Source organism: Medicago truncatula, chromosome 8 (assembly GCF_003473485.1).
Source record: "Medicago truncatula cultivar Jemalong A17 chromosome 8, MtrunA17r5.0-ANR, whole genome shotgun sequence".
Classification (NCBI taxonomy): Eukaryota; Viridiplantae; Streptophyta; class Magnoliopsida; order Fabales; family Fabaceae; genus Medicago; species Medicago truncatula.
This window is the reverse complement of record NC_053049.1, coordinates 46,247,250-46,318,773: the sequence shown is the minus strand read 5'-3', so window position 1 is coordinate 46,318,773 and position 71,524 is coordinate 46,247,250. Positions and strand designations below refer to the sequence as shown.

At 32.0% G+C, this 71,524-nt stretch overlaps 8 protein-coding genes and 3 non-coding genes across 11 annotated transcripts in view; 6 read left to right on the top strand and 5 right to left on the bottom strand.

The window, feature by feature from the left end:
* Positions 1-1,106, bottom strand: part of LOC25502219 (3-oxoacyl-[acyl-carrier-protein] synthase I, chloroplastic) — a 3,571-nt gene extending 2,465 nt beyond the window's left edge. The window contains exons 1-2 of the mRNA XM_013591779.3: positions 810-1,106; positions 1-156 (exon numbers count right to left, since the gene is read on the bottom strand). The exon at positions 1-156 is cut by the window's left edge and continues 203 nt beyond it. Coding sequence (XP_013447233.2) covers positions 1-156; positions 810-942 — 289 coding nt within the window. The 5' untranslated portion in view covers positions 943-1,106. The remainder of the gene's footprint in view (positions 157-809) is intronic.
* Positions 1,107-11,691: 10,585 nt separating this feature from the next.
* LOC25502217 (B2 protein) lies at positions 11,692-14,722 on the top strand. Its single transcript, XM_013591776.3, has 5 exons — positions 11,692-12,434; positions 13,589-13,689; positions 13,860-13,943; positions 14,132-14,242; positions 14,353-14,722. Exons 1-5 carry the CDS (start codon positions 11,834-11,836, stop codon positions 14,422-14,424), a joined length of 969 nt encoding a protein of 322 aa, XP_013447230.1. The 5' UTR covers positions 11,692-11,833; the 3' UTR covers positions 14,425-14,722.
* Positions 14,723-22,025: 7,303 nt separating this feature from the next.
* On the top strand, positions 22,026-22,097 carry TRNAC-GCA (transfer RNA cysteine (anticodon GCA)). Its single transcript has one exon. It is a non-coding gene; the product is annotated as a tRNA-Cys (tRNA).
* Positions 22,098-22,796: 699 nt separating this feature from the next.
* LOC25502214 (uncharacterized protein At5g39865) lies at positions 22,797-24,310 on the bottom strand. Its single transcript, XM_013591774.3, has one exon. It carries the CDS (start codon positions 24,137-24,139, stop codon positions 23,033-23,035), a length of 1,107 nt encoding a protein of 368 aa, XP_013447228.1. The 5' UTR covers positions 24,140-24,310; the 3' UTR covers positions 22,797-23,032.
* A 5,378-nt stretch (positions 24,311-29,688) lies between these two features.
* LOC25502213 (uncharacterized) lies at positions 29,689-30,748 on the top strand. The gene has a single exon (XM_013591773.3). It carries the CDS (start codon positions 29,812-29,814, stop codon positions 30,496-30,498), a length of 687 nt encoding a protein of 228 aa, XP_013447227.1. The 5' UTR covers positions 29,689-29,811; the 3' UTR covers positions 30,499-30,748.
* Positions 30,749-31,289: 541 nt separating this feature from the next.
* On the bottom strand, positions 31,290-35,040 carry LOC25502212 (RNA polymerase II transcriptional coactivator KELP). The gene is made up of 3 exons (XM_013591771.3): positions 34,624-35,040; positions 34,414-34,519; positions 31,290-31,811 (listed from the first exon to the last, which is right to left on the bottom strand). The coding sequence occupies exons 1-3, from the start codon at positions 34,933-34,935 to the stop codon at positions 31,720-31,722; spliced, it is 510 nt and encodes a 169-aa protein (XP_013447225.1). The 5' UTR covers positions 34,936-35,040; the 3' UTR covers positions 31,290-31,719.
* An 8,352-nt stretch (positions 35,041-43,392) lies between these two features.
* LOC25502211 (origin of replication complex subunit 1B) lies at positions 43,393-51,782 on the top strand. The gene is made up of 16 exons (XM_024773316.2): positions 43,393-44,457; positions 44,566-44,701; positions 45,965-46,117; positions 46,280-46,420; positions 46,510-46,661; positions 46,751-46,850; positions 46,968-47,090; positions 47,178-47,339; positions 47,436-47,493; positions 47,658-47,836; positions 47,952-48,066; positions 49,381-49,451; positions 49,940-50,035; positions 50,399-50,475; positions 50,662-50,745; positions 51,645-51,782. Exons 1-16 carry the CDS (start codon positions 43,508-43,510, stop codon positions 51,709-51,711), a joined length of 2,664 nt encoding a protein of 887 aa, XP_024629084.1. The 5' UTR covers positions 43,393-43,507; the 3' UTR covers positions 51,712-51,782.
* Positions 46,025-46,102, top strand: LOC112417607 (small nucleolar RNA snoR28). Its single transcript, XR_003008208.1, has one exon. It is a non-coding gene; the product is annotated as a small nucleolar RNA snoR28 (small nucleolar RNA).
* Positions 51,783-63,891: 12,109 nt separating the features above from the next.
* On the top strand, positions 63,892-65,573 carry LOC25502210 (uncharacterized). Its single transcript, XR_005643516.1, has 3 exons — positions 63,892-64,008; positions 64,588-64,680; positions 65,159-65,573. It is a non-coding gene; the product is annotated as an uncharacterized protein (transcript).
* Positions 65,574-65,644: 71 nt separating this feature from the next.
* LOC25502209 (uncharacterized) lies at positions 65,645-67,483 on the bottom strand. Its single transcript, XM_013591768.3, has 3 exons — positions 67,218-67,483; positions 66,912-67,148; positions 65,645-65,988 (listed from the first exon to the last, which is right to left on the bottom strand). Exons 1-3 carry the CDS (start codon positions 67,409-67,411, stop codon positions 65,952-65,954), a joined length of 468 nt encoding a protein of 155 aa, XP_013447222.1. The 5' UTR covers positions 67,412-67,483; the 3' UTR covers positions 65,645-65,951.
* Positions 67,484-68,034: 551 nt separating this feature from the next.
* On the bottom strand, positions 68,035-71,178 carry LOC25502208 (F-box protein SKIP8). The gene is made up of 3 exons (XM_013591767.3): positions 70,561-71,178; positions 69,441-69,637; positions 68,035-68,407 (listed from the first exon to the last, which is right to left on the bottom strand). The coding sequence occupies exons 1-3, from the start codon at positions 70,963-70,965 to the stop codon at positions 68,155-68,157; spliced, it is 855 nt and encodes a 284-aa protein (XP_013447221.2). The 5' UTR covers positions 70,966-71,178; the 3' UTR covers positions 68,035-68,154.
* Positions 71,179-71,524: the final 346 nt, after the last annotated feature.

Sequence of the window (71,524 nt, the reverse complement as noted above, 5' to 3'; positions counted from 1 at the left end):
CCTCTAGAAGCTTGGTGTAAAATGTATCTATGTCACTCCCAAAGACTGACACAAGACCCATTCCTGTTATTACTACTCTCTTTTTTGGATCTTTCTCTCTTTTAGGAGCTGTAACAGTTGGAGAAGCCATGGCCTTGATTGTTTTGCATTTCTTGGCTGTGATGCACGTAGAAAGGTTCAACTCCAATTAACAATAAAGGTAAGATAAACACGTTTTAGGTAACATTTCTCTAGTTTACTTCATATTATATTGACAATATATGTTTAAGGTCCTAAGCTAACCTGGGATATCAATATTAATATAGCTTATTTGATGTTCAAATCCTATTAGTATAGTGCTTAAATTCAAAACAGAGAAGGAAAATCTAAATAAAAATCTAAACCTCATTAACATATTGTGGGTAATAACGAACTAATACTAAATAAAATGGGACATGCACTGTTCGTGTAAACTGATGTCCAATGAAAATCCATCCTTGGATGTCGGTGTAAAGCTATTTTACACTGACAGTGCATCCATGGAAATCTTAATACTATTAATTTATCAACCTATCCATCAAAAAGAGAAAATATTTGTATTTTTTTAAGCTAAAGTGAATCTATTTTCTTAGTTATGATCTAAATTTGAGAGTGTAACTCATTGGTAACCAAACAGAACTTATTAAGTTAACAAGCAGTATTAAAATCAGATCAACATCAAGAATGTAAAACTTGGATATTTAAAGCATTGAAGAAACTAAACATTACTGTTTCTAACTGAGCTACAATACAAGGATCAAGAGTAAAAAAAGAAAAAGAAGGACTATTACCTGAAGCTAAAATGTTTCTTTTTGGCATGCATGCAGCTGAAAACATTTGCATTTTTTGTGTCATTCTAAGCCCTTCATACTGGACCAAAGATACCTCAAATGGACATGTACTAAACATGCCAATGCATGCCATGTTGGTTTTCTCTCTAAATGGAAGGGAAGAACAAATTAAGGAATATATAAAAGGCAAGCTTTGTTTTGAGTTTGGTTTGTGAAGTGCATGTGTCACTCTGAAATGTAAGAAAACAAATGGCTTTGGAGAAATAAACAAATTAAAGTTGAACTAAGTTTTGGTTTGCATTTCTTTCCTTTTAATTTCTTAACTACCTAAACAACTGTATTCAACCTTCAATAAAGAATGGCACATATGTTGGTGAATTGTGATTATGGTCCAAATCTACTATACTGAGACATTCAAGGAATACGTACTATGGTTCAGTTCTTGTTTTTTTTGCCGGTAACTGTTTATTCAGTTGTATTTGTCCTTGGCTTTTTAATAATGAAATAAGAGTGCTCGGTATATCACTTGTTTTTTACTTCAATTTTAAAGGATTCTTCTTACCTTCATGAATCACTTATGAAATAAGATTATTTGCCGGTGACACATGTTATAGTAGATAAATGACTTCTTGAACGTAAAATGACATTTTTCTTTTAGTTTGTTTCTTCTTGGGAAGAACAAAGCGAAATAAAAATATTGGTTGGTTTCTATAAAAAAATATATATTATTACGATTAAAACAACAGAACATTTATTTTTCATTCTAAAGGAGTGTATGACCCTTTTATTTCTTCTTAACAAAGTGTTGCGATAAACAATGACTTTTTCCTTTCCTACGGAATTCTACAGGTGCCATATGCAGTTCGAATTTTAGAATCCGAACTCCATAAAAAATCCATAAAATTTTCAAAAACACGTTGAAATATATTTCGCATTTTAGAATCTAAATGGGACGTGTGAGGAAAAGTAATGGCCAAAACAATGGAATTTTGCTCTTCACCCAGCACAAAACACTCGCACCCTGCAGCCATGTCCAAAATGTCCATGCGCTAGTTAACTAGCGCAAGTGTAAACCTAGTGCGCAAGTTAACTAGCGTTGCGCACGTTAAGTGGCGCAAAGTGGCTACTTTTTTTTTTATTTATTCTAAAATATTTTATTTACTTTATTCTAAATTATTTGGTCACTTTATTCTAATTTATTTATTCATTAAATACAAAATTAGAAAATAAAATCGATTTTATTTATTCAATATTTATTAATTCAATACATAATCATAAACATAAAATAAATGCAAAAATAATTACAAATAAAAAATAAAATTAATAAATATAACTCTCATTTTATTAATATGATTCAAACATTACAATAATTAATACATATATTTTACCCTCTTCAGTATATACCAATAGCTCTTGGGGAAAATAGTGATCCGTCCTGTTGGGAAAAACGACATTAAGACCCCTTGAGTTAAATTTAAATTTGGTGCCTTTTATACCCCCATGATGATTCTTTTTACCCACAGTAAAAAGATTTTGGGAGTAAAAAGCAGCAAATCTAATTTTACCTCAACGGATGATGTCTTTTTCCCCAACCTAACGGACCACTACTTTCCTCAAAAGCCACCGGTATTTACCTAAAGGGGTATAAAGACCCTAGAGACTATAGAAATAAAGAAGAAGAAGAGAAAGAGGGGGGGAGAGTGGGAGGAGAAAATGTGAGGAAAAGAGGAAGCATGTGTGGGTTTTTATAGGTGGTATAAGGTAGATAGCACTTAATGAGGTCCAAAAACGTGTGAAAAACTTTAAAAAAAAAAGAGTGTAAAACCAATCAAAAGCATTGACCACTATCCCAAAAACGTTTGTGCTTCAGTTTTTACCACCGGCCAACTTGCGCAAGTTAACTCGCGTAGAGACTCAGTGGTGCGTGACTTAGGTCACGTAGAGCTTGTGAGATGCGTGAGTTAAGTCACGCAGTGTGACTTAACTCACGCAGGATTATATTTGGAAAACATGCAGGGCGCGAGCGAAATGTGTTGGGTGAAGAGCAAAATTCAAAACAATAGACGTATATAGAATGGTCCAAGACTTTGGGCTTATGCAACATCCTATAAATGAGATGTTGGACTGGGCAAAAGGTGTATGGTAAATAGAAAGCAGAATTTCATTTTCCCACCCTCCAAGTCTTTCACCCGCCCTCCATTATTCTAATTTATCTCGTTCAAATTATATAAACCGAAGCTAAAAAAACATGCTTCAGATCATATAATTCGGAACAGACCCTTATATAACATACATCATTGAACTCATGGGGTCCAGTCTGACACCATTTGGAGTGAATCATTGTAGAGGCTCGGGAAGGGACGATGTTTCGTCACCATCAGATGGGGTGCTAGGGGCTTGCTACCCATTGGGTAGTAAGCTCCTTCGTGAGCAGAATTCATTGAATAATCCTCCCGTCTTATTTTAATTGTAATTTTTGTATTTTTTTGTCTTAAAATAATTGTCGTTTTAGAATACAATGCAACATTTATAATTATTTTCACCAATGTACCCTTATTTATTGAATTCCACTATATTTAACTACTTCACCAGCTATAATTAATAAAATTGTCTTAATACATGATACTAATTTTATTATTAAAATCAACTAGTTATTTTGTATGAATCTACGTACAATTATTAACCGCATACAACTCAAATATGACGATTAAAACGAAACAGATAGGAAGTGATTTTGGTCCTATCCAGTATCTTGAGCTTTGCCTGTTTTGGCACAATCAATGCCTAGGTCAAAACTCAAAAGCTATCGTGTGAAATAAAAAGGGAAATGTACTTTACCCCGAAAAAGGTAGATGTATTTATTTTTTAAGGGCGGATATAGCGGCTTAAAGAAAAATGGAATCGATTTCGTTTACAGACATGATTAGCATGTAATGAGGGAGGATGATGTAAAGAAAAATTATGTATCAAAACATTAATCAATCAATATAATAATGTACTGATTTGGTTGAAGATTTTAAACTTTGATTATAAGGGAAAGAAAAAGGAAAGGGGTATGGGTAAAATGGTCATTTGAGATAGAAAGGGCCACCACCAAACACGGGGAAGGGAACTGCTAAAGTAAATTAAGGTTCATTGAAGATGCCACAAAAGGACGTGTCCGCTAGTTACGGACCACATGATCCAAAGTTTTTACTTGCACAGTGTGACACACGCAGACACTCAAAGTCTCTATCCAGTATGCTTACGCGTCCAAACTTCCATGTCTTAGCAACTAAGTTTAATTTTTGTCCCTTTCAAAAAAAAAAAATTAGTCAAAATTAAATGAGAAAGTTTTTCTTACTTTGTGTAAAACAATATTTTCAATTTTATTTTTAAGCAAAGGAAAATATATATAATAAAGAAAAGTACAAAAGATTGAGGGGGCATAAACCTAACTCAACAACCACAAATCAACCATAATAGAGTATTACATCTGATATCAACAAAAGTGATCTAGAGAAACACAAATGCCTAATAGATAGGTATACACATCGCACAATCCAGCGAACCCAACATAGAGCACTAAACCAAATTGCAAAAAAATAACATGTAAAAGGCCGCAAACATTATAACGAACTAAAGACGAGTTTGATAGTGAATAAACCAACCGCCAACACGGGTATAGATTCACGTACCATCATCATTTTCATTTGAAGCTTAATGAGATGGATTAAACTATAATTTTGTAAAAAAAAAAAAAAAAACTATAATTTATGATGATAGAACATTATAATGTAAGTTTTGTTTTGTTACAACGTTATGATATAATTTAATCAGTATAAATAATTTCACTTAATAGAATAAAATTTGGGACATGTTTGATGGACAGGATATGATAGAGACAAGATATGATATAAAGTTGTATAGAGATATGATATGATAAGGACATGATAACATTAATCCTATCATACGTTTGATGCGCACATGATAACAAACATGATATCATTATAATTAAATAAAAAAATTGCTCTCTTAATTAATTAAATATTAAAAATGGAATGTTATTAATTATAATAAAAAATACATGCTATCATTAAGCTGGATATGATTAATGTATCATATTCTGTCTCCCTATCCTGACCATCAAACGCACCCTTAGTTCTTTATTGTTTTAGGACAAACTTTTATTTTCTTTGAAGGAAGGACCGACTTAAAAACCTAGTTACGTGTAGCAAAAATATCAATAAATTTTGATATTTTTTCTATAATATTTTTTCACAAAGTAATATAATTAAATGTAGCAAATTGATGTATATATCAATTGTAAATTATTTGTCAAAAAATGAGAAAGGAGAAAGGAATCGTAAATTATCAATAAAATGAATCGTAAATTATCGTTACAAATCGATTTAATTAACTTAATTAAGTGTAGCAAATCAATGAGAAAGGAGACAATATGTAATTTTGCTACATTTAATTACATTGATTTGTAGAAATAATGTACTGTTCGTATTGAGATTTTTTTTTTATCCGACCCTATTACCAAAAAATATGAAACTTTTGACCCCCTTTCAAAATTATATATCAAAATGACTCATTTTTAGAATTTTTTTATTTTTTTGTCTTTTAGTGGGTCATTACAGCCATTTCAAATGAAAATGGCTGTAATGGCAGAACTTGACATGTGGCGTCTGCAAGTTACATTTTTATGCACTGATTTAACCTTTTTTTTTTTTAATACCGCGAGATAGAATGGCGTTAATGACCAATTTCTTTTAATTTTATTTTTTTTTCATTTTTTTTGGTGGGCGTGAGTTGTGTCTTTAATTGTTAATTTTTTTGCAAAAAATGGCCTTAGCATGGAATCGAACCCATGACTTTTCCAAGTCTTCCCTGAAGCCATTTATGAAAAATTTTCAGTTTGGCAAGCACCACAACCGCCGCTTTGTTTGGCAGAACAAAAAATTAGAAGAAGAAAAAAAGTGATAAAAGGTCAAATCAGTGCAGAAAAATGTGGCTTGCAGTGCCGCATGTCAAATCAAATGGTTGTAATGACCCACTGAAAGACAAAAAAGTAAAAAATAAAAACTCTTAAAGTTGATCATTTTGGTATATAAATTTAAAAGGGGTCAAAAGTTTCATTTTTGTTGATAGTAGGGTTGGATAAAAAAAAAATCTCGTATTGATGTGTAGTTATTCTCATCCAATAACGCAATTAATCCATATTTTAATGACTAGTGATATCTATCCTTATAAAAAAAAATATTTTTACTTTTTAACAAGTACTCTATCCATGTTATAATAAATGTGGTTTAAGTTTTTACACACATATTAAAAAATACATTAATTAAAAGAAAGAGTGATGATATTTTACTAAATTATCATAATTAACTATTAGTTTGTTTTTCATTAAAGAAAAAATAATACTTTTAAAATAGTGTATATAGTATTAATTGAATGGTAAAAATTAAAAGTGACATTCATTTTGAAACAATTTTTTTTTTTACTAAAATGACACTTGTTTTAAAATGGAAGGAGCATTCTATTTCTTTTTTTAAGGATTTTAACATTTATTCTAATATTTTGTCAAAAAAAAAACATGTATTCTAATATATTATTTTCGAAAGAATATATTCTAAGATTATTAGCTAATATTTTTAGCATAAATATGATATATAATTTTGACATTATTTATATTATTCATCTAATGTTTTCGGTCAACTGATTTGATGTTTTTATTTTATACTATTTAAATAATTTAATTTGGTAGAATTATATTAACATCATTACATTGAATTTTCCTTCAAAAAAAAATCATTACATTGAATTTATTTTAAAAAAGTCCAACATAAAAAACTAATAATTTTAAAATATAATATAAGAAACTGAAAAATGGTTCAACTATGAATAAATATAAATTGAATATTCATTAATTTAAATACATATGTCCCTAAAAAAAATCAAATATAAGTTACTCATTAATAAAATAATTTTTATATGACATTTAAAATTTATTGAATATTTTACTAGTATTTTCCATTGTTTTCCTTACAAACAAAAGAGTAGTAAAACAAGTCTTTGTGTGAACTCTATTTTGTTTAGAAGTGACATGACAAGTCACGAAGTTCTTATGCTTTCTAGAAATCAAAAACCAACCGCCACCTTCCACTTTCTGCCACCTTATCACATGTACGCGGTTTTGCCATCATCACTCATCACTCACTAATCACCTCCCCCCACCTAATTATTGTAATTAAATTTGAAATTGATGGAATTAATATGACAATCCCAATTACCTGAAACCAAGTTTTATTTGGACATTTGGCAGTTACACGCAAACTCTTGTGTACCTTTCCGCGAAGTTTCATTTCAACATCTCATCTCATCTACAAACAAATCTCGTCTCATCTACAAACTCTTATGGAATATATTACTTTGAACACCGTAATTATTGAAGTACAAGACATGTCATAACAATCACGAAAAAAACAAAATCCTGTCAGAATTACATCAAAGTTAATCGATACCCATACACAGCCCGACCACCACATGTGTGTATCAACATCAAAAACTACATTACTACCATGGTATGTGATTTTACTTTATCTAACAATAGTGGTATAAAACTTTGACGGTTCCGAAATAACCTGTCATTCTGTTCAGTCCAAAAAACTAAACACACTGAAGCCAAATCAAATGAAATAAAGATCGACGGGATTTCAAGCCACCTGCATATTCGATAAATTGCACAAAATGATCTGAGATAACATGAGAATCTACCCCTTCGACACCAAGCCATCCTCACACCATAGGCCACAATGTACCGAAAATTGGACAAGAGAAAAACATATGATTCACATCTTCAACATGCCCACATCCCGTGACACAAAATCGATCCTCCACAAATGTAATGCCACGATCTGCCAAGTTGGATTTAGCAGGTAATCGGATAGAAACTTTTAAAGGAACCTGTTAATGCCATATTAACTCCAAATTTTGATGAACATAAAGTTGTTCATGTGATGTCAACATGTCATATACACCACGTACAGTATAACCTCTAATCTGATCCAGTAACAACATCCACATGTTTGTTTCTGATTCCTGCAAAGAGACTATTAGTAATAAATCCCTACACTCTTCTACCGGGTCCTCCACCCACACCCATAAACGATGCCGCCACTGCCACGCACCCCCCCCCCCCCCCCATCCTCCACCCTCAACAAGAACATGTTCCTCACCGTGATTACTTTATTGGCAGCTAGATCATATAGCCGCCTAAATCGCTCACACAGCGAAACACTACCACACCAACAATCTCGCCAAAAATCGATTTCGGCCCCATCCCCCACCCTCCTCCTAACACAACCCGCAAACCAATCCCCACCCTCGCCTATCCCATCTCTAATCCTGACTATCTCCCTCCACCACGAAGAACAACTTCGGCCCGCATCCTCCAAACCACCATCTGCCTGATACCTAGCCACCAACACCCTACGCCACAAACCATCCCTATCAACTAACAACCGTCAACATCATTTCTCCAACAAAGGAATGTTAAACTCTCTCAACCCCCTAACACTCATCCCTCCATACTCCCTCCTCATACACAAAGAACTCCAACCAACCCAAGAAATTTTTCTTTTTCCTCACTACCCCCCAAAAAAATTTATTTAACAAAGATTTAATGGAAGGGATTATACCTGAAAAAGCTTTGAAAAAGGAAAGTGCATAGACAGGAAGCGCTGTCAAGACGAATTTGAGTAGAATCAGACGACCACTAAAGGAAAGGAACCGACTATACCTACCAGACAATCTAAATATTAACTTGTGTGTATGTATGTTATACATATTTGTTTTTCAAAAATGATAAACAAACACAAAAAATCAAACACAAATACGACACCTATACCGTATTCCATTGTTCACTAATACCTTTTTTTTTTCTTTCTTTCACGCTCACTCTCTTCCTCTCTCTGTTATTCTCTCATCTTCCTTCCCGTTCCTTTAATTTTTTTTCCTTATTTTTTCTTTCCTTTAATTCTTACTCTCTCCTGTTTCCTTCGTCTCCCTCCATTCATTGTTGTTTCTCTCTCATCTCACACCACCACCATTTTCCATTCCGGCAACGGCGACCACCAGCTTTCAACTCCCTGGATCTTGAACCCAAAAGGTGCAACAGCCGACGAACCCAAAAATCGCAAATCTTGAACCACAAAAGCGCAACAACTCAGCGGCCGGCAAGAAAGAGAGGGACGACGGTCGGCGAGAAAGAGAAGAAGATGGTCGTGGTCGGTGTGCGGTCGACGTGAGGGAGGAGAGGACAATAGCAGCTGACGGAGGGAGAGTCTTGGACAGTGGAGATGGGGAATTATTGAGTTGAAAACAGTGGTGGTGGTGGTCTGAGATGAGAAAGAAATGGTGGTGGGAGGGAGAATGAGTTCTGCAAAGGGGAAGAAAGGAAGAAGGGAGGTGTGATGGATTTACAACAATGCCCCTTCTTTAAGGCTGAAAAGTCTAAAATGTCCATGGTGTCTATTTTGTGTTAAGAAAAGTGTGTTCACTTATCATTGCTGTTTGTTTTTTTATAGAGATCAATGATTGTTAAATTGCGGTGAGAAGTATCGATCACATGTTAATAAATAAATAGTTTTTATTTGAAAGAATAAATAAATAGTTTTTTTTTTATAACTAAATAAATAGTTATTAGCATTCTCTTTTATTAATTTATAAATTTAATTCAAGCAAGGTAACAAGAAAAAATTAAATTTTATATTATAGAAAAATACGTTTACAATATAAATATTTATAGTTTCACAAAAGTATATATGTTAAAATAATAAAGTCAAGTTATATTTGATTTCAATTTAATTAGATGAATTTACTAAACAATATATTTTTTCTGACTTAAATATAAACAAAATTAGGTAAAGATGAATTTAGTCTAAATATAGACCAAAATACACCTTAAGAAGTAAAAATTACATATTCATTATTTTGAGTCAAAAATTATTTCATTATTTTTTTAGGGGAAAAATAAATAATAAAATAATTTTTGAGTGAAAATAATTACGAGGAGTATAAAAATAAGGGTTAATTAAGTTTTTGATCCCTATAAATATCTGCGGTTTTGTTTTTAGTCCTTACAAAATTTTTCTTTAGTGTTTTTAGTCCCTATTAAATTAAAATTTATTTAATTATGCTTAAAATTTTAAATTTTTTAATGATTTTTTATATACTTGTTTAAAACATTATAAAAGGTTCCGCCACAATAAATTAGCTCAAAATTTTATTTTTAGGTTCAAATTTTCATTAGTTTTATCTTGAATTTTTGGCGTTTTAAAAAAATTATATTTAATTCATTACATGTTAAAAAATTCTATTTTTTTTTTTATAAAAAGAGATTATTATAATGTTCTTAACATGTCTGTTAAAAATCATTTAAAAATATAAAAAATTTAAGTATAATTAAAAAAATTTCAATTTATCAAGGACCAACACATACTTTTAGTCCTTGTAAAATTAAAATTTGCTTAATTGTGCTTAAACTTTTAAATTTGTAACATATTTTTCACATACTTACTTAGAATATTATACAAAGTTCCTCTGTAAAAAAGTAACTTAAAATTTTATTATTAGATCCAAATTTTCATTAATATAATCTTGAAAATTTGGCTTTTAGAAAAATTCATATTTAATTCATTACATGTTAAAACTAAAAAAATTTACAAAAGAGTGTCTTACGATGTTATGAACATGTATGTAAAAAATCTTTCAAACATTTAGAAGTTTAAGCATATTTAAACAAATTTGGGTTACTTAAGTTTTTTATCCCTATAAATATCTGCAGTTTTGTTTTAGTCCCTATAAAAATAAATCACACTTTTTAGTCCCTACAAAATTTTCTGTTAATGTTTTTAGTCCCTGTTAAATTAAAATTTGTTTAATTATGCTTAAACTTCCATATTTTTGAAAGATTTTTTACATACATGTTCATAACATTGTAAGACACTCTTTTATAAAAAAATTTAGTTTTTTAACGTGTAATGAATTAAATATGAATTTTTCTAAAAGCCAAATTATCAAGATCATATTAATGAAAATTTGGACCTAATAATAAAATTTTAAGTTAATTTTTTGCGGAGGAACTTTGTATAATATTCTAAGTAAGTATGTGAAAAATATGTTACAAATTTAAAAGTTTAAGCACAATTAAACAAATTTTAATTTTACAAGGACTAAAAGTAGGTGTTGGTCCCTGTTAAATTGAAATTTGTTCAATTATACTTAAACATTTATATTTTTAAATGATTTTGAACAGACATCTTAAGAACATTATAATAATCTCTTTTATAAAAAATAAGAATTTTTTAACATGTAATGAATTAAATATAATTTTTTTAAACGCCAAAAATTCAAGATAAACTAACGAAAATTTGGACCTAAAAATAAATTTTTGAGCTAATTTATTGTGGCGGAACCTTTTATAATGTTTTAAACAAGTATGTAGAAAATCTTTAAAAAATTTAAAATTTTAAGCATAATTAAATAAATTTTAATTTAACAGGGACTAAAAACACTAACGAAAAATTTTGTAGGACTAAAAAGTGCGATTTATTTTTATAGGGACTAAAAACAAAACTGCAGATATTTATAGAGACCAAAAACTTAATTAACTCAACAAATTTTAATTTAAAAGGGACTAAAAACACTAACAGAAAATTTTGTAGAGACTAAAAAATGTGATTTATTTTTATATGGACTAAAAACAAAACTGCAGATATTTATAGGGACCAAAAACTTAATCAACCCTGTCAATAAAAATTAAATACAAAATACCCAATTCACCCTTTCTGATGATCTATCTATATCTATATATTAACACTTGTCACTCTTGTTGTCATTTTCTCTTAAACATTTTCTTCACTCTCTCCACACACAACAACTGCTTTTTGTTCCCTGTTGTGCAAAGCAACATTGATTACAAATACACATACACATAGGTAGTATATCTTTCAAGTTTATCATAACATTGTGAAAAAATGGAGAACAACCATAACAATCAACAATATTTTTGGCAATTCAGTGATCAACTTCGTGTCCACTCATCAAATCTAGCAAACCTATCTCTCAATGATTCAATCTGGGGAAACAATTACTCATCCTCCAAAAATCAAAGGAGAAATTTTGATACCAAACTTGGTGGTGAAATCATCATCAACAACAACAACTCTGTTTCTCTTGGAAAATCCCCTGTTTCTGATCATTTCAATAATCAAGGATCATCATTTTTCTCTTTTGATGTTGCTGTTTCTCCTATTAATGGAGGTTTTAATAAGGGAATTTATTCAAATCCTTCTTATGGTGGGAATTTTAATAGTAACATGAATGTTACTAAAGGTGAAGATGAGATATTTCATCCATCTAAACCTTCCAAGAAGAATTCAAACCCTAATAAGAAACAAGGGGAGAACAATAACAACAGTGATGGAAATAAGAACAAGGATTCCAAGGCTGCTGCTGACAAGAGATTCAAGACTTTACCACCAGCAGAGTCTCTTCCTAGGAATGAAACCATTGGTGGGTATATCTTTGTCTGTAACAATGATACCATGGCTGAGAATCTCAAAAGGCAACTCTTTGGTAATGATCCTTTCTTTCCTAAATTGTTTCCTTTAATTATGCAATTCTTATTATTATTTCCGATATTTTTTTTTTCCTTCAATTATTATGCAATTTTTATTTTTTTTATTAAAGAGGATGCAATTGTTGTCCTTATTATCATTGTTATTATTTTAAATTTTTTTTGACAAAATTATTATTATTATTATCACCATCATCATCTCCGATTAAACAATGTATATTATTTTGCTTTTGATGCTATATATTCTTTATTATTTTGAAAACTCGGTATTCGGCCTAATTCTGATGTCCAATCTCACCCTTGAGGGCCCATTTTAGACCTGAGTAAAACTACCAAAATTGACACGGGTATGAGGGGCTGACTAGAGGTGTCAATTGAGCCCCAAAACAAAAACCCGGCTAACCATAGCGTTAGCTTGGGGTGGCCTTGGCTACCTTTTATTTGTTTAATTTTTTTATAAGTTAGTGTAATTTTGGGTTTAGCTACTCACTCTCATACTATAGATTTAACTAGTCCAAATAAATTTACTTGTGAAAATTATTAGTAGAAATATGAAAGACAACAACACATTATCACTTGATTGATGCATTTATTTTTCTTATTTTGACACTTTCAGTCCCTATAGTAAATACATAGAGAACTCTGTCCAAGCTTAGCATAGACAATGCATAATATATGCAAGATCCGGAGTTCAAACCCCAACCACCACAAAAAAAAAAAAAAAAAAAAAAAATTACATAGAGAACTTTGTCAACAACGAAAATTGTCAAGATAATTCGTAAAAGTATTTTATTTTTTCTATATATTTGGCACCCTCGAAATTGTTTGGCTAGCTCTGCCGCTGTCAGGGGTATATGTTCTCTGATTGTCTATTTGTAGCTTTATTTTGCTTACCATGTATGGGGTGATATCACTATATGTAATTATGAAGCCTGAAATTTTGCAGTTATTGTTGGCTCAGCAAAGAAGCATAATATATTTAACTATAGATTGGTGTGTATGTGTGTTAGCCATATAAGGGAGAATAACCTGTTCTTCAATTCAATGTCAATATATTGCAATCTTTGAAGTGTTTAATTATTATCATCACAATCACAATAGCCTTCAGTATCAATTATGTTTTTTTTTCTTTTGTGAATGTTTGTGTTTTTAGGTTTGCCTCCCAGATACAGGGATTCAGTTAGGGCCATTACTCCTGGGTTGCCTCTTTTTCTTTACAACTATACCACTCACCAACTCCATGGAGTTTTTGAGGTATGTTTTACTTGGTTAATGTCATCTTCTATCTGAGCTAATCACATTTATGAGACTGTTAGTTAGGGAAGCCGAATTATCCATTAAAATTGTGCATTAGGTGTCACAATAAGTCATAACATGGCTGTGTCATAAGTCATAACATGTGGTGGGGTTGTTTGTTTGTTTAGGCTGCAAGTTTTGGTGGAACAAATATTGATCCAACGGCTTGGGAGGACAAGAAGTGTGCTGGCGAATCTCGTTTCCCTGCTCAGGTATCATTTTCACTCCAACCTGTACGGCTTTAGTATGGTGCATCAGCCGTAAAGAGTAGAGACGAGACGGTAGATTTAGATGGTCCCGTCCCTATGGCTGCTGCATCAATACAACAGTAGAGTTTCATATTTTGATCTTCTAGTTTGTGGAAAACTAAGAATGTTTTCTTGAACATTGATAAATACAGGTAAGAGTGCTTACTAGGAAAACATGTGAGCCACTAGAAGAGGATTCATTCAGGCCAGTTCTTCACCACTATGATGGACCTAAGTTCCGTCTTGAGCTGAATGTGCCTGAGGTATTTGATCGTTAACTTGCGCTCAATATATTGAATTATGGATCCCCCTTTTTTTTTTTTTTTAATTATTTCATTTCAAACTAAACTGTGCTTTCTTTATTGGTTTTTAGGCATTGTCTCTGCTGGATATTTTTGAAGAACAAGATACTTCCAACGACTCTTTCAAGGCTGTGTCAGCATAAAAGGATGCAATTTACAAATTACAAAGAATAAAGGAAAAGAAATCGCAAGTCAGAGAGACAATACTAGATAGAGATTTGGGTTTGTTTTTATAGCTACAGACTTAAAAATAGAGTCCGTAGATATATAAAAAACAATTTGAGAGGATGTTTGGATATTCAGCCTATATATTGTGTTATAGAGCTGCTATACATGATTGTCCAATTTTTCTTTTGTTTGGGATTTTACTATCATATCATATTTAAGAGAATACAATAATTATTAGTATTGAACTATTTTGCTTTTGGTTTTTATGCAAAACTGCCAATTTACGGTTGAATGGTTCATGATAGGGTTATAAACGAACAAAATAAATTTGTGCTTGAAACGTTGATAACTTTATATGCTTTCAACTTCTGGAAATCTCAACTCTAATTTATTTTTTAAATTAGGTCTTTGACCTCTATTACATGCTCTAAGGGATTTAGGTCTCTTTTTATTAATACTAAACTAATCCTTGAATTTTTCACCTTGAATGAATTGGGCTCTTTGGACGACTCTAGAAATCAAATTTAGATTTTTTTTTTTAAGGTAAGAGTTGTTAATTTTAATTGTTGTCAAATGATCATTCTAATTTAGATTTTGTATCCTCATTTATTCTTTTGACGGATTGCATTCTCAAGTATACATTTTGATTGCCGAAATTAGACCATCATCTCAGTCAAAAATAATGTTCTTCTACTAATGAGAAGAAGACTTTGCCATTTCATTATGTCATTACATTGGTACAAATTAGAACAAAAGTTTATTTGAAGAGAATGATTAGGTGATCTATTTCATGAATGAAGAAAATTATACTTATGTGATATGAATAGCTGTGGCGTGTTCAGAGTATGGATATTCCTCAATCGTGAATTATATATGCTGCTATGGTTTGGTAATCTACCAAAGGCCAAATACTAGTGTACAAAAAGCATTTTGTTGGTTGTCTGTTTTATGAATCGTGATTGATCATAGAAGTAGATAAACTTAAAAGGTACGTTGATCCATAAATTAACAAGAAATTTGCTTTTTGACATAGAGTATTTCCTATTGACACAAGTAAATGATGTTTTTACCGCGGCAGTTAACTGCCGTTAGGCTATGCACCGGCAGTTAACATCCGCTGGAAACCAGCGGCAGTTAACTGCCGTTGTGTTCGTGATATATTCAAGTCAGTAGCCATAATCCAGACACTCACTCACTTCATCATCTTCACCATCTTTCTCTCAAATTTTCACTCACTCTCTCTAAAAAAACTCTACCAAATCATCCAAAATTTCTTCCACTAAATCACAAGTAAGTTATCACTTATGCTATTGTCATACATTTAAGTTAGTATATGTGTTTATATGTTTATAATTTTATTTGTTGTTTAATTATTAAATTTGAATTTTTGTTTTTAATATAGTTATTTTGTAGATCTTAAATGCTATTAACATATATTATGAATACCTGTTATAATGAAGTTATATTGCTTAAATTTATGTTTTTTTTCGAATTTTATAAATTTTTTAGGGTTTGTTTAGGATTTGTAGGGTTTATGTCAAATTTTCACTACAAGTGTTTGAATGAGTTTTATGAGTTTTTCATTGATTATTTTTAATTTCTAATTGTGTAGATTTGAAACAATGGTCGGGTGGATCGACGTTCATGCACAACTCAACGGCGGAGAACCTCAAAGGTTGAAGGTTTGATGCCTTGATGTAACGTTAAGAGGTCTCAAGGATGAACCAACTGAATTCAACCAAGGAGTCAACCCCGGAGACACGAGGAGGGTGGAACGCGTTCGGTATAAACGTCCAACGCTCGACGAGGGGAAAGTATCATTCCCTTGGGTGGAATTAACGAACAACGAAAACGTGACGAGCATGTTTTGGGAGCACAACATGTTCCAGTGGATCGATATGCGGGTAACGTTGCAGAGATCAACTGAAGATATCATCAACAGCTTGATTCCGCCAGAAGATCGTCATTAGTTAGGATAAGTTGCATTCCAACTACAACAATTGTCTTACCTTTGAAATGGGGTAATTCAAACTTGCCAAACGGCCATGACTCAAGCATTTCGCCCAGCGTTCATGTTTTTCCTTTGAAAAGATTAAATTCTTGTTATGCTGGTTTAGATGAAGGTATTAAGTGGCAATGAATGAACCTCATTTCGTTGGCACTTGAATACCATCATCTAAAGCAAGCCTACCAAAAATTTATTATTTTCAAAGGAAAAACATGAATGCGGGGCGAAATGCTTGAGTCCTGTTGTTTGGCAAGTTTGACTGTACCCCATTCGAAGGTAGGACAATTGTTGTAGTTGGAATGCACATCCCAACTGCAACAATTGTCTTACTCTAGATGGGGCAATTCAAACTTGTTAATCGGCAGAACTCCAGCATTTGATAAGCGTCTTGAACGCTGATATTCAATTGTCAAGGAATGCACCTCATTCTTTTGACACTTGAATACCAGCGTTCAAAATGCTGATCGAATACTAGAGTCTTGCTGCTTAGCAAGTTTGAATTTGCCTCATTCGGTGGTAAAATAATTGTTGCAGTTGGAAGGTACATTCTGGAATGTAATGTAATGTGATAACATATATGGTTGAATATGCATAATACATTTTGTTTTGAATGGAACAATAATTATCTTATTTATTCACTTTTCAAATTTATTTATTCATTACAAAATTTTAATTAGTTGAATTCACATTAAATTTAATTAGTTTTTATTCGAATACACAATTATTCGAAACGCGACTTTAATCGAAATTATTCCAAATGCGATTTTAATTGAAATTATTCAAAACGCGAATTTATTCAAAGTACCAATATGTCAAACAAAATGTACCATAAAAAAAAAAACATAAAAAAAGATCCAAAACAATTAGATATTACAACTCATTACATTCAATCATCTTCCTCATCACACAAGTCAATTGGGTTGTCCTCGACAGTCCCCGGGGCACCTGCTTTTGGCTGAGGACCAAAATAGCATGTCCTCCCGCTCCTCCTCAACCTTGAACGATTATACACCAGCACCTACGAATCCTTCTTTTTGACGGATCCATCACATGTGATTCCGTGCCATGTCATCGGCGATTTTTCTTTCTTCTTGTCGTCACCCTCCTTCTTCTTGTTCAACTCAACGTTTCCCTGATTCTGAGACATATCTACAAAACAACTCGGCGATCAAAACCTACATCATGTCGTAACAATTCTACAATAATTCATCAAAACCTAAATTAATCCTAAAATATATACCGTAACAATTCTATCACAAATTCATAACAGACCTAAACTAATCGCAACGATTATACAACAATTCATCTAATCCTAAAAATTCTACCATAATTTCATAACAATTCTACAATTCTAACAATCTAAACAATTCTAACCTAAACCTAACAATTCAAACAACCTAAACTATCATAACATCAAAAAATCAATAAACCTCTATAATCGCAATTTAATAAAAAAAAATTTAACAAATCATTCACAAAATAGCAATGTAATAGGATGTTAACAACTTACTTGATTTTGTGAGCGTAATTGACGTTGAATCCGCAACAATTGGGAAAAATGGCACCTCTTGATCTTCAATCCGCAACAATGGAGTTTTAGAAACTCCTATGTTGTTCATATAACATAAAGCAACAACAATTAACTGCCGCTGGAAGCCAGCGGTTGTTAACTGCCAGCGCATTGCGTAACGGCAGTTAACTGCCGCTGGAGGTAAAAGCGTCATTTACTTGTGTCAATAGGAAGTATTCATTGTCAAAAAACCAATTTTCAATTAACAATAAAATAGCTTATCCTTTCGGATTTTTGGGGGGCTATGGATGTATAACATCGGAGAAAGACTTCCTTAGACACAAGCATTTAAACACATCATTTAAGCACTCACACACAAATATATTTATTTCATTTAATTATTTAAAAAGAAATATTATTTAATTATTTTCTCTCTATATTTTTCAATTATGTATATATGTTCAAACCAAATGCTCAAACATTTGTGCTCAATTAAGTATTTTCCTAACAATCGTAGTAAAGTTCTTTAGGCCTTAAAATTTATTCTTTTGCTACAACGAATAGCTATAAATTATTTAAATAACTTGTACCAGTTGTCCCCAAAAAGAAAAACTAGTAGTAGTAGCTACTTTTGACGAAGTACAAACAAAGAAGCATTATTTTTCCTTAAAAAAAGAGTAAATCACACTCTTCTTCCCTTAAATGTTTGAATTACACTTTCCACCTCTCTTATATTAAATATACACTCTCCTCCCCTATTATTCAAAACATATTAGAAAATATTTCACCCCTCCCTTAAGAGAAGCTTCAATTACATTAAGTTAAAATCTACGCTATAGTCCCTCAATAAATTTTTTTCTTCTATTAATCTAGCACACTTTAAAGAAAAATAGCATTGCGGATTCATTTTAATATAATCAAATTTTGAATACATATCTTTCTCTATTTTTTATTCACAATTTCATTAACATATAGTTTTAAACCTTATTATAAAATATGAAACAACCCAAAATAAAATTAAAATATGTGAAAAATTACTAAAGTCAATTAAGTATGGTTATTTGAAAGCGAATTTTGTACTCTAAATTATAAAATTAATTAGAAAATATTTAAATTTAACTGTCATTGACATTTAGATTATAAAGAAACGAATTTATATTTTTTAAATGGTGATTCAAAATTAATATATATTAAAAAAATGTTTATTTATGTAAAAATAGATTAAAGTGTTGTTCATATTTAATTATTAAGGGAGGAGGTTGTAATTCAAGCATCTTATAGGAGTGGGGGAGTATAAATCTTACTTTTTCAAGGGAGTGGAGTGTATATTTTAACATAAGAAGATAGAGGAGTGTAATTCAAGGATCTTAAGGGGAGAGGAGTGTAATTTATAAAAAAAAAAAAAAAAAAAAAAACATTCTTTTCACTAATTGACTATAGCGTAGTCAACTACACATTTTCATTCTTTTTTGTTGAGGGGTACACATTATCATTTTTGTGCTCATTTTTTTTATTTTTTTTTTAAAAAAATATGCGTCAATTTTGCAGTTGGTATGTCAAAACTAGCTGGCTACAGCTATTACTTCGGAGGAGGTGCCTTACGGTATAAGTAAAGATAGAAGTCAATTCACACTTATTTATTTTTATTTTTTTTAGGGGAATTGCCACACTTATTCTCATAAAAAAAAATGAAGAATTAAGCTAACAAATCTACTCTCACTTGTTTTTAACCAATAACACAAACCTTTCTTCAAAATATCTACTTAAATTTGTGGATATTTACCTGATTTTGTAAATTTCATTTTTTCTAAATGAAAAACCATGTAATAATCTGCTCTTATGACATTAAATTTTTGGGTTGATATTATTTACGTCAAAACAAATAGATGACCGCTATTTGAAGCGAATTTTTTTCATCCCGAAAACATCACGAGCGTGTAATGCTTTAATCACCAACCATTTGACCCTTTGACCTTGGTGAAAACAAAGTATATTGATGTTAAATAGCCAATTGATAAGTGCCACCTCATGTGAAAATCTTGTGAAACTTTTTTTTGCTGAATCCAGCATTTACCAAACAAATATTCACGTTTAACGAGGCAAATTATATGGTACATCCAACAATTTGAATGTACCGGTATATCAAATTATTAAATTAATAATTAAACGAGTTATTTTTTTGAAGAAAAACAACTTTTTTCTATCATTGACAATTACAATAATTAAATCGTATTTACCAAAAGCGTCGACGAAATAAAATTTACTTTTTTAAATTTTTGTTACATATAACAAAGAATATTGATTATTTTTTATGAGAAAATGTTAAAAATTTAATATAATTCTTATACTATGAAATGATGTTTTTTCTTATAAAATGATGTTTTCTAAAATATAAATATTGATAAATAATTCTTTATTTCATAAAATAATCGTTAAATTATAAATTTTTAAAGTATGAGTATCGGTACACCTCAATTTATGAGGTGTCAGTAGAAGTCCCCTTAACAAATACTGAATAATGCTTATGGTTCTTGCTTCGATTCATCATTTTGATTAATCATTAGTATTTTTTTTGTATACACACCCTTTCGCAAGAGTCTTCATTTTTTGATCTCCAAAATTGTCATCTAAATATGCATAAAACTGCATTCTATACACCTCACCATGTAATTGTGTCAGGCTGCATGGGGTTGCGCTTGGGCGTATAAACAACAACTCCAAAACACTTCATACAAATCTATTGCGATTGGACGCAAATCTTTTGCGCCTAGGCTTAAATTGGAAAAATGACTAGCAAATATATTAAGACATTATAAGAGTTAAGAAGTGGAGGTCCAAGGTTTAAATTCCGACAAAGAGAAAAGACTAACACAACAAAACAATAAACTACTAATATTTGTCATTAAAAAATAATTGTGAGAGAGGTGATACTTGATATTTACAACAACAAAAAATTATAGGATGACTACATTGATTGAAGATTTTGGTTTAAAAAGTCGAACTCCTTTTTTTAAGTTTGAGATATTTGATTTATTCATTACTTTATTACTTTTCTCAATTCCTTTTGCTTGTCTATTCTTCTTGCACTTTTAAGTCATGGATTCTCTAAATAAATATGAAAGTTAGTTATCAACAAAAATATAATTATATCACATTATAATTATATAGTGTTTGATTATTTAAAAAGAAAGGAATTGTTGCATTTTTTTGAATAGTGGGGGTATCATATATAAAATTTTGTAGCATTAATGATTATCATCTACAATTTTTTATATTATGGAAATTTTGAATGATTTTCTCATTTTTAATATCAATAAAAATATCCTTCTCTATATAAATAACTAAACAATCATTTAACCGATTATCTCTCATTCGATTTCCTATTTGATTCTTGATAATATTCATATTATCAAGAAATAATTAGAGATATATGATTCCTTCAAAAAAAAAATTAGAGATATATGATGATATGTGTGAACCAAAGAGAGAAATGATTTGTGAGAAATGTAAGTCATGTGGTCAAAATGTCAACTATATACATAATACTACTAAAAGAAAGTTTCGTAAATTTTTGTGTAGGCACATGCCCACACATCCAACAACATACATTTATCCATGACAAGAGTTATCTTTGATTCATTTATTTGATAAAGTGAAGCTTCTCTTGCAGGTTGAAAACTAAGAATGATAATTTAACTTTTGAGTTTCATGTATGGTGTATTAACCTTCTTCGGTCTTTGAGTTATATTACTTAGTTGGTGTTTATGTCTTGTTTTTTGGCTAATGTTTGTGATATGATCTTTTTTGCTTTGTTGGTATCTGATTTATAATTTCTCTTTGCATTGATTTTTCATTCCTCACATTACACGGATAAGATTTTTTTGTAGTTAATATATTTCATTTTGACATCTTTAAAAAAAAAAAAAAGTATATAGTCTATGTAAGCTTATCTTAGGGTTGGGGAACTTTAACTCGGTCACCTTAACGGTGAATTTGAATTAAATGAGTTTTAAATATATTATATATCATGTTATATGGACATTTGACTGTCATCAAATGGGTCCATAGCTCAGTGGTAGAGCATTTGACTGCAGATCAAGAGGTCACCGGTTCGAACCCGGTTGGGCCCTTTTTTGTGAAATACTCATATTTTTTCTTTTTCACCACCGATTACTACCCCAAATAAATCCAGCTGGTTTTATTTTGATTTTTTGTGACTGAAAGCTGCAACTAGTTCAATAGAAGGAGATTGTCGTATCATATAACAAATAGTAGTAACTTTTTTCACAAATATTATCCATACATTGCCAAAAAAAAAAATTGTTTTCAAAGGAATCAAGATATAATTTATTTATAGAAAAACATGAGTACAGTGTAACTTTTTTGTTGAACAAAATGACTCATTTGAGCAAGCGATCATTGATACTAGACCAAATAGAACCATGATCACAACTCAGAATGTTTGCACAAGCACAACAATTGGTTTTGTGATAGAATTTGAACAATCTACCTTAGCTTCAATATTCATGACCAGACCACCACTTCAGAATCAACATGTAACTCAACTGCCATGTATCTCGAATTCTGGATGATGAGGAGCTAACCTCCATATCTCAAGGGAAAAAGATAGGTAGACACTCTTTTTCATACACTTTTTATGTACACCCCCATGTATTAGGGGTATTTGAGTAATTTTACATCATATCATCACCCTTTTTCATCTCTTCTTTCAATGTTTTTGTCACGTGTCACAAATGTGTTTGGGTGTAAAAGGGTGTATGACACCTAAGGTGGTTCATGTATAAGAGCTCGGCCGAAGGTGAGATGTATAGAAAATACATTAAAGGTGTCACATATTCTCTAGTCGTACCATACATAATCTATAAATATATTCCCGAGATGAGATTACAAACATGTACTCAACATATACATATACTACACTTGAGAATAGAATTTTATTTATTTATTTATGAATAAAACAGTAATAGTATGAGTATACTATGAATCAATAATAATAATATTACAACAACAAGAACTCAAGAAACAAGTATTGAAACTCATGAAATTAAAGACAAGTAGGGCAATGGACTAACCCATTCTCATTACACTTGGGGCACCTTATCTCACCCCCAGCATCAGAAGTAACCAACTTACAACTCCCACCACAATCCCAACAAGGAACAAATCTAACCCCACCACATCCAACACACCCTTGTCTTCCAACACCTCTCTCCACACGTGTCGCATTCAGTATCCTCCCAAGTCGACCCGTTTCATTAAGCTCCATCAACTCATCCAACCCACCCAAATACCTACCCTTCACAAACACCCTTGGCAAAACCACACCAACCCCTAACTCTTCCTCCGTTAATAACAACTCCTTCACTTCCTTTAAAAACTCTCCATGAAGTGCCACGTCACGTTCATCAAATACAACCCTATGATTCTCCAATAAGTCTCTTGCTTGGTTGCAATTATCAAACGTCTTTCTTACACCTCTTAACGACGTTGTATATATTACTACGGCGTCGTTTCCATTTGGTGGACATTTTTCTGGATATCTGCTTAGTGGGTCTCTCCTTAATCTTTCTATTCTCTCGAAATTCGATTCTTTCTCTTCCTTTTGTTTCTCTAATATGTCTCGTTTTATGAATATGTTATCCTTCAGTTTTGATGATGACAAAGATGGTTTTAATGTTCTCACTGAACCAACATCAACAACTTTGTTCTTCGTTGGTTGAGCTTGTGGTTGTGGTGGTTTTGGTGACTGGGACTCGTTTTTCTTCTTTGGGCTTGACTTTGCATCTAACTCTTCAAGTGTGTGAAAGGAAGCAACCTTACGTGGAGGTTGTGGTTGTTGCGACGGTGGTGATGACGGTGGTGATGGTGGTGTTGGTTGAGGAAGTTGTTGAACAACTGGTTTGAGTTGTTGGAGTGTTTTGCTAACTTCATCCCATGATTGAGGAGATTTTTCAGTAGCATCGAGGATGTGGAGAATAGGAGGAGGTAGAGCGGGTTTTTCTTCTTGGGAGATGGTGTTGTTGGTGTTGTTGAGGTGTTTTAGCCATGGCTCTTCGATAGCGTTTATGTCGAACACCGCGAAACTCGTCGGTGGTGGCTGGTATACGGCGGGTGCGGTTGCTTCTATACGTTTAGAGTTAGCACACCCCATTTCCTCTTATGTTGTTTTCCAAATTGCCAAAAGGATATCTGGCTGGAGTGGGTTGTGAGTTTCACTAAAATGTTCACTCACATATAATCCATATATACATTTTACTAACTACTATAAAAGAAATATAGATTGGAATTTCTCTAGTCACTCATATTTTGTCCAATCAAAAATGAAACAAATATGCAGCATCCATACACTTATTTATATCATTGACTATAATAAATTAATTAAATCGATGAGCAATTATCAATAATAGACAAAATATATTTTTCAAGTTAATGATATTTTGATAACATGTGGTTCATATTTTCCAATGAATAATTAATTATTTTGAGTTAGGCTAGATCCAAAAATTAAAATAATATCATAATAATCTATTTAAGCTTTGATGGACCATATATTAGGTTATTGCTATCAGATCGGCTCACGTTCCTAATAACCTAGTAGCTAGCAATAACCTCTTTTTTATTTTTTGCTAATAGCAATAACCTCTTTTTCGGTCAAAATAAACATCGAAAAAATTTATCTTTTTTTATACACATCAAAATTTTTAATCTTTTTTTTTGGTGAAGCATCAAAATTTTTAATCTTGTTATGAATATATAACATAAACAAATTAATTGTGGATATTTGCCCCATTGATCAAAATGACAATCTTGTTAAATAAGTTTGGATCTCATCCTAAAAGTTAGCTCGAAAGATGAGTGTACACAATTTATTGTTAAATGAGTTTGGATCTCATCCCAAAAGTTAGCTCAAAAGATTGAAGATGGATGTACTCAAACATATTTATATACTCAACATCACGGGAACTTGAACAATGTGGTACTAGAAACAAACTATAAACAACTTTAAAACCAACTTCAACACCCACCCTCACGCTTATCGTGGGTTTGAGTCTAATTCCCACATTACAATCTTTAACTTGGCGTTGATACCATGCTAAATAATGAGTTTGGATTTCATCCTAAAATTTAGCTCAAAAGATAAGTATACTCAGACATATTTATACACTCAACAAGCATGTGGAACTAGAAACAAATTACAGATAGTTTCAAAACCAAATTCAACATGTCTAATAGGCTTTAAAGTCTTGTGTTTTTTCTTTAATTAAAAAATCTTAGTATAAAACTTGTTTGAGGTTTCTAAATATGTTGGATTGGCATGATGATAAATTTGAGCATTAATTAATATCAAATTAACCATATAGATGAAATGTCTTCAAAACGATCCTCATGAATTTTAAAGAAGTCTTGTTTAAGAGAAAATAGCGTGGCAAATTACAAAGAATAATGTGAAGATGAAACATAATAATTGGTTATGGAAATATAAGATCGATACAGGCGTGGTGAGTGTGAGATACGAAATTTATGTGGCTTTTGATAGAGGATTATCCATTTGGTTAAGTTGAGAATGGACAAAAAGTCAAAAACTATAGATAGGAGTAAGTGATTATGAGTGTAGGAAACATGCAGGCCTTCAAATAATCGTCTGGCAGGTGTGTTATTTACGTGGACTAGCGAAGCACGGCCACCTCCATATCCAGCGGAATGTTTTTGTCCGGTTTGGTCCCACTGCGTGCGTGTTGTGATTTCAGACCAAGCCTTATACGTATTTGTTCCCATTTTGTTTTTTTTCTTTATTTCCTAGCGTATTTTCTAATTCTAATTTTTTTGGGTGTAAACAAATCAATAGCTTTTGCACGTAATTGCATTGACAAATCTTTAAGCATGGTTAGTCCATCATTAACTAAGAATAAACTAAATAAATGATATTTAAGAGAAATTAGGCACATACTACTTGATATATCCATATTATGCGTGATCACATATAGTTTAGTTTGATTTTGAGAATAAAAGTTATTTAAATTCCAAGATAAGAAGCATGTGGTTTGGACTATAGGAGTGAACAATATAATAGGTTGTTGGGAGTAGTCAATTAAAAAATATTCCCTCCGTCTCAAATTCTGTGTCATTTTAAAAAAATATTTATCTCAAAGTACATGTCGCTTTACAATATCAATAAAACATTAATGTTATTTTTTCTATTATATCCTTAATTATTTATTAGTCTTTCTTCTTTCAATTTTTTCATTTATCTTTCCCATATAATTTATTACGGATAATTTTGTAAAACAACTCATAATATCTCTTTCCCACACGATACTAATTAGATTTCTTAATATGTGAAATGCTCAAAACCTCATACAATTTAGGACGGATGAAGTATAATATAGTGACTTACTAAGTAGGATCATTCACTTTTTTTTTTTTTATTAAAGATACAAAATGATAACGAGTGCCTCCGTGAGACTATGACACTCTTTTATACCCTTAAATAATAAATTTTTATAAAGGTATGTAGATTTAATGAATAAAAAATTAGATTATTTAAATTTTTAAAATAATAATTTTTTGAATAAAAATATTTAAAGAGTGGTTGAGGATATTCGTTAACCATGCCTTAAAAATAAAAACTGAAAAAGTTAAATTTATGCAAAGAAGTGAAGAATTTTTGTCTAAAAGACCAAACAGTCGGTTCTATTTTTTTTTTATAGACGAAATTGTATAGTCATTATAAACTCACACACATAAGTGGAGGTACCGAGGTTCGAACCTTGGTCATGGTATTCGGTTTAACAATTTCGGCATTTTTACCAATTGAGCTAGGACTTGTGGATAACAGTCAGTTCTATTTATTCGTAACTACTCTCTTTGGTCACATTTATAAGCAAAAAAAAAAAGATTTTTTAGATACATTGAATAATTAATGTATCCAGTCACATTTATGAGTTAGATACATTATTATTGGATGTACCTAAAAAGTTGTTTTTTCTTATAAATGTGACCGGATATATATAATAAAGTTTCATATATATAAATAGTTATAACTTATTGTCTATATGGTAGTCATATATAAAAATAGTTATAAATAATTATAATGTAGTCTATAAAAATTAAACTATATGGTTTAAGAAATATAATCGGAGGTCCTTTAAATTAGATGTTTATATATATTAGCCATTTTAGTTTTTTTTATTATTATAAATTGATCTTTTATGTCATAAATAACCATTCTCTTTATTAAATGTTTTTATTATTATTATAAATTAGATGTCATATATGCATCATCATTGGTTTTTTTTTTTTTTTGGGAGGGGGATTGAATGTTTAATGGGATCAAGGTCAGAAATAACCATTCTCTTTATCCGCAAATCTCACGCGTCTCTATAATAAACATTTAATTTATCATCGAAGAAATTGTTGGGTTGAGTCACGACCAAGTCACTATCTTTAAGACATTTTGCGGCACTATCCAAAATTGTACAAATAGATTATCAATCATGCCGTCTCCAGGATAAAACAACTCACTTTAAACTGTGTGATTACCTTCGGCATTATAGATAATCGTTCAAGAATTAACACCCTAAATATGGTATAAAACCACTCTAATATGGTACTAATACCAGTTGAAAGTGAAGGGACAACAAGAGAGTAATAATAGAAGAATGACTCATCGACACAAGTCGAAGGGGAGGGAGATAAAAAGAATTCGAAGTATCAGAATGCTTTTCAGTGTGTGGAATAAGCTAGATGAGCTCTCCTTTTATAGGGAGAGTTCATAGCAAATCCGGAGTGACTTAATCAATAAGAAACTTAATAATTTAGCTAACTTAAAAATTAAGCAATTCGCGGATCAATTTCACGCGAGTGGATACACACCCAAAAAAATTCGGATATTCCTTGGATCAGATTTTAACGAAATGCATTCATTAAGAAAACGCTTTCGGTCGACGGCGGCGCGCGTGTAATATATATATATATATTTTTTTTTTTCTTAAGCGCTCACTCCGTTCACAAAAATGGGTACCTCAAGGGCACGCCTTCGGATGTGATCCACCACTTATATAAACACTACTAGTGTATGTCCTCTCCTATGTGGGACATTTTTTCAATTCACATAACTCTAGTTCTATCTAATGGGACTTTGTGTTTACTTTTCTAATTTCCACTCAGTTTTAACTAGTGTTCCTACAACTTATCATCAAAGTTATCTCAAATGGTTGTTCAAATATCAATACTCAATCATCAATGCTTATATTTGAACACCTCCACTTTACATCCATTTAACACTTTATTATTTTTATATATATAATGCATATAAAGAATTATTATAATAATGCAAGGAACATTTCAGATCCGAACGCATGGCCTAGTGGTAGAAGGCCGCATTTGATAGTCCAATTAAGGCTCCCGTTCAACTTCTAGGATGCCATTTTTTCAGTTTTAATTTTTATTTTTTTTTCAGCATGAGAGTTTTGATCTGGGACTAATTTAGTATGGATTTGAGGCGTTCTTTTTACCTTTTCAACCTATTCGATTATATATTTACAAATAAAAATACAATATAATTTTTTTTTTGTTTTATTTATGTTAGAACACTTGTAATTTTTGGCTCATATTTGTCATATAAAATGTCAAAGTTCTAACAACAAACATTATTATTATTTTCTCAGAAGAAAAAAATTTGTTATAAATTATTTCTTGCCCATACACGACTTAACAACCTTCTTCAATCTAGAAGGGTTGATAAAAAATATGATCATTTGAAGTTGTATTTTATATTATTGATCCGAAAATGGATATTTTTTGTGTTAATTACAATGATAAATATTTTTATGTTTACGGATGTCATTTTCAATTTAAATAGAAGATTGCTCTTTAAAAATAATTACCTTTTTATATTTTATTGGGGTCTATTTTTATTATGAGAGTCGAGCATCCAATTTGATAGAGACAGCTCTGAATCTATTATATATATAGTAGATGAGTAGATAAAAAAAAAGGAATTTTTTTCTAGTAATAGATTACAGCCAATGTTTTTTTTTAGAAAGATTGCAACCAATGTTGTTGACATTTTTACATGCTTGAAAATTGTTGCATATTGGACACGGGAGTGTCACGGGCCAAATATACAAAGAAGATCCGTGAAATAACACTATCACACTAATCCTTGATACTCCAATAATTCCATTGCAAATTAACATAGGAAAACGAGAGTTTCAATTCGATTAAATTAACATGTTAGTTACTAGAGTTAGTTGTAGCGTCTATACGTAACCCAACAGTAACATTTCAAATACTATTACAAAAAAAATATAAGTGCTCTATTTCTATGCTATACAACAAAAAGTTGTGCAAATTATTTTGTCTAGCTTATTTTTAATCATATATTTTTTGGAGTGTACAGTGCAACGTCCCTAGCAGTTCAAATGAAATTGAATAATAGCACCAGAAGATGCAAAGAATAGGTGGATGCAGAGCCTCTGGCGCTGAAATTTGAAATATATGCTATTGTTTGTTAATATTAAATTTGTGAATCTACCTATCATTCTGTTATTTTCCCTTTGGATCAGTAGTTGTTATCACAAAAATCCAACGTTTAATTTGTAAATTATCAAACCAAATCCCCAACGGTCCAATTTCACGTGACCACCTCTAAGATAAACAAGAATAAACAATCTAAAACAGGACGGTAACTAATGTGCCATGACACTATAAGGACAAGTTTTTGCCGAACACAAGAGATTTCAAACTTAGCTCTGTCTTCTATGTTATAAAACAGCAACAAAACAACTGAAAATTGAAACATTCATCACTGAAATTTATCAAATGGGAAATTGTTCTTTCAAGGGTACCACTGGTGAATGCCATCACTCTATCAGAATTCTATGTGATAGTGGTTCAATTTTACAATTCAAAGGTCCCAAAACAGTTGCACAAGTCCTCGAAAATCATCCGGGTTATGGTGTTTTTCGCCAAGGCCATGTGGCACCATTATCAGACCAAGAGAGCTTAAGCTATGGTCTTCTCTATTATCTTCTTCCCTTGAAGGAGGTACAACCCGATCAAAAAACTAGCTCCAGTGACGGAGTTTCTGAACAAGAGCTGGTTCAAAGATCAGATGTAGGGAATGATGAGAGAGTAAAGAGCTCGGTGCGCGTTGCAGCGTGTGATTACGTGGAGAATCTGTCGAATGGTTCGGCTCTTGAAGTGTTGCCATCAGCTAAGAATGGTGTGTGGAAAGTGAAGTTGGTGATTGATACAAGACAACTAGAGGAGATTTTGTCAGAACAGGTGAATACTGGAGCTTTGATTGAGAAGATGAGGATGGCTGCAACTGCATATTCTATTAGTAGCCCTACAAGGAGCAGGACCATGAGCACTTGGAAAGTGGGATGGAAGCCAACATTTTTCAGAACATTCTTGACGCCGGTTAGCTCTGGAAAAATTCCAAAACGTACTGTTTCTGTTGATGATGCTGCAGAAGGGTCAAATTTGGATTTGAGTTCTTGTTAAGAAAAGGCTTCAAGTTCATACTCAAGAATGAAATTCATGAGTATGTTAAATTGTTAATTTTAGGTTTTCCCTAACAATAAGGTTCACAAAGATGACTTCATCGAATATGTTTAGAAATTATAGGTACGTCTAAGATTGCCTCTGCTTAACTGTAGGGTATCATTTGTGAATATATTTGGATGACTAGTCCAAATATGGATGTAATATGCAATGAATTTAAGTGTTTACATTGTTGGAACACAGTTCAATATTCTTAACTCTTTTTTTTTTTTTTTTTTTTTTTCTACTCTAATGTACTGCTTTTTATTCTCTTGTGTTTGCTAAATATTTTTTTTATTACCAACTCTAAACATAAACTTTCCTTAAAAAAAAACTCTAAACATAAACTCAGAACAAGTTTAAGACATGTATGTTCTTAAAAATAAAAATAAAAATTACTTATAGTTGTATATATTCTTGTCTCGTCAAACAGAATCCTTACTTTTTGTCTAAAAAAAAATAAAAGAATACACTTTTTCCCCTACAAACCACTTCTAAGATTCTATCAGCAAAAATAAATATATATATATATATATATAGACACACACATCGAGATCAATTATTTTATTTTTTTGAGAGAAGATCAATTATTTTTGTTGTACTGTTTTACACCATAATGTTCTTTTAGGCAAAATAATATTTTAGAATATAGAACTCAGACTTATTTTAGGCATAATATTTTACACCATTAAAGGTATATGAACTCCTTGATTTTAGTCATTCTTGATTCTCTGAGATTTCTCATTAAAAACTTCCAAATTTGTAATACATAATTTTAATCATACAAATTTTACATTTGAAAGAAAACTACATTCAATAGCATAATGCTAATCATACAAATTTCTTATCGGCATATTACCAAACACAACCATCACAGAGAAATATATGGAAGGACATATCATATTACTGAATTCAATACCACTCATTTCACCTTCTCTAGAGTTTTCCTACAAAGTTCTACTCCAGTTGCACTACACTGAACAAAACATGATTCACAATGATTTCAAGTCCTGAACAAAATGGTCGAGGTACAGAATGACACTAAGATTCAGGATATTCAGATTACATAAAAAGCAAAGCCATGTCACTTGAGAGTTGAAATATCAAGCATCACCACATCACTTAGCAATCATAAGACAATGACATGAATACTTCAACCTGCATATGGAAATCTTCTTGTCCTTACACGCGTGACTCCTTTTTCTGAATGGCTTGTTCTATGTCAGGCACAATTTTCTTGAAGGCTAACCACTGCTCTTGAGTCAAACTTATTCCTGAAACACAAATTAAAATTTGGAAATAACCCTCAATTATAGAACAGAATTATGTGTTTTATAAGGAAAAATATTACAAAATACAAATTAAGTGAACAACAAGCTAAGCTTTCTCCCGCTAGGTGGAGTTGGTTTCATGAACTACTATGCATCGCAATGTTTTGTCTCATAGCTCATAAATCAAATCTACCGATAAACATTTGAATCGAAATCTCTGTTAACGGTTTTATCTATAACTTTACATGGTGTCCATCTAACTCCAACCGGTGGACTAATTTCTATCATGTACATGTGCTTCCACCGCTGTATGCACAAACCACCTAAAACAACACTAACCATCTTTTCTATGATGAAAGTTATCCCAACTTTCCCTCTAGTGATATTTTTTTATTAAATTCTATCTTGGTAAGCACTCACATTTGCATTAGTAGACAAGGTCGAACTGTTATTATCGACATCACTTGTCTACAGCAGTAACATCAAAAGTTTTATTACCTTCAATAGTTCTAGTTTGTGTAATAGGGGGACCAAAAAGTTGGTTTTCAAAATGAGGGGATCAAATTTTTATTTTTTTCAAAATAGGGGGATCAAAAATGCATTCAAGTCTAAAAAATAACATAAGATATGCTCACACAGGCACGCATGCATGCAAATTTTTTCTATCCTTCATAATACAGAAGTTTCTGAATTTCTTGGTAAAAAGACATATTTGCTAAATCATATATGAGCATGACAGCCAACAAAGCATGTCAATTTAGCAAAATCGAAAGTAGAAAGTACTAGTCCTACTATGATATAGGGGAAGGACTTCACATCACACTAGAATTGAACACTAAATAAACGTCAACATGCATAAACATTTTAATGCCAAACTCAAAAGGAAGTTCTCAACTGGGTTAATTTGCTATGCCAAATGCAACGCTGAGACAACTAAGTTCTAACTAGTAAAATTGGCATTGTGACATGGATAAGAGTAGTGTAGTCCAATGAAAAGTAATAAAATCTTAAATATAAGATAGATTGTTTAAATTCATGAGCTTTCGTGATTTGTGTAAGGAATATATAGACCAGTTCTATTAACAGAGTTAAGTAATATTGGCAACAAGACCCACCCTATTGTTTCTTAGATATTAAATGGAGCACAACAAGGGCAACACTCGAAAAGCTCAACTTAATTCATAACAAAATTTCCAAAGTTCAAACTGTATAAATTTTGATTTCAATGCACTTGACAAAACATCCATGAGAAATGCTATAGTGGTACTGAAACTTAAGTCATTTGAAACAAATCTCCACCTATATTATATAACCAAGGCCAATAGCATATTAAAAGTATATATACTTGTGATTTTGGCTGCTGCATAGTTCTCTATTGATAAAGCCTCAGACAGAAAATCACTACTGCATGAACTTTTTCAATGTGCTAAGCCATACTCGTGTTTTTTTTTTTAACATGCCATACTCATATTAGATGCCAAACATATAGATCACCGTGTCATCATAAGTTCTTGAGTCTCTAATTTTGGTACTAAACTAATGCAGATTACTCGAAACCATTCCATGATCTCTATCATTTTCAGATTTTATTCATTCAACCTATTTATAATAAAAGGTATTTTAATTGTTGAAATCCTTTTTCTCTTGACTCTTGATCATTTTCATACCAAAAAAAAAAATCATGGACATTCAGATTTGTCATTGTTGATAGGTGAATTATTTAGAAGCATGCTTATATGAACCTTTAAAAAGGAACACAATTTGTAGAAGTATTTTGGATGAAGGATGTTGATAAGGACCGGTATTGTGGGGTCAAGTCCCACATCAAGCGTTTAAGTGTTAATTAAGAGGCTTGTTTCTCACCCCTTGATAGCTAGCTTTTAAGAGTCTAGTCCCTATTGTGAGGAATAAGCCAGCTTGTATCATAGTTTGTGCCTTAGGATACAGTTTCAAATGAATAGGGAAGCTATGCAATTGGTCTCAAATTCCACTCAAATCCCTTTCTTCTCTCTATTGTTCTCTAATTCTGTTGTCATTTCAATTCAGTAATATAAATGCTGTCTCAGTTTCGATTCTTATAAATTGAAACCAGTTTCCATCAGATGTCTCCTGAAAATCAATGTCATACTATATAAGAGAAATGTTCTTGACAAAAATTATATAAAAGAGCTTTAATTTTCTTTAATATTCTTGCTCTTAATTGTTTCTAATCCAATCTTAATATTTTTTGGCAATAGAACTTAGGTGATACATTTGTGCAAGTTAATAATAATTTGGAGATTTCATCTTTCATTCTAAGGACCTGTTTGGATAAACAGCTTATTCTCAGCTTATAGCGAATGCTTTTTTGCTTTTTGCTAATTAGCTTAAATTTAACTGCCAATGATAGGGGTCTGTTTGGATTGACGCATAAACACATGTGAGACGAATTGATAGAGCTTATGAAATGTTCACAATTTTTAATCTCATTTCCATAAGCTCTCTGGGATAGCTTATGGAGACAGCTTATAATAAATGAAAACAATCTGACTTTGTTTTTATCTTTTGTTGTTTTAGAACTAACTTGTATGATAAATACTTATGTAAAAGCGTAGTGCAATTTTACCTTTAGAAGAAGGAAGTTCCTTGCCGTCCTTAGTATAAAACTCCCGAATAGAGACAAATGTTCTCCCTTTGAAATCTTGAATAGTCACCTTTCTCTTTTTTCCAAGCTGAAATCCAAAAACAAAAATGGAACAAAATAATAATGTTAGTTCTAGTGAATTCATCGTTAGTCAGTGAAGTGCGAAGAAGAGTAAAAAATGACGAAAAAGACCTCGCAGATGACGAGATCACCAGAATCATCATAAACAGTGCTCCTGTTGGAAGCTCCCTCTTGTTTAACCTGTTGTTTCTCTTCTTCTTCTTCTTCTTTTTTCTCATTCTGTTGTTCTTGTTGCTTCTGTAGAAGAAAATCTTCTATGATTTGTTTGACGAAGGCTTTGAAGGGAGGCTGAGATAGGTTAAGATCCAATTCATTTGAGGCTTGCTTTCGAATCTTGGATTCAGTGACGTCGTCCATGTTTGATTCTTGAAGGATCTTCAAAACTGTTTCTTCGATTCTTCCTTTGGTTTCGGCGTCATCCATTTTTGACACAGCTGAGCTCGCTGCTTCTTCAGACACGACCCAACGCTGATTCTATAGATTTTGGAGAAAGGGGTTAGTTAGTAAAGGGTTTCTGTCTGAAAAATAGAATAAAAAATGCAATAAATAAAGAGTTTTGTTAACGAAAGCTATCCGATGACTTTTTTAAGGATCTGTCAAAGGTTACACATTCCAATGCATTGGTTACACAAATTTTGATCAAAACTTGCTACTCCCTCCGTCCCTTAATAAGTGATCAATTTAGAATTTTTTTAATTTTAACTTAACTGACTTTGACCGTATTTTTCAACTAATATATAAAGATAAATAACATCATATAAGATGTCGTTAGATTCGTCTCGATGAGTATTTTCAAAATATCAAATTTTCATAATTTTTTCCAATATATTATTCAAGATATTTAAACTCAAAATTACGCATTTGTATGCGAAATTGGGTCAACTAGGTCACTTATTAAAGGACGGATGGAGTATTAAAGATGCTTAAAGAGTGTCCTGGGCACTCGTTAACATTTCTCATAAATAAATGCTTCTTATTAAAAACCGGGGTTAAATATGTTTTTAGTCTCTATAAATATGTCAACTTTTCGTTTTAGTCTCTCTAAAAAATTTCTTCAACTTTTAGTTTCTATAAAATTTTCCATTTTCATTTTTGGTCCATCTTTTAACAAAAGATGAATTTAATATGAATTTTTATATTTTTTATGGTTAAAAAATCATATTTAATTTATGTTTTGTTAAAAAATTCTAATTTTTTTTGAGAATTTTTTTACAATATACTACACATTTCTGCACAATTTCATTAAAAAATACAAAAATTAGTTTAAAAATGGGGATCAAAAGTAGTGATTGAAAATTTTATAGGGATTAAAAGTTGAAGGAAAATTGTAGAGGTACTAAAATAAAAAGTTGGAATATTTATAAGAACCAAAAACATATTCAACTCTAAAAAGCGTGATAGAATATTTAATGTGTTGGCTGAATTTATTGGATATTTTTAATCCATTAAAAGGATAATTTAATGTGTTGGCTGAATTTATTGGATATTTTTATCTTTTATTTTTTGTTAACGATGTGTTAGTCTTGATTAAATGGTTAATTTTCAACAGAATAATTTTTAGGAAAACCGACTCAAACACCTTTTTTTTTTTATATATATCTTATTGTCAATTATAAGCAAATTTCATTTTTTATGTTCATTCAATTAATGATGTATATGGTCTCTAATATAAATCACATACATCATTAATTGAATGAACTTAAAAAGTCAAATTTGCTTAGTCTGTGTTTGGCATGGCGGTGGCGAGAATTGATTCTGATATAATTGATTTTGGTTAAAAGTGAGTTTGAGGTGAATTGATTTATGTTTGGATAGACTTATTTAAAAGTGATTCGTATGAGTTGATGTTGTTTAGATAATTTGAATCAAAATTGATTTTGAATGTAAAATGAACGGATTATCCTTTTATTATATTTTTTTAAGGGTTAAATATGTTTTTGGTCCCTATAAATATACTTGCTTTTCATTTTGGTCCCTCTAAAATTTTCCTTCAACTTTTAGTCCCTATAAAATTTTCAATCACTACTTTTGGTCCCTATTTTTAAGTTAATTTTTTTATTTTTTAATGAAATTATGCAGAAATGTGTACAATATTGTAAAAAAAATTCCCAAAAAAAATAGAATTTGTTAACAAAACATGAATTAAATATGAATTTTTAACCGTAAAAAATGTAAAATTTCATATTAAATTGATGTTATGTTAAAAAATTCTAATTTTTTTTTTGTGAGAGATTCTTATAATATTATGAAATTTTTATGCCAATTTTTATTCAAAAATATGAATTCTACATATGATTTTACTTTAAAAGAGGGACCAAAAGTGAAAAAGGAAAATTCTGAAAGGACTGAAAGTTGAAGGAAAATTTTAGAGAGACTAAAACGAAAAGTTAGTATATTTATAGGGACCAAAAACATATTTAACCCTTTTTTTAAAAGCATCCTTTTAATTTTATTTAAAACTAAATATCTCATTTATTTTAAATAATTATTACTTATAATAAATGGATTTTTATTGCTTCAAAAATTATATTTAAAAACCCCTAAAAAAAAGTTATAATTAATATATTTTCAGCACCAATTAGAATAACATTAATATATTTTCATAAAAATTGACAAAAACAATTATCAACAAAAGATACATTCAAGTTTCTTTTCTAATAAACTTCATTCCACGGCTGCCACTCCATAGCTCACAGCTCATTCCATCTCTCTAAAAAAACAAGATCTTCATTTTAGAGATCCTTCAAATTTTTGTACGTATCTTTAATTTCTACCAAGTTGATTTTCTTTCCAGCAACACCCCGATTTTTAATATTAGTTTATTAATATTATTATCAGATAATATTAATATTAATGTTATTATTAGTATTGGTTGTTAGATAGTATTAATCTAAATATTCGTATTTATTGGAAGAATAGGTAAGGAGAAATTAGATTGGTGGGTTAGTCGGTTAAAGAGTAAGAGAAAATAATGTTTATGAAGAATATAGAGTTTTTAGAGAGAATAATAAAGTAGAGTGCAAACGGAGGTTGATTAGTAAAATTTGATAGAAAAGATGTGTAGTTAGTGAGCTGAGTAGTGTTTTAATGATTTAAGCAGAGGGAGGTGTGAATAGCTAGGTGTTGTAGTTACACGAAGAATAGTAACAAAATTTAGAGGTACAAACAGTAACCTGAAAAAGATTAGTAACAAACATAGAGGACATATAGTAATCTAAAAAGATTGGTAACAAACTCAATTATAACTTATAAATAGAGAAGAAGGGTTGCCAGAAAGAGAGAAACAAATCGGCAAAGTAAAAATTAGGGTTGTGGAGAGAACAGGCAAGAAGGCATAGCGAGCAAGAAGGCATAGCGAGAAGAACCTAGAGAGAGATTTCACCATAGAAAATCATAAGTGTTGTATGAACATATGGGTAGTGAAGGTTTTTTATTTTTCATTGTTTTTCATGATCTTTTAATGAATTCATGTTACATTCGTGTCCTTTATATCGTCGCAATTATATGTTTGATTTGTGATTAATGATTTAATTAAAATTGAGTTTTATGCATTTTTTTTTTCAGAGAATAAGCTTTGTGCATATCGATGTCTATATGGTCATATAATGATGTATCACTGCACTTCGATTTTGTAATCTTGGATAAGATAAATTTGTGTATGAGATATCTTGTTAACCGAGTCTTGTTGCTTTATGAATAAAAGAGTCCAGACGGTGAATTCAATCTTTGACTAGTTATAAAATCAAATTAGTATTTAGTCTTCGATTAATTGATCAGGATACAAAATTAATTCACAATGTTATATTTTGTGTTCATGGTGTGAAAAGGTAATTACATGAACCAATTTATGTTGTTTGGATGCGCCGACCGAGTTATTGCTTCTAGTATATCTTCATGGGGGCCATTTAGCTTGGATCCAAGAAGTTTTGGTCTAAGATGGACCAATTTTTTTTAACCTTTAGATTGAATCAACAACCAATTCTTATCATGGTCCATCCACATCAAATACAATCCATCAATACATAATAAAATGTAAATGACATAAAAGAACATTTTTAATTTATAATAAAATGTAAATCAATTAATATTTAAGATATTTAATAATTTAAATTAATCAATTTAATATATATTTTACATATTAATAAATTATTTTTTTGGTCAAAATACTTAATTAATTTCTTTTGATTAAATTATATTTTTAATTTAATTCATTTCAATTTTTATATTTTATTTCAATTAAATAAATTATTTTCAGATTTTTTATAATATTTCAGTTTTAAGATTTATTTTACGTGTATCAGATTTTTTTCATTAATATTTAAGTATACAATTTTATTTTAAAAACAAAACAAAAAATAAGAAACCCATGAGATTAGAAACAAAAATATTAAAGAAAGAACAACAACAACAATTCAAAAAGAAGTTATTTAATAACATAAGCAACAACAATTAGATTTTTTTTCGTAAAAAAAAAAAAAAAAAACCAAATTGAATACTTATTTAATTCATTAATTTTTTTAAGAAATGTAATTCATATCCCTTCAAAACAAAATAAATTAATTCATATATTACTTAAAAACTCGATTAATACAAAGTGTCGTAAGAAAAAGACTACTTGCATTGCTAAATAAAAAAAATACGTGACAAAAAAAAAAAGTAGAGAGATTAAATGAGAGTTATAGAGAAGATGGATGAGATTTAGTATTTATAAACCACGATAAAATTTGGTGGGTTCATATGATCTAATGGTACAAAAAATTGGTCCATCATGGACCAATATTTTTATAGGTTCATTTTATACATCATCATGTGTTTCAACTTACTTGCTTCACCGAGTCATTGTTTTCTATATATCCCTTGAATTATTAGTTATTAGTTATATTATTTGATGCATGATCCCTTTTTTCTCTCATCATTATTTTAAGCTAAAATAATAGCAATTTTATTACTTGCTTGATCCTAGCTATTTGATATATATAAAGATATTATTTAATGATGTAATTGATGTTTTATTTGACGATGTGTAATCAATGTGTCATTTAACGATGTGTAAATAATAGAATATTTGACGAAGTTGATGATTTGTTAATTGATGAGTCATTTAACGAAGTGTAATTGATGAATTATTTGACTAAGTGTAATGTATGAATTATTTGATGATGTGAAAATGATGTGTTATATAAAGATGTGTTATTTGAATATGTGTGATTTAAAGATGTGTAATATAAAGATGTGTCATGTAAAGATGTGTTATCTAAAGATGTGTAATTGTCGAGTCATCTAAAGATGTGCATTATTGAGTCATTACTTGGTGTTCATGCATTCTTGGTCAGTCCGATTTAATGATGTGATTTAAAGATGGGAGATAAATCAGTAACATACCTTTGATATCCAAAATCAGTACCACATGCATATAGAGTCGAGTTAGGGACATTGCATATATAACTACAAATCTATTTGAATATGTGTGATTAAAAGATGTACAGTCTATTTGAAGATGTGTGATTAAAAGTTGTGTTATTCAAAGATGTGTAAATATTTAAAGACGTGATACTCGATGATGTGCTTCTATATGATTATGTGTGAATTGTCTATATTTTGCTAAATGCCTATTCAATATTCTTAAATGTCGTTTATGCTTACTTGTCATTATAAAATGTTGATTGATTCTTATTGGTTTTGCTAAATGAATGTACATGTTACAATGTGACTATTATTTGACTCTGATGTATACATGCTTAAATGTAATTGAATTGTTCTTTTGTCTGGATCTATACATGTGTTTATGCATTTCTTATGTTGAATATATTCTCACCCTCTAGTGGCGGGTTGGGCGCCTGCATCCTTGTGGTGTAGATTTGCAGGAAGAAGAAGTTTAGTAGCAGTGAGTCTCTGAGGATGGCTTTGGAGCCTACTCGTTTACTCAATGCTTTTGGGAGTCTTTATCGAGTCGATGCTCTGATCTGTGACACTAAGGATTGGGGATTTATTTCATTTTAGATTAGGTTTTAGAATTCTTTTGAATTTAGTTTTGATGTTGATATCATGATGTGAAAAATATTTTGATACATAAAAATTATTCTGATGCGACATTTTTAATTTAAATGAAGTACTTTTGAATTGAGGATGATGTGTGACACCCTTGCGCGCTTTAATAATTATCATATTTTTATTATAAAATAATATGTGGGGATTAGGGTGTTACATTCCCCATATCTCTCAATATTCTTTTCTCATCTCAATATTTTGTGACAGTCTCAAGGTTACTAAGGGGAAGATAGATCTGTATCGCTGTGAATTCTAGAGAGAAATGACAACATGCAAATGGAAATCTAGGTGAAGTGAAGAAGAATATTATGTGAAAATGGGTAATTAGATAAATTACAGTTTCAGAGAAAAACATGATTGTTAAATCTGCCGCAGAAGCTCCGAATCTAAACTTCAGGAAAACTGCGTTTTGGAGCAAAAACCATGTCTCTCAGACTTGCTTTTTCATCCATCCAACACAACATGAAAATGGGCAAAATTGCGTTTGGTAAAAGTAACCCACGTTTGGAGCCTAAAAACGTGTTGCCAAACACACACTAAGGCAAATATTGTATGCACCGAGCTATTTTCATAAGTTTAGTTAAAAGTGTTATATAAAGTTGAAGTAGTTGAAGTATTGTCATGTTGTGTGTGCGCCCATACACACAAGTTAACTATTAAGTTCCTAAGGGAATTGACCATAACAGTTCAAAGTTCAATCAAGAGGTAAATAAAATCCAACAAAAAATTGCTCAATGTAAAAATCAAACTTGAATTTTTCAAGAACAATCATACTCCCCCCATTGCCAATTATAAGTGTGTGTTTGGCAACACGTTTTTAGGCTCCAAATGCGGGTTACTTTTGCCAAACGCCATTTTGCACATTTTCATGTTGTTTGGATGAATGAAAAAGCAAGTATGGAAAACGTGGTTTTTGTTCCAAAACACAATTTTCCTGAAGCTGAGATTTGGAGCTTCTACGGCAGATTCAACAATCACGTTTGTCTCTGAAAGTGTAATTAACCTAATTACCCATGTTCACATAAAATTCTTCTTCACTTCGCCCAAATGTCCATTTGCATGTTGCCCTTCCTCTCTGGAATTCGCAGCGATACAGATCTACCTTCCCCTTGGTAACCTTGAGACTGTCACAAAATATTGAGATGAGAGAAAGAATATTGAGAGTTATGGGGAAGGAAATCGATTTGGTAGAAATTAAAGATACATACAAGAAATTGAAGGATCTATAAAATGGAGATCTTGTTTTTTTTAGAGAGATGGAATGAGTTGTGAGCTATGGAGTGGCAGCCGTGGAATGAAGTTGATTAGAAAAGAAACTGGAATGTATCTTTTGTTTCAAATTATCCAAACAACGTCAACTCATAAGAATCACTTTTAAATAAGTTTATCCAAACATAAATCAATTCACCTCAAACTCACTTTTAACTAAAATCAATTTTCTCAAACTCAATTATATCATAATCAATTCTCGCCACCGCCATACCAAACACACTCTTAGTTGGTCTCTTGACAATGAGACTCTAGCACCGCCATCAATGACTTTTTATTATGTTTCTTCTCCTCTCTTCTAATGCATCTTTATAATTTGTCAACCTTTTAAGGTTACTCTCGTCATAATCGTAAGCATTGTGAGTTGATCATCATTTTCTACTTCAGTCTATCATTTTAATACACCCACACACGTCAATGTATTTCTTAAACTTACCAATGATCCTACTCGAGTACCTTACTATTTCAAATCAATTTTGCCTTAACTAGTGCTTATTAATTATTTGAATCTAATCACCTGGTTAATCTTAAGAACCATATACTTTTTTTTTTAGAGCAATAAGAACCATATACTTATAAGTATATAATTTTAAAATTAAAATCAATATTAGTATCATTTATTTATATTTCGGGTCTGTTTGGTTAACCTCAAAAAAGAGCTTTTAGCTTTTAACTTATAGCTTATAAGCTCGTTTGACAAAAAAAACTCTGTTTGGTAACACTTTTTCACCATGAGCTTATAGCTTATTTCACGAGCTTATAAGCTATTTTTCAGAAGCTATTCCAAATAGTGTTTGAGCTTATAGCTTATAGCTTCTCGCTTTTTCTTTCAATTTTACCCTTATTATTTCATTTAAATTATATTTTTATAATAAGCTACGAAATAAAGATTACTATCCCTTTATTCCAATTTTTGTATATATATCAGCTGGCCTTTTTTTTTTTTTTTTTGAAAAAATATATACCTTCGTTTTTTTTTACGAAACAAAATACTATTATTCTATTAGTGTTATTTTTTTTTTGAGGTAAGTGTTATTTCTTTATTCTCTGTTATTAGTATTACTCTATTAGTGTTACCTTTTTTTTTTGTTTTTGAGGTAAATGTTATTTTTTTTATAAAGTGGAAACACTTAAATGATAATAAATATAAGATAAAATTTTAGTGAATAAAATTTAATTTAATTTATAATACATAGGATATATTAAATTAATAAATTTAAAGTATTTTTTTAAAGAAAATTAGTTTATAAAATTACAAATACTTAAATTAATGATATAATTTTTATTATGAATTAAGAATACCCTTTATGTCATTTTACATTTATCAGCTAGTTGAATCGCTATTTTTACCAAATACTTCAGTTAGCTGATAAGCTAAATAAGCTATCAGCTAGCTTATCAGCTAAAAGCTATCAGCTAGCTTATCCGCTATTTTTACCAAACAGAGCCTTCATGTAAATCTTAAAATTGATTACATCATGTCACGTATCTTATTGGGCCAGAAAGTACCGACCCGATAAAACAGGCCCAAAAAATATGTTCAAAGGGGGAAAAAAAGTAAAGAATTTTGGCGCCATTTTTCCTATACACTGAGCCCCCATTTCTCCATTGGAGCTTCTCACACATTCCTCCATCAAACCCTAGCTCGCAGCTCCACGCAAATCCAAATCCCGTTCCAATGGCTTCAACTCCCAAGAAGCTTCTTCAATCTCCCTCCTCAAAATCCAACATCCGTTCACAATTCTCACCTCTCACTCCTCATTCCTTACCTACACGCAGATCCACGCGCTTGAACTCCGATTCTCCCATAACCCCCAATGTCATCGCCGAATCTCAAATTCAACAATCAACTCCGAGAAGAGGGAGAAGAATCGGGGAGAATTCTGTTCCGGCCGCGAAATCTCGTCTTGATTTCACTCGAAAAGAAAAAGCTGTAACTCATAACAGTTCAATTAAAGTAGAAAATGAAATTGATTCTGCTCAATTTCTGAGGAAGAGAAGTAGAAAAGCTGAATCTGATGAAATTGTATTTGCTCCAAAATCTCCAGATTCATCGAAATCTGTGAAGAAGAGGAAGAAGGAAGGTGAAAAAACGGTTGAATTGAAGAAGAGAAATGGGAAGGGAGATTCCGTTAAGGTTTCGTTCGCTCCGACATCGCCGGATCAATCGGAAACTAAGAAGAGAAAGAGGAAGAACGAGGTTAAGGTTGAGAAAATGGTTGTTACAAGGGCTGGGAGAAAAGGTGGAAAGATTGCGAAGGTGCAGTATTACAAGAAAGTTGTTTATGACGGCGGTGAATTTGAAGTTGGGGATGATGTTTATGTGAAGAGGAGAGAAGATGCTACTTCTGATGAGGAAGATCCTGAAGTGGAGGAATGTAGGTTTTGTTTTCGTTCTGGGGATGAAATCATGATTGAGTGTGATAGTTGTTTAGGTGGGTTTCATTTGAAATGTTTGACGCCGCCGTTGAAAGATGTTCCTGAAGGGGATTGGATCTGTGGGATCTGTGAGGGTCGTAAGATGGGTAAAGATGTTGATTTTCCCAAGCCGCCAAAGGGCAAGAAGCTTGTTAGAACAATGCGTCAGAGGCTTCAATCAAGTGATTTGTGGGCTGCTCGCATTGAGAGGTATGCTATATCTTCTATAGATCAATCACATTATTTTATGCTGTTTAATAATAATTATTTGTATGCCGATTATGCGGTTTATTTACATCATTAGTTCAATGTTAGCAGTATATGGAAAGAAGTGGATGGCAGCTACTGGTGTCGGGTACGGTGGTATATGATCCCAGAAGAGACTTCTGTTGGGCGACAACCACATAATTTGAGCAGGGAGCTATATCGGACCAACGATTTGGCCAAAATCGAGGTGATGGATTGTTAATGATTTGGTTATGCTATACTATATTAGCAAGGTGGTTAGTATGATTGGAAGTGTCCTAGTTGTACTTCCAATTTATCAAAGTGCATATTGAATTTAGCATGTTTAGTGACAATCCTTGATAACTTTGGAACATCTAGATGGCTTGAGTTTTCTTCTCCATAGTGCATACTCAATTAAAGTCTGTCTGAATCTTACTCTGGAAAAGAATACTCGTGGTATCTAGATGTACCAAGAAATAATAGAACTAGAGTTTAATTGAGTAGATAATAGCGATCGTCAATTATGGACTGATTGCTTACTTTGATAGATTGATTGCATTCTTGATTTGTTTAGCTTAGCATTTCTATGATCATGTCGCTACTTATAGGTCAACTTTTATATGCCTTAATGGCTCTTATCAAACTTTAGCATCCTTGGGCTGGTTGACTTGTTTATGCTGATAACTTAGATTATATTGTGCAATGTCATACCCATATTAATTTAAATAGTTGGAGAAGTAGTTCAACTATTAAGTTCTACTGTGCTCCTGATTATTTGTTTCCTTCTTTTTGCATTCAATTTAATCAAATACAGTCAAAAAAGGGGACTAGAGTTATAATAATGAAATAGCTTGTGTATGTAACACTTGTATTACTAAATGAAATAGAAAATTCAATCCTAAAATGTTGGAAATACATTGAAATTTATCCTTGAATATTGACAAGCTCACATTCGTCTTCTTTAGAAGAACGAAATGGCATCTTCCGGAAACCTTAGAATTGGTTTTTATCTATTCTTGGAAGAAGCCACTCAATGTCTCTGGTAAAGGGGATTTTATGAAGAGTTGAGAGAATCCAAGCCCATAAAATGTGAGTGAATCTTTAGGTAAATGTTAAGTATCACTTCTGTAGTCCTTTAAAAAAAAGTATCACTTCTGTAGTGATTATCATTCCATGTAACTTTTGAGTAGGATATCGCAGCTTGTAGGACGAGTCATGATGCACAACTAGTGGAGGGTTTTCCAAATTTGATAGAATTTGTGATCTATTATTTTGAGATAATAACAATTTTGTTGAAATGTTTATGTGAATGTAGGAAAGAGGTGCCAAACAATGTAAATTATGTTGTTTTATGTGTTTTCATCTTAAAATTGAGCATAACTTGTGGTGCTGTATTATTTGTATTTCTATAGTCTCGTTTTTTAATGTTCAGGGTAATCAGAACTCATTCTCCTTTTTTCTCATTATGGTGCTTCTCTGTTCAATATAGATGGAATCTGTCCTTCGACATTGCTATGTCATGATCCCTAAGGAGTATGCCAAAGCTAGCAATGAGGGAGATGATGTTTTCTTGTGTGAATATGAATATGACATCCAGTGGCACAGTTTCAAACGCTTGGCTGACATTGATGATGAAAGAGAGGTAACCGTCTTATAAAATATGTACAAGGACCATTCTTCTCATAAAAGAGTTAACCATTTAGCAGTGGTAATATTGACGACTTTATTCATACACAGTTGAATGGTGATGAGACTGATTATTTAGCTGTGCGAGTACTGATGACTGTATATTTTTACATGGTAGAATTCTGATGAGAGTGACGGTGACGAAGACTGGAACATGGACAAGGAATCAGACTCTGACACAGATGAAGATGTTGAATATGATGAGGAAAATATTAAAATTTCACAATCGCAACCACCGACAAGCCATCAGTTAGCTGCAGTATGAACATTATTGTTCACTTGTATTAATTTGTATTATTTTTTGTGTTTATGAGTTCCTATGAAATTTTTGTTGTGTAAATGATACAGAATCTGCACAAGGGACGGTTCTTTGGACTTCAGAAGATAGGCACAAAAAGAATTCCAGAGCATATAAGGTCTCACAAACAGACTAATCTTGAAAGAGCAAAGGCATCACTGCTGCTAGCTTCGCTGCCTAAGTCTTTACCTTGTAGAAATAAGTATGTTGAAGTTTAACATGGTTTTTTAACATTTCATTTATCTATCTATGTTAAGCGACTATTACTAATCAAAACATGCTTTTATTTAGAGAAATGGATGAGATAACTACATTCATCAAAGGTGCTATTTCTGACAATCAATGTCTGGGGCGTTGCCTCTATATTCACGGTGTTCCGGGCACTGGCAAGGTACTATCTTCTAGAACTAGCTACATTGCTTGTTGGTCTATATGCAGCAGAACTTTAGTTTAGATATCACGAAGCAATTCTTATTTTATTACTCCTTTTTTATGTGTGTAACTGCAGACAATGAGTGTACTCTCAGTGATGAGGAGTTTGAAGTCAGAAGTTGATGCAGGAAACATCAAACCATACTGTTTCGTGGAGATCAATGGTCTGAAATTGGCTTCACCGGAGAATATTTACAAGGTGAAGTTCACAAATCTTTTACTGTTTTTGGTTTTATGACCAAATTCCTTGGTTGCCTTATGGTTCCGACTTCCAATACTATTTTAGGTCATATATGAAGCATTAAATGGTCACAGGGTTGGATGGAAAGAGGCTCTCCGTTTGCTAAATGAGAGGTTTGTAGAAGGGAAGAAAACTGGTGAAGAGGCTGACCGACCATGTATTTTGCTCATTGATGAACTTGATCTTCTTGTAACCAGAAACCAGTCGGTAACTAACAAATCCTGTTGCAAGAAACTTGTCATTAGGTGTCCACGTTATTTATTATATGAAACAAGATTGGCTATAACTTTCCATTTTTCACAGGTTCTGTACAATATTCTTGACTGGCCAACCAAGCCACATTCCAAGCTAATTGTGATAGGTAAGATTTAAGCTCTTGTGAATTATATTTTTAGAATTGTGATCTTCTAGCTAAATAGATGTAATTTCAAATACTGGGATCACAAGAATTCATATGATTATAAGAACTACAATGCCTTTGTGGACAACAAAAACTTAATTTTTGTAATAATGTACTGAATTCAGGGATAGCAAATACAATGGATCTTCCAGAGAAGTTACTTCCTCGTATATCAAGCCGAATGGGCATCCAGAGGCTTTGCTTTGCCCCATATAATTATCAGCAGCTTCAAGAAATCATTTCGAGTCGCCTCAATGGAATTGATATATTTGAAAAACAAGCTATGGAATTTGCTTCAAGAAAGTTTAGTCTCCAAGTCTTTTGAAGATTGGTTTCCTTTACCATTTTATGCACAACAGGCACTTCTTTTGGTACAATAGCTTGTTGATTTACATCTGACATGATCTTTAATTATTCAGGTTGCAGCTATATCAGGAGATGCACGCCGTGCTTTGGAAATATGCAGACGTGCAGCTGAAATTGCAGATTATCAAATGAAGAAGCTAGCTTCAGATCCTGATAATGTTACTGCAGGTATAGTCAAAACCCATAGATTTTACGTGTCATCATAGGAGATAGAGGGATCACATGATGTTTCGTACGTTTCATTAAATATTTTGTATCATGTTCAAAATGGTATGTTTCCTATTTCACATGTTGCCAATTAGTTACATGTGCCTTCACAAAAGCCTCATTTGTTTTTACACATTTGTAAACGATATATGGATATAATAACCTAACAATAAGCAAGTCAGATAATTCTTCACCCACATAAACAACTAGGTTACTTGAGAACAAAACAATACGCATTATTACAAAATTTATGGATTTCAGGATCCAAGACCAAACTTCACATTTTAATGTATTGTTTCATCTACAATATGCTTGATGCCCGATAATGTAAATTTAGTGTTCTCAATAATACTTATGTGGGTGCATCAGTATAATGAATTCTCCATTACATTGGTGTAATTTTATTAAAAGAAAAACATCGGTGTAATTTGATCCCTCTTCATAATCAGTATAAGGTTAGTAGTCATATCACATAACTTGTATCTCAAACTGATTATGATGTAAAATATTTTAACCATTAATCAAATTATTTGTGTTAATAAGTTGATCAAATCTATTGGTAATTCAACCATTCACCTCATACAATACGAACAGATGATATATGGCAAGTGCCAACCACTAAGTTGTTTTCTTCAAGCACATAAATTATATAATCAGTAAACCAAATTTCATGAATCATGGTATAAACTAATTAACCCAAATTATATAGTTATCATCTATCATAACCTCTACCTTTAGAAGGTCTTGCTGATCCTTCAATGAATTACCATCAATTGACTCAAATTCCTGCCAGACTGAACTCTAGTCTGAAACTGGTACCTACATTACCAAAATTGGAAATTGGGCCTCTTGAGTGTACACGGCTACACCTGATTTCCCCAAGAGTTGCTTCACATTTAGCCATATATCTATAACTTCAGGAGGCAAACACATATATCATATCAATGAATTGAAAACACACCTGCTGCTCCACAATAATTTTGTTGAAACTACCAGCATCATTATCTCCATAAAGAGTCTGTTACATTACCATGAGATTATGATAAACATGTCAACCATATTTTTTTGTCCACTTCCATATTTGTTATTCCGTTGTTACTTATGTGTGAAGGCTTGGTATTAATTTAAAAATCATAAATATTTCATCCTTTTTCTTCTATAGCGGAATGTTTTTGCGTGTTAACCTATAATGCAGTTAGCATCACTTGTATGCACTGATACTTTATGTCTGAGGTAGTGTTTGAGCCCACTAATTCATTTGCATCTGCTCTCCAGGAAAAGGACTTGTTTGCATGGCAGACGTTGAATCAGCTATTCAAGAAATGTTCCAAGCACCTCATATTCAAGTGAGTTGAAATTTGCAGTGTGCGGATTTTTTTCCTTTACATTTCAAATATTTTTTTTCCCAAATGTTATAAGATTCCTAAGCAGTAGTCTTGACTGTGAACCAAGTCATGAGATGTAAAGTTATTAAATATACAGTTAATACAAATGTTTCTGATGTAACTGAGATATCCACTTTTTTAAAAAGCAAAATGAGTGGTTCTTTAACTGAGGATTATACCATGAACGAAGACTTTATGCTGTTTTATATGGCGTTGGCATTAGGTAATTAAGAAATAACTCACATGCTATTTTAGTTTATCAGATGTGACTGCTAGTCTTGTGGTCCAGTGATCATAGGAAATTAATGTTTGCAAGCCAGTTTTTTCTTGCGAATTTCATGAAATTACTTGGGGCAGGGTAATAAGCACTTTTATATATTCATTTAGCTGGCAGACTGACGCCATTTTATTTCAGTCTTACATCACATACACCTTTTTTCGTTTTGAAGGTGATGAAAAACTGTTCCAGACTTGGCAAAATTTTCCTGACAGCTATGGTGCACGAGCTTTACAAAACAGGAATGGGGGAAACCACTTTTGAAAAGGTATGCTTCAGAAGCTTCTTTCTGTTAACTTATTTTATTCTCGCTTGGCATTCAGCATAAATTTTTTCACCTTAAAATTGAAGAGGTGAAATATGCTTACAACCTTCGTCCTCAGCTCCTTTTCAGTTTAATAGCATTATGGAAGTTTTTTATGTTGCATGTGACTCAATATATCAAATTACTTTTTTTTTTTGAAGGATAATATATCAATTTTTTTTTTTTAAGGATTATATATCAAATTTCTTGGTGAACGTAGATGTGTTATATCCTGGTGTTGACTTTCTAGTAGAAAAGGCATTGGTTAGAAGCTTAACGTTAATTTGTATAAGTGCTCTTATGCAAGGTTTCATTTTGACAATGCAGTTGGCAATGACGGTTTCATGTCTCTGTGGCAGCAATGGTGAAGTGTTTCCTGGACATGATATCCTCCTGCAAGTTGGGTAAGACTTATGTTTGTTTCTTACATGTTTCTGCGTTGAAGTGGCCTGGAAGGGAGAACCGGGTGGTGGGGGGGTCTTGCTTTATACTCAAACACAAGTAACAGACTGTTTAACTGCTAAGTGTACGAGATCCATCCTAGTTGCATGTCTATTTTATCTAATAAGCCCTTCTTCCATTTTTTGCAGCTGTAAGTTGGGTGAGTGTAGGATCATTTTGTGTGAAGCAGGTGCCAAGCACAGGTTGCAAAAGTTGCAGCTCAATTTCCCGAGGTTATTTCTCAAAGCCCTTATTACTTCTTCAGCTGCAATTAATGAAGCAAACCGATGAGTGAGATTATGATGAGTGTCATTTAAGTATAATCAACCAAATCAATCATTATTTTCCTGTAGTTTTGATCTTAATTTTGCACGCATCCGAGCCGTGTCTAAAATGCTTAATTTATTTGAAGTGTGCACGTTGTTGCAAATTTGAACACGTAACAATCACTAGTAATTATGATAAGAAACAGACTTAAAAAATTGGGTAGCGTGCTTTAAGAAAGAATTATTAGAGTAGTTTAGGCATATGTATTGGATCTGACAGTTTAACTTACAAATTTTGTGCGGAAACAATCCGTGTCTTTTGAAAAATCAACAACCCTTATGGGTACTACTAATGCTTCTAGAAGTTAAATGAGTATTTCAGTAGTTTGGTCAGTCTGTAAATAGATGGATGCAAACACTTAAGTGAGGCGCAGGCAAAATAAGAAACGAGTTTCATTCAAGAGTACATCCAGTATCATTGCGTTGCTAGAATAGGAAAACACTAATCTAGATGACAATAAAGGAATAGTTTTTTCCCCCCTGGGTAATAGCCTTTAATTAAATGGAACAGAAAATGTCCATAGACGCAAGGTTACAATTATGATCACTGATCAGCAGCTTGCTCAATCTGTTTAATAATAAGTCTGGGAATGTAATTCAATTCTAGCTAATTCATGAACTAATTATATTCAATTCTAGCTAATACATGCATAGGAGATGAAAATCTTAAAGTAGTTGGAAAGAAAATTTACTCACTCCTCAACCTGTTCATTTCTGTACAGTTTTTATTTATGACCCACAATTATGTGGTATTAGTGAATGCAATTACATTAATTTGACTATTTTCATTCTACTTTTTATGACAGCGATGATGTAGCCTTTTCGCTGAGAGACTGCAAAGATTTACCTTGGCTGTCCAAATATCTTATGTAAGAATGGAAATTTGATTATGCTCTTAAAGAACATTTTTTCCTAATAACTTATGTTAATTTTTTTATTATTTACATAATTGTTACCATCTCCGGTACTATTATGAAGACAAGTGTTAGCATCTGTTGTATGTTGGTCCTTGGGGGTGGTCTGTCTATGTATTACACATGTATTAGGCCTTGTATTACCTGTTGCAACCCACAAAAGAGGGGCATCTCAGCCACACTATTATGACACTCTTGTATCTTTCACATATCAGAATTAATAATACAGTTTATTATTTCAATTTTCTCAGTTTCTCCTTTTGTCTCTGGTTCAATTTCTAAACTGTGCTTCAAAATAATTGATGCTACAACTTCTATTCAACGAAAAATGATGCTTTTACTTTTTTGTTAAATTATTTTTGAAACATAACTTAAGCCAATAACTAGATAGGATTCATAAGGGGAGGATGTAACCTTGAGTGTCTGAGAAGATGCTTGTTTGTATTATAGCTTTCAAACTTTTTTGGCTAAAATATGGTTTTGGTCCCTGCAAATATGTCTCGTTTTGGTTTTAGTCCCTGTAAAAAAAATTTGTTGTTTTTGGTCCCTGCAAAATCAAAAGATTTTGTAGGGACTATTTCTCTAATAAATGAGTTCAGTCATCATGTGCCAGGTGTGCAAATCATCACAAAAGTGGAGCCAGGGACCAAAACCAAAATGAGGCATATTTGCAGAGACCAAAAATAACAAATTTTTTTTGCAGGGATTAAAACCAAAACGAGACATATTTGCAGGGACCAAAACCATATTTTAGCCAAAAAAATTTTGTCAAGATAATTGTGACAATGAAGTTTGTTATTGATATCAATTTGAACATGTCATTACTCTAACGGCTGAGATATATTTATTTAATCATTTTTAAGTATATTTAAATAACTAATTGTTCAACCTTTCTCTACACTTGTTAAATTACAAATGAATCATCTTGTAGGATAAATTATGAATGTTTAACCTTTCTTTCATCTCAACACCATTTTCTGCTAAGGTTAAATTTGTTAGGAGTGAGAGTGGGAAAGATATCCGCATGCCCTCTTATTATTCTTCCTTAGGAATTGTCCATCAAACATTATGTTGAGACATTACTAGTGTTCAGTTTTCATTCTGAAAATTGCATAGATATTTTTGGTCATAATATGCCCTTTGCCCTGCTGTTTACATAATTAAGAAAGGGGGATGGGATGCTGTGTGCCTGTGTCAAGGGTTGGTCTCTTAAAAAATATATAGAGTAAAACGGGGCGGTGTTATAAGTAACTCCCTATTATTATTATATTATGAAACTAGAATGCGATCTGCGCCCTTGTAGAATTATATTAGGACCATTACTTTTTCCACCCTGCTGCCTTCTCGTGCGTCCTGCAAAAATTTCATAAATACCCCTGATCCGAATTACGTAATTTGGATTAGATTGTTAGTGTTTCCGGAAACAGAAATCCGGACAGATGTTATGTAATTTTTTGTGTCTAACTTTGATGTCAAGGGTCTCTGTTGGCCGTTATATGAACCCGACACAAGCTGCAATGCATTGCAATTGCAGGGTTCATATGAACGGTCAACAATGACCATGACACCATCGACACCCCTAAAAAATAGAAAACATTTGAAGAAAATGTACGAAAAGAGGTGAAGTGAAGAATGAAGGTATTTGTTGAAGAGGTGAAGTGAAGAATGAAGGTATTTGTTAGTGGTTGTTGTAACCGTCCAAACCCATATTAATGGCTCTGAATCTTTCCGGATTTTACATTCCGGAATGTCCTTAGCCCTATAGGAAGTGCCAACTTTTCTGTCGTTCACCACCATTATCGCATTAATCCGAAAAATATATTCTGGAAAACAGATGTGCTTTCCGGATTATATATTCCAGAATGCATCAGTCATGGCTGGTGGTCTGCACCATACATTTTTGTCGGTGGTCAAGTAAAAAAAACGTGGTAAAACACATTTTTTGACTGCATTTATGGCCTCCCAAACATTTTTGACCCACCCCTCCCTATAAATAGCCTTCCAAACCCCACCATTTCTCACACCATCCTCTCCCACCCCATCATCTTCTTCCTTCTACAACCATGGTTTTCCACCGTTGGCCTTTCATAGATAAGTGCATCGTTGAAAACTTTCAGGGTTTGTATGAACGGTCAATGAGGATGGAACCGCGCTGCAACGGAGCACGGTTCATCTGAGGGTCATATGGATCAGTGTGGTTCTTAGCTTGGCCTGTCTGGGCGTAAGTTTGAGCACCCCCCATCTCCCTCAGGGGCATTGTTTTCTTCTTCCCGCCCTCCTCTTCCCTCCTCCTCCGGGTTTTCTCCAATAGGCAAACGACTGGTATGTCCCATCACATACCAGTGGTTAAGCTCATAGGAGAATAAAAATATATTTAAGATCTTATGTAATAAGCTTAAAAAGCTTGAAAATTATTGTAATGTATTGTTCATATATTAAAAAGAACAATGAATATGAACAACCATTGTTGACAACTTTCAAGACAACTTTATTTTCCTCTATTTCTATTGGTTAAAAATAATAGAGAGAGAGAAAGGAAGAGAGGGAATAAAAACATAATGTGACTATGAGAGAGAAAGTTGTCCAAAAGTTGTTGCAGAATGGTTGTATAAATATCATTTTTCTATTAAAAAAATGAGTTGTTTTTATGTTTATGTCTTTTTATTTCTGTTTTTTATTTTATTTGCATTTCATTTTACGAATTTTGAAGATTAAAATTGCAAAACTTCTGGTAAAACATTATTCCAGATTTTCAAATCCAGAAACATATGCAAAATTCTAACAATGCAATCCGGAAAACGAAATCCGGACGAGGGGTAAAATTGAAAAAAAAAAGGGCGCGCGAGGAAAGACATAGGGTGGGAAAAGTAATAGTCTTATATTTGTTGTTTCATTCAAATCTCCATTGTCAGTATCAAATCCTTAAGAAAACGTATAGTAATATGCTCCTTTAATTTGACAAAAAATGCATAAGGTAAGCAAAGATAGAGGACACAGTTAGACGCTTACCCCTAACAATGAACCGCTTTAAGAGTTGATTGAAGGCGTGTCTCAGAGTTCACACATGTGAATATCCAACACAGACATGACACTGTCACATGTGAGCACACTAAATTATCTCAAATTATCATCTGTGTCGTGTCGGTGTATATGTTGTATCTGGTGTTCGTGCTACATAGTAGTCAAACTCCAAACATGTGCTGGAAAGGGACCCAATCATCTTCCATCTGCTGGGACCGCATCTTTGTTTTCATATTCATATGAATAGTTCAGTGGGAGTAGGGAAAAAGGTTTTTACCATTGCTTTTGGAGAGGTGGTGGATTGGGAAAATTGGGTAGAGTACATAATTTTGAAGGAGCAACTAACTCTTGCATAATAGATGAATCGATTAATTAGACTAAGGTAAATGTAATGTTAGGCATGGAGGGTGGCAGAATTAAGAAAGGAAAGAAACAGACGGATATTATGTAACGGAAGGTATTATGTAACCAAGGAAATTTTCATAATGTTCATTCAATTCCATACATAATGAGCATAGACTCCCAATTAAGAAGGCAACGAAACGGATGGATATGCCATGGAGTAGTGTGTACATCATGCACGAGAGGCACCGTCATAAAAAAATAGAAAGGAGAATGAAATTTATGATTTTTGAGGGTGACATCTCAACATATTTTTTGACATGGCAAAATTGGGATTAGGTGGAGTATGAAAAGCTGAGAACGTCATCATTAAAATTTGAGATCTGAATTAATAAATACTAGGTATATAACCCGTGTAATGCACAGGTGTTATAATTACATATAGTTTTGTGATCGAATGTGTTTTAAAAATTACGTCAATTTTTTTCTTGGTCTTGTATTTTGACGAATGCCAAATACAATATCAAACTTAAAAAAGTGTACACACCCTCTGTTCTTCATCTCTTCCAAACTTAACTTTTATCTTTATCTTTGTCCGATATGTATTCCCTTAGTTTTTTTTTTTTTAGGGAGTGTATTCCCATAGCTTATAATATTTGTTGGTTTCTCGATTGTTTGTTTTGGTCTTGTAATTAAGTGTTTGTATTCTTGATTCCTATCATTGCCCTCTTTGTGATGGATAGAACTCTTTATTTGGTTAATTTTTAAATCGCTATTCACGCCCCCCCTCTTGTAGTGCATATTACCTTGTCATGTAAACCAACATACGTCGTCGTGATCGAGTATATTTAAAGTGATACATTTTAGGGTTAATTAAGTTTTTATTCCCTATAAATATTCACAGTTTTGTTTTTAGTCCCTACAAAATAAAATTACACTTTTTAGTCCCTGTAACATTTTCCTTAAGCATTTTAGGGACTAAAAATGCTGATGGAAAATTTTTATAGGGACTAAAAATGCATATGAAAAATTTTATAAGGACTAAAAAGTGTGATTTTATTTTGTAAGGACTAAATGAAATTCTGAATATTTATAGGGACTAAAAACTTAATTAACCCTAAATTTTATATACACACCATCCATCCACCTAAGTTTACTCGAGTTTTAACACGAAAACACAAATTTCACTTTCCTTAATATGTTCAAGTCAATGTTGTCGGTCAAACGCAAACACTGAAAATAGCGGTTTGTTCAAATTCCAAAACACAAAAGTATTATATCCCACTATATCCGCTATTTGACAACATTTTATATTAAAGGCTTAATTACATAAATGGTCCTTTAAATAATTATGAGATTTCAATTTGGTTCCTTTATTAATTTTCGTCCCATTTTGGTCCTTTAAGTTACCTCCCTCTATCATTTAAATCCATTCTGTTAACTTTTGTGAAAAACTGTTAACATTCATCTTCTATTTCATCACCTTCATCGTAAAATCCAGAAAATTCATCGCATTCATCACCAAACCCAAAAAATTTATCATCTTCATCACCTTGAATATCAAATCCAGAAAAGAAAAGAAAAACTTAAATTAAACCCAAATTAACAAAGTTTAAGCTCATAAATAAAAACAACAAATAACTCTTCCTTACAAAAAAAATATTTAACTCTTTTCCCAGCATCATAATAACAACAGACGCCATCCCCTTTTCCCAAACCCTTTCACTTATCTTTTCTCCCTTGTCTCTCTTCTCACCACAACAACCCCACACCTCTCCTTGATTCCAGAAAGTGAAATTCCCCCCAAATTAACTATTTACAATCATAGACATTCAACCAATTACAATCACAATCATAGAAATTCTAACCTTTAAAACTTTTCCCCAAATTTTCAAACCCTAACCTCAAGGATTTGCAATCGTAGAAATTCCACCAATCACAATCAACAATTAGAAGAATCTGTAAAAAGTTAAAGAATATGGCAGTGAGTGGTTGTTTGATGGGATCTACGAATTGAAGAGATTTGGAGATGAAGATGAATTTTAAGGTTGTTCTTGGAAACGTTGTTTGAAAAAATGGAGTAAAGATCCTTGTTATTGAACCTTTATCATTGAGTCATAAACTTATTTTGATTTCAAATTAATTTTTATTTTTTTTTATAAAAAAATCTACAAATTTTCCCCATTTTTTTCCTTCAATTCTTGCGTTCATCAGGAATTAAAGTTTAGGTGTGCTATTTTTGTGTGTTATACTAAGATTTTAATGTTGTTTGGGGGCTTTTGCTGAGGGGTTTGTTGTTGGCAGTAGCAGGTTTCGAATGGTGTGGGTGTTTAATTGTGGGCTGTTTGGATGATGTTTTGTTTGGCTAGCAGCCTGTGTTTTCTTTAGCTGCTATTGCCATTTTAGCCTCTATTTGTAATTCCTTGCCTTAAGCACTTCCTGGCCTCTGTTGTTGTTGCTGCAGTTTTTCATAAATTCATTGTGTTTATCATCATTTTCATAATGTTTGAAGAATTTTGCAGAATTTTAATTTAATTTCATTTGTTATTGTTGTTTGAAGATTGATGGGTTTAAATTTGTTTTAATTTTGGATGATGATGAATACTAATTTACATTTAATTTTAGAGTTTCTTTTATTTTTCTGGATTTTATGATGGATTTGATGATGAAGATGATGAATTTTTATGGGTTTGGTGATGAATATGATGAATTTTCTGGATTTTACGATGAAGGTGATGAAATGGAAGATGAATGTTAACAGTTTTTCACAAAAGTTAACAGAATGGATTTAAATGATGGACGGAGGTAATTTAAAGGACCGAAATGGAACGAAAATTATTAAGGGGACCAAATTGAAATCTCATAATTATTTAAGGGACCATTTATGTAATTAAGCCTATACTAAATAGTTTATCAAGAACAATAATGACTTGTTCAAATTCTGCTACGCTATCCCGCTGCTATATCCCGGGGAACACTTGAGTTCATCTCTCTCTCCCTCCTAACCAATAATTATTTCTCATCAAAATAATTTATTTTAATCATTCAAACATCACTCTCTTTCTTCTAAAATACGTTAAAGTCACCCAACACAGTCACTGAAGTGCCACCTCTATATCCCCTATTTAACAACACCGATTCAATTGAACAAAATTACAGCAGCTAGCTGTGAGATGAAAATAGGCATTCTTCATGTTTCTTCTATCTTACAAAGTAATCAAAATTTCATCTCATTGAATCTCTTCTAGTTCCATTAATAGACACTACTTCGTGTACATATCAAGCTAAACAAAAAATCAGTCCATACCTTTCAGATCTTGCTACGTTCAAATTGCACAGACTCGACTCAACATGCAAAAAGTACATAATAACCAACTAAATGATATGCTAAATGGTAGTTGAAGGAAAAGAAAGAATTGGCAGGGGAAGGAGTCACAAATCACAATTCGCAGTTACATATATGCCAATTAGCAGTTACATATGCGTTGTTTTCAAGAATTTTGGCAGTTACATATATAAAATTATGGCTTATTCAATCACCCGGTCCCTTAACTTAATTGATTATCTCAATTTGATCCCCTAACTATAATTTGTACCAATTTGGTCCTCTAAGTTTTGCTCTGTCACTAATTTTAGTCATTTCTGTTAGTTTCTCTAAAAAAAAACATGAACAGAAAAGACTAAAACTAAGAACGGAGCAAAACATAGGGGACCAAATTGATACATAAGTTAACGTTTTTTTGTAGAGAAACTACCAGAAAGGACTAAAACTAGTAGCGAAGCAAAACATAGGGGGCCAAATTGATACAAATTATAGTTAGAGAATCAAATTGAGACAATTAATTAAGTTAAGGGACCGGGTGATTGAATAAGCCTAAAATTATTTATGTCACACTAAATACCAAAACTCTTCCATTTTATGAACTTTATGAAAAGCAAATGATATTTTAGAGAAAACCAAAATTAGCGCACAAAACCCTTCATAGTTGAGACAATTAAATCAGCTATTTTATAATTAAAGAGTTATGAAAGAGTGATGAAAAGAAAATGAGAGAAATTCACGTGACATTAGCATTAAAGATTAGTTTGAACGGAGGAGTTTTGGTGAGATGACACATAAGAAAATTGCACCTTAAAATACATGTATGTATGAAGAGGTTTTTTAGAGTGCCACATAGGCACAATCTAAGCATAAGGTTAACTCAAGTTTAAAAGTCAACATAGTATTCTAATTTTAACAAATATACAAATTCAAATATATACGAAAAGAAAAAATAAAAAATAATGTTAATTTGAATGAAGATAATATTTGAGGAACATATAAAGTAATAAAAATATACTTATGCTATCACGGAGAATATAGATTAGAATTGATCGGATAATTACAGATGGGACAATCCAGTCTCATCCTAATTTTTCTTAACTCAGATGAGACATTCTATTTGTGTTAAATAAAAAAATAAAAAAATTATATTATAAAAATGCCGTATTCATAGAGTATACAATTCATGGTTTAAGCGGAACTTCCTTAAAAAAAAATGGTTTAAGCGGAACTAATTAAAACCTAGATTACTAAATATATACATGATTATAGATATAGATAGAAGTGATATATCTTGTCTTCTTGCAAACTTAACTTCAATATGCGTGTAATAAGAATTAAGAAATAAAATCATATCCATATAAGAGAATAAACTGAAGAAGCAATCATTGTTTTGCTTCTAACATGAAGAAATTTAAATTATGTAAGTTTACTACAAAGAATATGTTAGTAAAAAATGTAGAAATTATACCACTTATCTTGTTGACATTGCTGTACTACTTGAATATGCTAGATATAATCTCAGATCAGTGTGAATGAAACTGTCAAATGAAGAAAAGAGATGAAAATATGTGTGTGTTAAGTTGTGGTTATAAAACATTGTAGTAAAACGGAAAAATTAAGCTAAAATATCAAACACTATTTTTTTTTTTATGTGAATAAGTTACATTTGCTAGAATATTAGGGGAAGTGTAGGTTACATTTGCAAAAATATTAAAGGACATGTGTAATATTCATCTTGTAAGTATTAGAGATTGTTTGAATAATTCTTAGGTGCATGCACAATCAATTTTTTAAGTTCATTATTAGTAGATCAAGAAAATGCTCAACTCACCTAAATTTTTTATTGAAAAAAATGGATGAAAAATAAAGAACATAATAATAATGAAAGTTTTATTACAGAAAGTGATAGAAGTAACATATTACGTACCCATCAAAAACAATGATTTGAAAGAAAAAGAAATGGGAGATAAATTAACATTCCGTGGTAGAATGTTAAGAGTAAATAACGATGAAAACACACAAATTTCAATGTAACCACAACCACCTTTGTAAATAAGAGTTGTTCTTTCAACAAAATTCTCCTGTCTCCAAAACCCGTATATACTATATGACAAAAGAGAAAGAAGGAATTTCATTATAGAAAATGAAAGAGAGAAATATGAAAATGCAAACTAAAGAAAATGGAAGGGACAGAAAGAAACATGTGAGTAGTGTGGTTAGCATCAGTATCAATATCAAAAGTCTAATAAAATGGCCTATATAGTGTTGTATTTTTTTTTTTTGAGAGGAATATATATAGGTATAAAATATCATCAATCAATATCATAAGTATACGAAAAGAAATTGAAATTGCTTTAACAAATACATTTGTCCCCTAAAATAACTAAGAAATGTAACAGATAATCTCAACGAGAAAATGAAACCGATGGATTTTTTTTGTTTAAATAGACTCATGGTGTATTAATCATAAAACATGCATAAAGTGAAATTAATGGAGAGTTGTTTCGTAACTTATATGGGTAATGAAAATGAAAAACTGGCATGTAAATTAAAGAAACATGCATCAGAGCAAGTGTCGATCTAAAAATAAAGTCACAAAAATTGAGAGTTTTGTTAGAATGACACGTCAGCAAAGTGTAGGTTAGAATACATGCACATAGAGATAGAGATAGAGATATTTTTTTTTTTATTAGTGTCAGAGTTTGAATTGATTAACCAACAATGTATTGATCTAAGTGGTAAGAAGAGACTTGATCCTCTTAAAGTAGAAACTCCGTACCAATAACATGATAATAAAAAAAAGAGTTTCCCTCAAAAAAAAAAAAAAAAAAAAGGGCAAGTTATACACACTATACCACGTACAACTTACCGTTCTTTTTAGGCAAAATTACACAATTAATTTCTTAATTTAATTTTAGGTAACACTTTCGTCATTTATCTTTTTTTTTTTGTAACGATTTAGTCCTTTATGTTATAAAATGACACTATTTTATCATTTTTGTATGAGATTTTTTCAATGAAATTTGATTTTCTAGGCTAGTATGATGAAGGTTTGCGTTTGTCTATGAGTTTGATGATTTTTTTTTTTTGAATTTTTGATTTTTTTTTTCATAAAAAGGATAACTATGTTGTTATTTTATAACATAAAGGACTATATCGTACAAAAAAAAGATAAAGGATGAAAATATTATCTAAAATTAAGTTAAGGGACTAATTGTGTAATTTTGCTTTCTTTTTATCAAAATTGTTAGTATTTTATCTGTGCAAGATGAATCTTAATGACGAGAGATAATGTTCATGTTCTACAATGAGGTCGTCTTCTCTTGCAATTCGGTTGGAAGTCTGTGAGGTTGTTAGCTCTACTTGAACTCGCTGTCCCGCCAACAATAATAATGATGGTCATGGTGATGTGATGACCAAGATAATGAACTCATTTTACTACCTTCTAGAGTTCAAGACAACTAGAATGTTGAGTTGTTTAGGATGAGAAATGGTCGTGCTCAAAGAGTAGAGCAATTTAATCAAGTTGTTTGGACTCCAGTGACATGGAGTTCCTTCAAATGACGTATCCGGTGAATACCAGATTCGATAATTAATATAATTATTTAACTCACCTAATACTATATAGAATTTTCCATAATTAATATAATTATAGTAATTTGCAGGTTGTCATCTATGTCATTTTTCGTCCAATATCAAGGTATATTATTACAAAATATTAAACAAAGTGCTGACAGAAATATTATGGTTGGAGCTCATATGGCTAGTTGATTGGTAGGCACTAGGCAGGCATCAAGGTGTGTTTCATTATCTTACTTCCTCCGGTCTTATTTATAAAAAAAAAAATTGACTTTTTAGATTCATTGAGTAATTAATGTATCTTGTCTAGAATATATACCAAATACATCATTTATGCAATGAATCAAAAAAGTCAAACGTTTCTTATAAATAGGACTGGAGGGAGTATTTGTTTTTAGACAAAATTACTCTCATTAGCCCTTGACTTAATTTCAGATAATGATTTTGTTTTTTTATCTTTTTTTAATGTCAATATCATCTTTTTAATCAATTTGCATATGAACTTTCAAAATTCAAATATACAGTTTTATTTCAATACTAGCTCTTAGTGTTCAACTCTATGGTTGGTCACTCGTGTTTTCATATGAATTTTAAATTTGATGAAAATTCATATCAAACGAACCAAAAAGATAAAGATGACCTAAAAAATAAAGAACAAAATCGTTAAAAGATTAAGATATAGCTGCATGAGTAATTTATAGGGAAAAAAGTACTTAGATACTCTACAAATCAGTGTTGTTAAATATCGGCTATATCTTTGTTAGTTGTTACATAGCAAAATTTCAATAAATTGTTATTCTTTTGCAACATGCTATTTAGTACAAAATATTATAAAATAACTGTTATAGCAGCTGTTGCGTAATGTGATTTGAACAAACCGCTATTTTTCGTGATACATAATTAACAACACTAATGCAAATGGCTTTATGGTGCACTCGGTTGCATACTACAGTCTTAACTAATTGAATGATCTTAGTGTTGCAGATTGAACTATACGCAGGCAGATTCAGAAGCTTTTGAATTAGCTGGTAATTAAGGTGACGGTCACTTGGTTGTTATTAAGTTGAAGTTCTTATATATCTTTTTTTTGCTACATGATCTCACTCTCACAACTTTCCATTTTTATTTAAGAGAGATTTAGGTAAAGAAAAATGCACTTCTGATATGCAACCTCAAGTGTGATATTGATTGGCTTATTGGATGGGTCTTAGCTCAGGTAAATTATTTCATGTTCTAATTTAATTAATGCAATTACATCTTTGAAATTAACTGATCTGTGCAGGTTCTAGGTTGGTCAATGTGGTTTGCTGATTTTTTATTTCTGGAAAGAAATTGGGCTAAGGATGAACTAACACTGAAGGTAAATCCAAATAAATCATCCTAGTTTACATATGTATTCAATAGAATAGAATGTTCCTTATCAGAAATTTATTTATATCTCTTTATCTTTGTTGGCAGTCAGGTTTTAAGCAGCTAGCGCGCAATCCAGTGCCTTTTTAGTTGGCTCTTTTTGTTGAAGTAACTCGCTATTTCAAGAGGGATGCCTGTACCGAAAAATGTTTTGGTTCCTCGTATAAAGGTGAACAAAATTGATTCTTAGCACATATGAAGAGTAGTTTATTTTTTCACGGATATAATGTAATCTATTTCAAGAATGCTCCATCATGCAGAAAAAAAAAATTAAAACTAAAAAGTCATTGCCGTTTCTCTTTTGGAACTTCAGGCTTATAGGAGCAAGCAGTGATATGATTATTACTTAAATAATTGATGTTAATATTTGGAACCATAGGTTTCAAACTACATATTACACATTCTGATTTTGTTTTAGCTCATAATTATCTTTCACGACTGATAATCTTTCTGCAGGGTTTTGTCAAAGCTGTAACACATACACGGACATTCATTCCAGTCATTTACGATTGCACGTTTATAGTTTCAAAGAGTGAGCCTTCACCAATGTTGAGAATACTTAAAGGCATTCCTTATACGGTAAGGCAGTGAAAATCCTGACCCAAGTGGAAATGGAGAAAATAAATAAAGTTGTTTCTGTTTTCCTTTAAAATTAACTATTTTCCTAGTACCGTTGTTACGCTTAGATTCTCTATGCAAAGAAATTATCGCCATCTGGATTATCCACAACCCTGCTGCTGGTCCAACTCAATCTCGACCATTGGACTAATCCATCTAACGACCGAGATTGTATTGGCATGAGCTACAACACTACAGAGGAAACAAAAGCTTATTTGCCTACCTTTATTTTGTGATTTTTAATTTATTCAAACTCATGAATATATTGTACTCATCAAATGAAAACAGTAGGAGCTCTTGTTAATATGACAAATTTGAAACATCAATGGTTGAGATGATATTTGTCTGATTTTATTTTAGTTTCTTCAACTTATTTCTTGAATTTAGTTTGTGGTTTTGTGATAACCATTAATATTATGAACCACAACTCAATCAGAAACAAACTGAGTTTTGGCCGATAGATGCTTTTTACAAATTTATAGTAATTTTTCATAAAATAACCTAAAATAAACAAACTCTATATGTTCTGCATTTTTTCAGGTGAAAGTTCAAGTTAAGCGCCACAAAATGGAGGAACTTCTGGAAACACCTGATGGCATTGCACAGTGGTGCAGAGACACTTGTGTTGCCAAGGTATTACAAGTTATGTAAATGTTGAGTTCCTAAAGAGAATGCAACACTTCAAGTTTATGGACTCTGGTTAACATTTAGTGTCAGATCAATGTGGCCTAACGACTTCAACATCAGTTAAAATTTAGGGAGCTTCGTTTCTCACCCCAAAGGCACTTTGAAAGTATATTTCCAAAAAAAGATGATATACTGTTTTTCTCTCTCTTCAGAAATATACTTTCGGACAACAAAAACATAGTTTTTTCCCGTCTGGAAGTAGTTCTTTTTGTTAGAAACGTGGGGTGGAAAAAAAAGTTCTATAAAACTTTTATCACATGTTCATTGATGCATAAGCAGGGGTTTATAATTACAAAGATTGGTTTATTCCGTTGATCAACTTTTGCTTTTCTAAACCGATCATATTTAGAAACTGATCCAAATAAAATAACATTGAATATGCTCTTCTGATACACTAAGAAGTTCAACCTTTGCTTTTTACTAGGGATCTGTGTTTTCTCACCAATCAGGATGCTTTACTGGAGAAATATAATACTACAGACATATTCAGTGAACTCGAACTTCAAGAAATTCGCCGACCTAAAAGCTCTATAATGGTAACTTGACATGTTTGGTGTTTGGTTTGAGAAAAAGTTTTACCAAACAGAGGAAAACTTACTAATTCTGACTTGGTGCTGTGACTATGAACAGGTTATTCTAAGAGGCTTCTTCAGAAATGAGCAAAAATTCACCATTATTTAGTGTTGATCACATTACATGTCTCTATCTCATTATGCTACATATGTATATACGTCTTTCTTTATCCCTAGGTTTTTGCTTTGAAAATGCAAGATTTGTTGAGTAGAATAATGTTATTGATATCCAAGCTAGTTGACTTCCTCTGGCATGTATTATTTGAGTTAAAAAACAGAAGAATTAGACAGACTGTAATTGGTTACTAATTTTTTCAGTGTTTATTAGTATATAAGAGTTTAGGTATAAAATATAATATTATTCATGTACGCATAGTAACACAAATATGTCTTTTAACACAATTCTTGTATCATAAATGTTGGAAGTTAACGGCAAGGAACTGGTGATCAATGAAAAAAAAAAAAAACTGTTGAGATTTACTTCAACAAGATGATTACATTGCATTGCCCTATTTTATGAATGCATTGATAAGACGTATACGTGTCCAGAATCCTTACAACATATTTTGTTTTTGCCCCTCTTCCTTAACCCTGGGTTTTATGTCACCTCAATGAAGCAGTGGCTGGTATATTCCTTGAAAACACTTAGCTCTTCAATTTCTTCGAACCATCCTTTTTGCTACTGCAAAAGTTGGCACCATGATATATTTTACTGATTAGAAGCTAAAGAGGGTAGCAAATCATGATAAATAGAACATAGATTTTTTCATCAAGATGTGAGCTAGCATTGGTTTGGAGGAGAAAAATTGGCCATCATACTATATAACAATTCACACAATTTAGATATCTTAGAGTTATCATACAAAGTAATCAAGAAATAAATTGGCCATCATCTAGTTCTGTAGAAGAAATATTGGCACACTTTAGGTGTTATTTAAGATAGAAAGGTGTTTCTTAAGCTAGAAAGGAAAGTCTACTGCACAATTATAAAGACCAATAGTGCTTGAGGAGTGCCGACAACACACTCTCTAACACCCTATTTACAAAACACACTCTTCAATTGCTTGAAATTCAAATACATTCCACTAATTCATAGTGCTTTATGCCTATGGAATTATATAATAAAAGGCCTACAAGTCTGTAAGATAAGGGCCTTCACAACTAAGCATGTTGTCTGTGTTAAATGATTGGTCATACAAAAAAGATAAGATCAAGAGTTAAGGTAATTTGTAGAAAGTAAGAATAGCATCTATTAATAAAATCTTGTCAGAAGACTCATAGAAATTTCCAAGTTAAAATAACTTTTCAGATGGAGGATAGCCCTTTAATTGAACGTAGAGGTACCTGAGAAAGACTTTGAAACAAGCTACAAGAATGTTAAATGTAAATTTGCTAGTTAAAATCAATCTACTCCCCTTGCGAACCAAAATAAAATAAAATAATAGGGCTATGTTGTCTCCCCTTCTATCAGCATAAACAAAATAAATATGTGCCTATTAAAATCCTTCTCGTTTGGACCAACTAGACCCTTAAGTTGTAAGACAAAGATTTATCTATAAATAGTAAATTGGATAGCCCATAAACAGGAGAAAGAGACAATAGTACCTTGACTTGGAGTCAGTTGCAGTTGATGTTTTAATTTTGCCACTACCGGAGACAACCTCGTCCATGCTTTGTCCCTGTCGTCTGTACTTACCACCAGAAGCCACAAATCCAGGACATGGCCTGTATGCCTTTATAGGCCACCAGCCAAAGCCAGGAACTGTTGCAATACCACCCTGCATCCTTCCTTCACCATTGCATCCTTTCTCAATTTCTTCGTTTCCACATGCTTTACAACCACTGTTAAAACATGTTCAGCAACTACTCAAAATTAAGATGTTGTCTCTAAAGAGTTTTAATGGATGGTACCTCTGTTTGGTGGAGAATACTGATTGATCAGAAACAGCAAGTTCATCATCTGGTGCAGAAGAAATGAGTGAAGTTGGAGAGCATAGTGTTGGAGGAACAAGTATCTTAGTAGTTGACCATGATTTTTTTGGTTTGTACAATTGAACGTGATGATAATGTTGAGGTGTTGGAACTGTGAAGAAAGCTGTTGTCATTCTCTCTCTCTCTAGGGTACGAGTAATGTGAGCCACACTTTTACTTCAACTTATATCCCAAAGTTCAACACCGATAAAAATATTTACGTATATCTCTCGCTTTATTAATAGTATATTAGATTTATTTCTATTAACTCCTTTTTACTCGGGCAGGGTGCCCGTGTATTATTTATTTGTAGAACAACACCAAAATTTATTTGCTAAAAAATCTACACCTAAATTATCATTCTCACCAACATATTTTTTCAATCATGATTTTCGAGCAATCTGACAATAAGATTGTCTGCACTGTTGGACGGAGGCTTGTGTGTAAAAAACAGTACTTCTCAGACCATCAACAAAATCATCATTTGTTAGCACAAAGTTTTAAAATTTGACTCGGTAAAAAAATCCACACTGCTACTGGAACTAGAATGCGCGCAACAAAATTGGAGAATGCTTTTGCATTTGCTCCCGCAACTGCGCAGCCTTGGTTTTTCACAAGTCTCGCTTTAAATTAAGACTTATGCCACGGGTAATCTTTTCCATCCATCTTTTGTAGATTACTTTTATCCACTTACTCTAGTTATAACTTTTCTGGCCAAATTAGAATTTCCTGTATTATATACAGTATGAAAATAAAAGAGATTCGAAACTTCAAAATAAATAAGATATTCCAATTACGAAAAATTTCAAGCAGAGCTTCTGCTAAAAAAACCACGTTTCTAACACCAGTATCAGACATAATATATCATCTCTTATTATCATCCATGCACAATTTGTTGCTCCACATCCCCATTCATCACGGAACTGTGATGATGAACCATGTACCACCGTCCATTATGGAACTCGAAGACATTGGTCACATTGAACGGCCCTGTATCCATGTCAACATATGTTTTCATGGTAACCCAAGCCATGTCTGTCAAAACCCGAGCACGTACATCCCGAACCTGAAAGTTCAATCCTTGATCCCAGTTGAATACGAGTTGCCAGCTCTGCATTACTCCATTATACCTGTAACATGGATTATAGTGTTACTGAACAGTATTTGTCCACGCCAGAATGGCATAAATTCAAATGAAGTAAAAAGAATGTCTATATAATTTCACAAACTTGCCAGAACTCTCTATAAATTCAAAATTATTTACAATGAAAATATACATTCAATCATGTTCAAATTGCCTGTATCTCTCTTGAGTATCAAGTCCCTAAGTAACCAAAACCCAGTTTTATTGACCTGAAACTAGTACTTGAGAGTTCACTAGTTCAGCCAAAACATTCAAGCTAGAAAAACACTAATAAAGAATTTTGAACTGCTCAAATTGCTAATACTCTTGATGAGATGACACGTGCACTATGAAATACACTGCCTAAACAAAATAGAGTAAGGAAAAGAAAGAGGGGAGGAGGTCAGGTGCATGTCTACTGGGCAACAAATCATTCCCCCCTTTTCTAAAGGATTGTCGTTTCAGGTTTTTCCACACAACCAAAAAAACAATAGATGAATGAATGAGCATAACAATTTTATAAAATTATCCTATTAACCATTGGTATAAAGTATAAACACATGATGCAGTATATTGAGTATGGAGTACTGTACCGAATATTATTTTGGGAGTAAATTGGAAAAAGCAAATTAATTGTGTCTTGACTCTTGAAAACACAAAACAACAATCAAAAGTGAAAATTTTAATTGTTCTAAACCGACAACTACTTAGAAAACAAAGGGTGTAAGATCCCTTCCAAATCTTTAAATATTATCTTTGGTGAAGAATGAAAACTTGCACAGGCATAACATTAGAACATCCTCTTCTTTCTGATTTAAATTTAATAACCAGACCAATCCAGATTTTGACTATCCGTAAATAAAAAACTAGTGACCATCCAAAAACTTCTGCCAATATAATATTGCTGGGAAGTGGGACCTAACAATCATTCCATCCCTTTCAAGTATCAGTGTATATCATGCATGAGCCACATCCAAAAATATGAAGATAATTTTATAATAGAGAAAGAGACCAATTACTCATGAAACAAAAAGCCATACCCTGAGAAAAGTTCTCCTGAGGCATGGACGCACTTCACATAATCTGCGTTAAGCCAAAAACGACTCATTGCCGAAATGGACTTATCTCTTAAAATATTGAAGAATTCTGTATTAACAATCACAATTGCTCTTGTGGCAGCATAGTAAGCCTTCCACCCATTGCTTGGTCTAACACTATCTTGTTCCAATGTGAAGTCCTAAAAACAGAATTTCAAAAAACATCACTATAGAAGATACACAGGGAAAATTGAGAATCGAAAAACTCGTATAAAAAATTAAACCTAAGTAACCACCCAAATACACAGTAAGACAGGACAAAGTATAGGATGTTTAGGTTCATGTCAATTTGCTTTAAGCCTTTATTCTAGAGTGTAACTAGTAGGCCAAGGACGATAAGAAACATAACTTATGCTGACATTTTAAGCTATTTACACCATTATCTAAGGAAAGGAACAACAAGCAACGTCAAACACATCCACTTCTTTTAAACCTAAACTGCTGTTTTAAGATCAATGGTAGTTTGAACATGGAACAAGACAGTGTGAGTTTACACCTCCTATACCCAAACACCATGAATCCACTCCCACTCCCCAATCATGTCGAACCAGGGCTTTGATACCACATAACAGGGGAGTCCGGAGGTCCGCGGGATAAACAACAGGGCAATGTTAAAAGAGAGGGAGACACCACATCTCCACCCAAAACCTTAATGCATTATGTATATGGTTCACCATTCTTACCTATTCAACATTTTATCCATCCATAAGCTATGTGGGACTTAACCACTCACACTTGAGAGGCACTTCACCCATCCATAGAAAGTTTTTCTAGACTTATTTCTTCGTTAAAAATAGTAATTGGCAAATGGGAAATTGTTAAGAACAATGGTGGGAATAATTTTATCTCACCGTCCACTAGCAGAGGCCCAATTGAAGCCTGAGCAAACCCCGACAGGTCCAACACATGAATTGTTAGCACTTGGCCAACCCCTGGGGTTTTATAACGGCAATAGTTCAAACCAAAAGCAAATACGATAATTTCAATGTCGTCTATTATTTTCTATTTTCTAAACCAAGGAATTGAAAACAATGGTAGCTTTGATGAGAAATGAATTATTCACCTTGTGATAGAGGGCTTTCCAGGCATTATCATCATTAGCAGCCTTACGCATCAAAGAATTGGTCATAGAAAGACGACACAAACTGGGATAATCCAAGTAACTAAGCGCGTGCGTAGTAATCTCCGGAACAAGTTCCTCCATCATCGAAGAACCCGTGCGACGATCAGCCAACACAACCGGCGGAGGACTGATCTCCGTCATTTGAGAAAAACCACCGTTCAAGTAGGGTACAACAGCGTCGGAATTGGAATCGGAAGAGGCGCAGTTGCAGTGCTTTGTTGACGGGGTGAATCTTCTACTGAGGGAGAATGTTCGAAAGAAAGAGAAGAGAGCGATGAAGAAACAGAGGGCGGTTACAGTAACGGCGAGAAGGAAGGGTTGGGAGAAGTTAGAGAAAATATCCATTTATAAGACATTAAAACTTGGAATTCGTAGAACATGAAAACCCTAATTTGAATTTGAATTGGAAACCCTAAATTTGAAGAAAGAAAAAGGTTGAATTGAAATTGAAAGTGAAATAGGAGAGTGAGAGAAAGAGAGAGATAATAGTCGTTCGCTTTACTCGTCACTCAAACCCGACAACGCCCACAACTGCTCTGCTCCATTATGCCTTCCTTCTTCCTCAAATACTAGTCATTTTTTGGATTAAACTAATTTTTCATCCCTATTGAATTTTATTTTTTGTCCTATAAAAATTATGCATCTTTCTATAATTATTAAATGCAACGTAAATATCCTTCAAAAAAATAAAAATACAACGTAAATAATTTTTTTTTTGAACTAAAATGCAACGTAAATATTCGAACACCTTTTTTGTTTTTTTTTTTTTTAAGGAAAATATACAAACACCTTAATGATCGTCTTTTTTATATAACCAGTATACATAGCAAGTTCCCTCAAAAAAAAAAAAAAACGTAATATATAGCAAGTGTAAATACCGGATTAGAGTATGTGAGCTCCGTTG

Coding starts and splice junctions, on each gene's coding strand:
- LOC25502213 (XM_013591773.3), top strand. CDS start 29,812: ATGGGAAATTGTTCTTTCAAGGGTACCACTGGTGAATGCCATCACTCT.
- LOC25502211 (XM_024773316.2), top strand. CDS start 43,508: ATGGCTTCAACTCCCAAGAAGCTTCTTCAATCTCCCTCCTCAAAATCC. Junction 44,702..45,964: donor ACGATTTGGCCAAAATCGAG/GTGATGGATTGT, acceptor TGTTCAATATAG/ATGGAATCTGTCCTTCGACA. Junction 47,340..47,435: donor TTGTAACCAGAAACCAGTCG/GTAACTAACAAA, acceptor CATTTTTCACAG/GTTCTGTACAATATTCTTGA.
- LOC25502208 (XM_013591767.3), bottom strand. CDS start 70,965: ATGGATATTTTCTCTAACTTCTCCCAACCCTTCCTTCTCGCCGTTACT. Junction 69,638..70,560: donor GGAAAGCCCTCTATCACAAG/GTGAATAATTCA, acceptor TTCTGTTTTTAG/GACTTCACATTGGAACAAGA. Junction 68,408..69,440: donor TCAGGAGAACTTTTCTCAGG/GTATGGCTTTTT, acceptor TCCATGTTACAG/GTATAATGGAGTAATGCAGA.
- LOC25502212 (XM_013591771.3), bottom strand. CDS start 34,935: ATGGATGACGCCGAAACCAAAGGAAGAATCGAAGAAACAGTTTTGAAG. Junction 34,520..34,623: donor GTGATCTCGTCATCTGCGAG/GTCTTTTTCGTC, acceptor TTTGGATTTCAG/CTTGGAAAAAAGAGAAAGGT. Junction 31,812..34,413: donor GGAACTTCCTTCTTCTAAAG/GTAAAATTGCAC, acceptor TTTGTGTTTCAG/GAATAAGTTTGACTCAAGAG.
- LOC25502214 (XM_013591774.3), bottom strand. CDS start 24,139: ATGGGGTGTGCTAACTCTAAACGTATAGAAGCAACCGCACCCGCCGTA.
- LOC25502209 (XM_013591768.3), bottom strand. CDS start 67,411: ATGACAACAGCTTTCTTCACAGTTCCAACACCTCAACATTATCATCAC. Junction 67,149..67,217: donor GTATTCTCCACCAAACAGAG/GTACCATCCATT, acceptor ATGTTTTAACAG/TGGTTGTAAAGCATGTGGAA. Junction 65,989..66,911: donor GCAACTGACTCCAAGTCAAG/GTACTATTGTCT, acceptor CAACTTTTGCAG/TAGCAAAAAGGATGGTTCGA.
- LOC25502217 (XM_013591776.3), top strand. CDS start 11,834: ATGGAGAACAACCATAACAATCAACAATATTTTTGGCAATTCAGTGAT. Junction 13,944..14,131: donor AATCTCGTTTCCCTGCTCAG/GTATCATTTTCA, acceptor TGATAAATACAG/GTAAGAGTGCTTACTAGGAA. Junction 14,243..14,352: donor TTGAGCTGAATGTGCCTGAG/GTATTTGATCGT, acceptor ATTGGTTTTTAG/GCATTGTCTCTGCTGGATAT.